The sequence below is a fragment of the Chanodichthys erythropterus genome, chromosome 22, assembly GCF_024489055.1.
Source record: "Chanodichthys erythropterus isolate Z2021 chromosome 22, ASM2448905v1, whole genome shotgun sequence".
Lineage (NCBI taxonomy): Eukaryota > Metazoa > Chordata > Actinopteri > Cypriniformes > Xenocyprididae > Chanodichthys > Chanodichthys erythropterus.
The window spans coordinates 28670377-28728846 of NC_090242.1; the positions used below are offsets into that span (position 1 = coordinate 28670377).

Below are 58470 nucleotides of genomic sequence, written 5' to 3' on the forward strand. Positions count from 1 at the left end.
ATGACAAACTGGGGCCCAGGTCAGGAAGCAGATATACTGGCTAAACCGTCTGCTAGCCCTCTCATGTCACAGAAGTCAGATAAATCCCAAAACATAGAAATCCTTTCACCTAGATATTATCACTTAGAGACTGTGTCTGTACCCCAAATTAGTAAATACAAAAGACTTCCAAACCCATTTAAGGGTAAAAAATTTAAATGATGTTCAACAAATAAAAAATAGAGATAATACTGGTAAACAAATGATAATGCTTGGATTGTTGAATATTAGATCCCTTTCTTCAAAAGCACTAATTGTAAATTATATTTTCACAGACAATAAACTAGATTTGCTGTGTTTGACAGAAACCTGGTTAAAACCAGACGATTACATTAAATGAGTCTAGCCCTCAAGGTTACGATTATCGACACAATCCTTGTCAGAAAGGCAAAGGGGGAGGTGTTACTGTAATTTATAGTAATATATTCAGTATTACTCAAAAGTCATTTAAATATAATTCCTTTGAAGTGATGGTGCTTTATGTAACGTTATGTAAGCTGACATTTGTGCTGGCTACTGTATACAGGCCACCAGGGCACCATACAGATTTTATCAAAGAATTTGCTGATTTTCTATGGGAGTTAGTACTAGCTGCAGATAAAGTCCTTGCTTTTGGTGATATTAATATCCATGTAGATAATGATAATGATGCATTGGGATTGGCATTTATAGACATTCTAAACTCTATTGGCGTTAGACAACACGTGTCAGGACCCATTCATTGTCGTAATCATACTTTAGATCTAATATTGTCAAATGGAATCGATATTGATGCCGTTGAAATTCTGCAGCAGAGCGATGATATATCAGATCATTATTTAGTCTTGTGATTACTACATTTAGCCAAGACTGTAAATCAGCCACCCAGCCATAAATATGGTAGAACCATCACTTCTACCACTAAAGATCGCTTTATAAATAATCTTCCTGATCAGTTTCATTACCTTAACATACCAGACAGCCTAGAATACCTCAATGTTGCAACAGAAACTACTGACTATTGTTTTTTTTGTTTTTTTCCCAGCAAATTAGATGCAGTTGCTCCTCTGCACTTAAAGAAGATTAAGGAAACTAATCCAATGCCGTGGTACAATGAGAACACTCTTAAGAGAGCTGCCAGAAAAATGGAGCGCAGCTGGAAGAAAACAAAACTATTTTTTTGCATTTTGTGGAGAGAGAGAATGATTGAGTACAGAAAGACCTTAAAAAATCCTAGATCTACTTATTTTTCAAATCTTTTACAACAAACACAACCCTAGGTATTTATTTGATACAGTGGCTAAATTAACAAGAAATAGAGCTTCAACTTCTGATGTTTTCAAACAGCATAGCAGTAATGACTTTATGAACTTCTTTACTTGCTGACAATATTAGAGAGAAAATTATAACCATGTAACCGTCTACTATAGTATTTCGACAGACAGTGCACTGTAGTATCTGTGAGGAAAAATTTAATTCATTCATTGCTATAGGAGAGGAAGAATTCTCTTTTAAGTATTAAATCATCAAAATCAACAACATGCATGTTAGAATAGACTCTAAAATTATGTTGGCATTAGTGGAATTGCATTGGCATGGTTCAAATCTTACTTATCTGACTGTTATCAGTTTGTAGTAGTAAACGAAGAGATGTCATATTGATCACAAGTTCAATATGGAGTACAGCATGGCTCAGTAGTTTTCACTGTTACGCTGATGATACTCGGCTCTATATTTATCCGTGCCCTGAAGCGAAACTTACCAATTCACAAAATTAACGGAATGCATAGCTGAAATAAAATATTGGATGACCAGTAATTTCTTACTACTAAATTCAGAAAAAACAGAGATTCTAATATTTGGACCAAAAACTTCTTCATGTAATAACCTAGAATACTGTCTAACACTTGAGCGCTGCTCTGCTAAGTCTTCGTCATTAGTTAGGAACCTGGGTGTGCTCTTTGATACCAATCTTTCATTTGAAGGCCATGTTTCTAGCATCTGTAAAACTGCATTCTTCCATCTTAAAAATATATCTAAACTACAATAAATGCTCTCAATGACAATTGCAGAACGGTGATCTTCATGACCTCAAGGCTAGATTACTGTAACGCTCTACTGGGTGGTTGTTTTGCCCGGCTGTTAAACTACAGCTGGTCCAAAACGCAGCAGCTAGAGTGCTTACTAGAACCAGGAAGTATGACTATATTAGCCTGGTTCTGTCAACACTGCATTGGCTCCCTATTAAACATCGTTTAGATTTTAAAATCTTGCTACTTACCTAAAAAGCACTTAGTGGTTTAGCTCCCCAGTACCTGAGCGAGCTCTTAATGCATTAAAGTGTATTGCGATCTCAGAATTTTGGACAGCTGATAATACCTAGAATATCAAAATCAACTGCAGGCAGTAGATCCTTTTCCTATTTAGGACCTAAACTTTGGAACAGTCTTCCTATCACTGTCCGGGAAGCAGACACACTCAGTCAATTTAAGTCTAGACTAAAAACACATTTGTTTAAAATTTCTATACATATAAACCATTATCTACTTTTATAGTTCAAATCAGATAAATTGTTAGGCTGCATAGATAGGTCAGCCGGAACCGAGAACACTTCCCATAACACCTGATGTACTCTCGACATCATAAGAAGAATGGCGTCTACGCTAATATTCGTCTCTTTCTGTTTACCCCAAGTTTTGCCGCAGCCTGCCAGATCCAGGCTGTATCCAGATGAGATAAAAAGGACCTGAGCCTAAACGTGATGATAATGAAGCGTTGATGTTTCAACTAATCTATCCTCTGCAAAGGCCCACTTCCCTTTCCTTTCTATGTATAGATAAAACATTGTCAAAATTATTCCAGTTTGCATAGATCCACGGACACAACAAAATATTCTGTATTATGCGGACCAGTAAAGTAATTTGGCAAATTTTGCGCACATACACACTCAAACATATAGACTAACCACTTAATTAAATGGCAAGAATGCATTAGGGGTATTCGGTTTTCAGTAGGAAAGGTGTCGTTTAAGCGGCCCCTAAAGTAATAATTAACCATTTTAACAACGGAAGTGATCCAATCAAAAAACCAACTTTAGCTTGATAAGAATCCTATCGTCACTGTGAAGCTGCTTTGAAACAATATGTATTGTGAAAAGCACTATATAAATGAAGATGACTTGACAATATTTTAAATGCATAGGAGACTTATGATATCATGACATGTAAATACTCCAGTGCCAGTACCTGGTTGACCTGGCAGTACTGCACCTTAACACTGACACCTGTCAGTATGGGAGTTTTTCGGCTTCCAAGAAAACAGCTCCTTAGATAGCCCAATCTGCAGGATTTGCCTGCCTACAGTCAGTGCGAAGGGTGGCAACACCACCAACCTTTTTACCCACCTCCGTGTTGATCACCCTGCGGATTATGCCATTTCACAGAGAGTAAGTTGCGATTATTTTACTAGTCATGGAATGGGAAATGTTAATTAACCTGTTAACAGCATTTTATGTGTTCATATATTTAAATAAAGGGTGCTTCTTTTAATAAGTACGCGTTTTCTTTACTCGACAATGGCTCAATGGCTGTTCTGCAAGTCTTCCAGGAGAAGATGCTCAAGCACCTAGATGAGAAGGGCCCCGGTCCAGAAATCTTCAAAGAGCTTCGCAGCTCCACCAACCAAGCCACGAAAATGATGGTACAGTCCATTGGTCATACCATGGGTAGCCTAGTCGTGCTAAACAGGCACTGTGATTAACCATGACACAAATGAAGGTTGCAGAGAAGGCCGTCATCCTGAACTCCCCTGTCAGCCCTGCTGGGCAGTCAAGGGCCATCAAACACTTCATTCCAAAGCTGGTCGGTGAGCCTCCTTCCTCGCGCTCACCATCCAGTCAGCGCTCTTACTTTAGACCACGTGCTACGGCCACTCCAAAACCTTGTTCTCAGCCAGAGTTTTTGGGAGGCCAAAGGACTCTTGGCCTCCACGTCACGTGCTTCTTAAGTGTCAGGGACCCCGTCTACCGGCTCTGGACACTTGTCTTGTTCCTGATGGGCCCAAAAAGTCAGCCAGAGATGGTCCGACTGCAAAGGCTGCCCGTTCGGATACTGCTCTGCCTGTTCCATTTGCCTCCCTGCCTGTCGCAGAAGGTCAGAGATTTACAACATCCTCGCCAAGGGAGCCATGGAGGTTGTGCCTCTCGAGGAGTGCAGGATTGGTTTTAACAGCTGCTATTATCTGTTCCCCAAGAAAGACGCAGAACTTCGCCCAATTCTAGACCCATGCTGACTGAATCGCGGCCTCTAAAGCATTCTTTCAAAATGTTCGAGCACTGAAGCCCTACTTCAGCACTCTAAAGTTCAACTAATTGCATTTAATATAAATTTAAACTGTAATAGTTTTTTTTTTTTTAAATTGCAATTAAAAAGCATTACATTCAATTTGCACTTAAAGAGATAGTTTGCCCATAAATTATGTCATAATTTACCCACCCTCATGTTGTTCCAAACCTTATGACTTTCTTCCTTCAGTGTATCCTAAAAGAAAAGGGACTTTGTCACACTGCAATATAAAATGACCCTCATCAGACTTTTGTTACACACTTGGAAGCACAGAATTTGTCTTTGTATGTCATAGAATTAAGGCTTGAATTGAGCATTAGTGAGGAATTTAATTGTGTTTACTAGAAATGGTTGTCACTTTCCTGTTTGTATAACAAAAAACAAACAAAACAAAAACAAAAAAAAACACGAGAACATGGTCTTTCTCTTGAAAATGACCGCTTTTACCTATAGCCACACTGGAAAACAAAGTCGATATTTGGTGACAGGAGTAAATGTCATTAATTTTAGGATTAAACTTGCTGGTTTCTAGCGCTTTTTTTTCCCGACCATGTCAAGTCTATTCTTAAGGACCGTATTACAGAGAACTTTGATTTCAGTGTTAAAGTTTCCACTTTTTAACAATTGGTCCTGTTGCAGCTAAACACTGTAAAGCCTCTCTTGTCTAGACATCTGTGTCACATTAAGCTAAATAAGACACGGGCCCTGTGTGGTCACCCTGCGGGGGGCTATTGTGAAGATTTGTGGATCCATCCCACCACAGTGACTCCCAAAGGACCTCAAACACATGAATTTACTCAAGCCATACAAGGTGAGCAGAACTGAGGTGAGATTATTTCTACAGGCAGAAGCTGAAAGATTGATAGATTTTAATCTTTTGGTTTCAGGCCAGTGGTTAAGAGATTTCAGTTATTGAATTAGGCAAGATCAGATAAATAAGTACTACCAGGAAAATGTATATGGACACCCTTCTAAAGGACGGGTTTGGATTCTCCAACTAATTCCAGTGAAAACAATCTTAATGTTACATCATACTATGACATTCTAGGGAATGATGTGCTTCTGACTTTGTGGTAAGAGTTTTCTGTTCCAGCACAAGAATGTCCCATACAGAATCCCTCTGTTTATGGAGGCAGTGAAACCAGACCTCACTGATCCTCACATCCATGATTTAATATTTAGAGGAAGAGTGGAAGCTGTGAAGATGGACCAACTCACCATTTGCGCTTATTGATATCAATTTATACTATATTCTGTATCATCCAAGATGATATAAACTGGAGGGAGGACTGTTTTGAATCAGTTGTAAATTACAAACAGATGCATTTAAGTAACAATAGATATTTCTCTCTCATGTAAGAAAATGAGGTCCACTATTTCATAGTTGTAGTTTTAAGCCATGTCAGAATCAAAACATTAATAAGCAAAAACAAGTTGTTAATATTTAAAAATGTGGCTTGAATTACAGTAAATGCTTTAATTGTGTACATGCCGTCAGAGATGCCCAGTGTCATGAGTGGGTAGTCAGTGACCACTAGAAGGGTGGTACAGATGACAAACAGTCACACCCTCAAATAATTCTCAAACTAAGCCAAAGTGCAGTTCCAGTGGCGGCTGTGTTGCAATTGCTTTTAGCACCCAGCTAACCGTTATCAGTTTATTCTAATCTTACTACCTTATTTTACTGTTTATTATATTGTATATCAATCTGGCATCAGTTCAGAAGATACAAAATAATGCATTAAATGGGTAATAGTTTATGAAACCTCTTTATATAATGTTTAACAGATCAGTAGTTCATGGACATTCATATGTGAAACGAAAAAAAGTGATATGATAAGCTTCATACAATGTTTGTTAATTATCTAATAAAGAACATTATGAATGTCATTATGCAGCACTACCATTAAATACATAAAAAGTCTTGAAAATCCAAAGGAATTTTTGAAAATATGGTCATTAATGTTCCAGGGCACACTGAACCCCTGTGGGTGAGTTAGATTTTTCCATCACTTCAAACCTTTGAGGTAAATGATGTCGTGCAAAGCAGCACAGCAGCTGAGATCATTTGGACTTTCTAGTCCAGACAAACAGACTTTGACTTGCTGCCGTCACTAATGCCAATGTTTAGAAAGATTGCCAGATTTATTTTTCTACTTTGAGTGGTGATGGTAGTAACACATAATATAATATAAATATAATATAATAATACAATATAATCACTATGTTCATTCAATCATAAATAAAAGTTAAACACAAACACAAGAACATGTTGATATCAAATAAAAAAAGCCATTTCTGATTAATTATGCGTTTTTTTTTTTTTTTAAACTCACCTAAACATTATTTATAAAGTACTTGAATATAGAACTCCATAACTTAGTCTCCAGAATATGTACATGCAAAATTCAACTATTTTACGAATCTATACCTACTTTTTCTGCACTTTAATGCCTAGAAAAACAGAATTTTGCATTATGACACAAAGATTTCCTCTTTGGTCACTCATTTATAGCAGTTTAATATCATTCTATGGAGGTTTTCCCCACTCTATGTATTTCCTGAATACAGCACCATGGATTTAATAGTTCACTGATCACAAACTTGGATTGGCGTCAGTATTACATTTGTCCTCTGCAGTGCAAACGATTAAATCAAGAGCTGTGGTACCGGACCACTGAGTTTGTATTTGACTTCTCTTGCTCAGTGCCAATCAAACTGAAAGGCTCAATGCTCAGAGCGTCTGCATGTGACATTGGAATGTACATCAAGTGATTTAACTTCACAAGATCCTCTCATTAATGCATATTATCCAATTATAGCACACGCTGAGTGCTCGTTAATGGAAATTACTATTAGTTCCATTTTTCCACAAGTCGTTCAGGTTGACTATCAAAGGTGCTTACTAATGTGAATTCATGCAAACAGAGGGAAAACATTTTGAAATATGTTATCCTAATAAAAAGTCACTTCCTTGTGCAAAAAGATGAACTTATTAGCAGAAAACAGCTTATAAACAAAACCATAACTAATACATACACTGCATTCCAAATTATTATGCAAGAGACAAATCAGTAAGATTTCTGTACAATAAACATTCAGATTTTAGTTTTTCTAAGAAAATGTTTGTTCATTTATTTGTCCATGTCTTTTTAGATAACTGCTATCAATCTCAGACAAAATAATTTGCCAGATCTATGGAAACCCTACTTAGAGGTTGTTCTACATTATTAAGCAAGTCACAGTTCTCATGCAATAAAGGGAGGAAGAAAGATCTTTCTGAAGATGAAAAGCATGAAATGGTTCAATGTTGTGCAAAAGGCATGAAAGCAACTAATATTGTGTGAAACTGAATGGAGATTATCAAATTATAATAAGATTTGTGAGTGATTTAGAGCACAGCAGATCTCGGTCAGATAAAGGCTTATTAAGGAAAGTTCCTGTCAAAAAAATGTATTGTATTAAAAGGGCAGCTATAAAAAAGCCAGTGTTGAGCAGCAAACAGGTATTTGAAGCTGCTGGTGTCTCTGGAGTCTCAAGAAGCTCTCCATGCAGGCTGGCAGTTGTGTGTAAAGATGCATTTCAGCCGCTCCAAACCAAACCTCACAAAGAGAAACATTTACAGTGGGTGTAGAAATACATGAAGACTCATTTTTAAATAGTTTTATTCACTAATGCCGTACTACTACTGGATGGTCTAAATGGATGGATTTCTGGATGGTTGGTGAATGGCCACCACGTTCCAACAAGACTGCGACGTCAGCAAGGAGCTAGTGGGTGATGATTTGGGCTGGAATACTGGGAAGTGAGATGGAGGGTATTAAAATGACTTTTGCAAGATATGTGGAGTTCATAATAATTCATTTTCAGCTATGGTATAAAAAGGAGGATAGTGCATAGTACAATGCACTATCCCATGCTGCAAAAAAACACCACAGCAATAAAACTGTTTGAAAATGTATTTCTACACCCACTGTAAATGTTTCTCTTTGTGAGGTTTGGTTAGTGGTGTCTAAAATGCATCTTTACGCATAACTGCCAGCCTGCATGGTGCAGAGACACCAGCAGCTTCAAATACCTGTTTGCTGCTCAACACTGGCTTTTTTTATAGCTGCCCTTTCATTTAATTATTTTGACAGGAACTTTCATTAATAAGCCTTTATCTGACCGAGTTCTGCTGTGCTCTAAATCACTCACAAATCTTATGATAATTCAATAATCTCCATTTCACACAATATTAGTTGTTTTCATGCCTTTTGCACAACATTGCACCATTTCATGCTTTTCATCTTCAGAAAGATCTTTCTTCCTCCCCATATTGCATGAGAACTGTGACTTGCTTAATATGTGGGACAACCTCTAAGTAGGGTTTCCATAGATCTGGCAAATTATTTTGTCTGAGATTGATAACAGTTATCTAAAAAGACATTGATAAAAAACCGAACAAACATTTTCTTAGAAAAACTAAAATCTGAATGTTTATTGTACTGAAATCTTACTGATATGTCAATTGCATAATAATTTGGTACGCAGTGTATATAGTAACTGTAAGAAATGAATGTAATTTTAACTGTGAAATATTGAAAAAACGCTATGGACAAAAACAAAACTGTTAATGGGTTAACAATAAGTTCCCTTATTTACAGGTAAAAACTATAAAAGATCTAGCCAGACATTTCATGTGATTTTACTGTAAAATACTGTTAAATGTATAGTTTAAAAAAAGAAAAAAAAGAAAAGGCAGTTAGGTTTCTTAATAGTTTTTGTTAGATCTTCTGTTATTTAATGAATGTTTATTGAGTTATTTTAGTGTCATGTGTACAGTGGCGTGCACGGAGGGGGGCTTGAGGCCCTGCCCCTTTGATCAAGAAAGTGAAAGTGTCCTTTGTGGTCCCATGGCATTCCCATTTCTCCTCCCCCGGAACGCGATTTCTACCTAGGGAGACTCACAACCACCAGCCCCTCCACTCCACTCACTCTTCAAATATGAACTGAATACATTGAGGCATTAAATCTCAAATTATTGTCAGCTAAGTGAGCACTTGTATTTTACTCTTTGGACAGTCCAATAAAACCATATGGCATGATTTTTGATCCCACTCTATATTAAGTGTCTTCAACTACTACAGTATGTACTAACATTACAAATAATCATTAATGATGCAATGCACTAACTGTGTACCTGTATGTTTTTTTTTTTTACATTGTACTTGGAAAAAACCAACAACAACAAAAAAACTGCATGTAAATACATGTGAAATTAATTTCTGTAATTTCACCTATTGCTTACCCTTCCCTTACACCTTAACCCACCTTAAACCAATACTCAAAACCTGTCCCTAATCTAAACCATATATACCCCAGGAGCAAAAGCGTTTTGCAATACATGAACACAATAAGTACATTGTACCTAACGATAATTTCCTTTATGTAAGTACTTGACAGTTAAAAAGTGATTAATTTATTCAGGAGGAAATTGTGAAGGCAAATCCTAATGATCTGTATTATGAAATACTTCCTTATTGGAGTTTGGACACAGACATTATCTTACAGAGTCAATGTACAAATTAAATACATTTCAAAAGTAAAATTTGGCCACAAATGTTACCAGTGGGATTAATTACCAAAAAAACAAACAAACATAAACACCCTAAAAACAAAACACTGATTAATTGGCATTAAAGGGTTAGTTCACTGAAAAAATTAAATTTCTTTCAGTAGGTAGGTTTACTCACCCTGATGTTGTCCCAAACCCGTGAGACCTTCGTTCATCTTCGGAACACAAATTAAGTTATTTTTGATGAAATTAATATTTTTGATGTTTCTGAATCACACATAGGCAGCAACGTCATTGTACCTTTTTGAGGTCCTGAAAGGTATTAAAGACATGGTGGTTCAACTTTAATGTTATGAAGCAATGACAATACTTTTTGTGCGCAAAAAAACGAAACAAAAATTACGACTTTATTTAAAGGGTTAGTTCACCCAAGAATGAAAATTATGTCATTAATGACTCACCCTCATGTCATTCCAAACCCGTAAGAACTCCGTTCATCTTCGGAACACAGTTTAAGATATTTTAGATTTAGTCCGAGAGCTTTCAGTCCCTCTATTGAAAATGTATGTACGGTATACTGTCCATGTCCAGAAAGGTAATAAAAACATCATCAAAGTAGTCCATGTGACATCAGAGGGTCAGTTAAGATTTGTTGAAGCATCAAAAATACATTTTGGTCCAAAAATAACAAAAACTATGACTTTATTCAGCATTGTCTTCTCTTCCGGGTCTGTTGTCTTGGCACTTGGCAGGTCAAGCACCAATAGGCAAAACGCCACAGCTGCATTTTGCAAAAGCATCGTGAATCGTGTACAAAGCTATGTATCTAAATAAACAACATTGTGCTCACCTGTGTGCTGTTAGCCAAGCTAGCTAGCTTGTGTTTAAGTTTCAGTTGGATTCTATCCTGTGATATGCTTTTTTTTGGAGTGTTAAATATAGTTTGCATTGTCTGCTGGTAAAAATTAATGTAATAACGTGTATTTTTGTCTCTCAGCAGATTCCAAGCAGATCCAATCAAATTTATGATGCTTCAGTCTTGACCAGCTCTGTCAGGTAAAGTGAAATGCCTATGTTCATGTTTTGTGTGTTTATTCATACACATGAAAAATAGATATTCAAATTCAACATTTTTGACAATTTCCTTATATTAACGAACTTTGTTCTTCTGCTTTAGGTGTACCAGCAGGCTGGTTGGGAAGAAGAGAGTGATTTGAGAGATTTTGTGCAACAGACAAAGCTGTGTAAATTTAGCTGAAGTGTCTGCATCATTTTGAAATTATGCATGTGAATATTTTTTGTTTTATTTTTAATAATCTCTTTATTCATGTTTAGGCTTCTGATGATGAGGACAGCATACAGTCTAGAAAGTGAAGATATGGCACAGCATTCACTGCCCTTCCACCTCCATCCATCCACTGTCGGATCATCTTGGAGCAGAATTTTGTGATGGTTTTTTGTCATTCTCTAGAAACTGAATTTAAAGAAATTGTGGATTCATATAAATCACTGTTTGGTGTATTCTTTGTCCTTGTTTATAGTGGAGTTCTAACTTCAAAAGTAAGAATTCTTCAAAATAATTGAAATTAAAAAGCTATATTAAAATTAAAGTCTTAAAATGAATGCAATGAAATGTGTGCAATTTAATATTTTAAGTTACCTAAATCAATAAATTTGAGCTATTTTAACAGATATTAGATATTCAATGAACTAAAACTTTTTATTACAATACTATTGTAATGATAAGTACATTAAACGTAAAATGTCTTGTTTGTTCAATGAGAGAACATCAACAAGTTTCCATAAATTTTTTTAGGTTCAATCAACTTGTACGGGCTTACAGTGTTAAGGTTAAACCACTGTAGTCACAATGACTATTTTAAGTCTTTACCTTTCAGGACCTCAAAATGTGGTTCCATGTGTGGTTCAGGAACCCTCTGATTTCATCAAAAATATCTTAATTTGTGTTCCGAAGATGAACAAAGGTCTTACAGGTTTGGGACAACATGAGGGTGAGTAGGCCTACCGAATGACAGAAATTTCATTTTTGATGAACTAATCCTTTAATTGTGGTAATCTCTGGACCAATATTATTATGCACCTTATTCCTGAGGAGCCTACTATGCTTTGAATTATGGGTTGCACTTCAGGTTTGAAGAACTTCCATTCAAAAAGACTCAATGAATCACTTCAAATCATAAGGTTGCCCTACTAATAAAGCTTATCTGTCAGTTTGACTGAATCCATCAAATTTCCCTCATGTTTTATTTTCAGATATCACGAGAATAACGTAATGCTTGGTATTTTAAAATGACGTTATAACAAGAATATCTATGGTAAGAGCTTTTTTTAGTCGCTTCATTATTTTCCTCATGATTGTTTTCTTTGTTCCCTTTGCATTCTGCTGTAATAGTATGAAAAAAGGACAATACTGCACATTTGTGGTCTATTCTCCCGATTTAATTTACGATATATCCCATTAAAGGTGCTACAGAGGATCTTTTCGTCGACGCAGAAACCAAAGACTGTTAGTGAGTTTTTGAAATGAGCGCATGCGTAAGAACAACCCCCCTCCTTTACAGCTCATTGCGAGGGAACGCCTCCCAAAACTCGTGCACGAGTATTGGAACATGAGTGTTTACCACCGGCAAGTGGATTCATTATGTCGGACTCACCACAGGTAACTCATAATCTGCAGTTGTTACTCCTGTCACCGGACAAAAACATTGCATGCGGCGCCTGTGGAGTGTGGAAAGTTACTGGAGCGCGCAGCCGCGCTCGTCTCTCACACGGAACCTTATGGCAGTGATTGACAAGCCAGAGGGCCAATCATTGCGTAAACAATTGGCTGAAGTTTTTAATGCCCTACCTCGTGCACAGATGATGTATATTAATGTTATTCCTTTCAGTGCACCTAATAAATAGTCTTTTATCAGTTAGTAAAGACAGTTTCAAGTAATATTGCAAAAATGTATAAAACAAAACATCCTCTGTAGCACCTTTAATAATTCACTGAAATGCACAAAGAATCTCACGTTTTTTTCTCCTCAAATCCTCACGTGTCTTTCTAGGTTTGTTTTCACAGGTAAATTCAATTTATTATCTGTCAAAATGATGGAAATCACTTTGAAATAGTATCACACAATGCTAAAGTTAATGAAATTTTTAATTAAAGGCAACATATGTTATATAATACAGATATTACAACAGTGATATTTAACCCATCTATTATTGCTGTTTAAAGAATTGCGCTTTTGGGGTTGAAAGTACCTTGTTGTTGCTTTTACACTTTTAAACGTCCTTTTAATGTTCAATGGTTGATAGGGGAGTAGAATAATGACATCTCATTGAACTCAGTTTTTTTTTTTTTTTTTAAACATTGCGTTCATAGAGCGAGCCTTTCACTGACTGTTTGCAGCTTAACGGAAGTTACACCCACGATTCGCGCAGAGAGTAATGGGGCATAGGAATAAGGTGGATAAGTTCATTTTGTTAATATTTAGATGTTATCATAGCATAGTTATCAATATTATCATTATATTTAGTGCTTTCTAGCTTTAATAACTTTGTATTAAAAATAAAAGTAACTTTTTTCCCCCAAATACTCACTGAACCCAGTTCAAAAAGCCTTTCTGATCTCATCGTAAGTGTATGTTATCATAAACATGATTGTGCTCTTGAATCACAGCATAGCAGACTGTGGCTGTTTTATGAGTAACATCAGCAATGCAATCAAACTTTATACGAACATGACACAGAGCGTTATCCATGAGCTCTGAAGCCATGTCCACATGTTGTGGTGAGACTGTGATCTCATAGCTCTATCACAGTGACTCACATGAAACAGGCCCTCACACTCTCAGCTGGGTGGACTGCCAGGCTACATATTAAAACCAGACATCCCATAGGGACTGCCAAACGTAGGAAATGACCTACGATGTGTCAGCATGCAAAAGTACAACGTCACAGAGGGATTACAAAAGGGTTCTGGGAGAAGGTGAGTATCTGTGTGTGTGTGTGTGTGTGTGTGTGTGTGTGTGTGTGTGTGTGTGTGTGTGTGTGTGTGAGTGTATGTGTGTGTGTGTGTGTGAGAGAGAAAGTGTGCTATTGGGTGGAGGCTGGTGGGGGTTGGACTTCCAGGAAAGCGTGTTTACTATGGCAGCATTAGATGTGAGGAGACTGCCAATGAAGCAGCAGAGAAAGACAGAAAACCCTGAAGGATGAAGCAGATGGTGGATGTTAGTAGTGTAGTGTGTGTGTGTGTGTGTGTGTGTGTGATGTTGTGTAAAGTATACTGGCATTAAAGTATATTGATCACTTATGTTGGAAGATGACATCTTTGTTTCAAAGATAATCTTTCGCATTTCAGTTTTCCAAAATCACATATTATTTTAATTACTTTTTTATGTAAAGGACTTTGAATTACAATTGTGTATGAAATGTGCTATTTAAATAAAGTTGCCTTGCCAAAGTTTACTTCTATGATGATATATCCGAAATGAGTTGCTACACAAAATGAAAGTTAATTTCTGCGATGATATATCTTAGATGAGTTGCTACACTAAAAGACAATAATTTTGGGAGGCCACTGCCACCTAGTGGCAGATAAAAATATTACAAGAGGGAGGGAAGGGAATATGTCACAAGAACAGTACAAACGTTTTTGTTCTGGGGTCTCACTGAAATCACACGTTTGTTTCACCATATTAGTGAGGACATTGCATAGACTTCCATTGATTTTATATCAGTTCAATGATATTTTCCATCACCTAACACAACACCTACCGATCACAGAAACATGCAAAACACTAGATTTGAATAAAAAAACGACATATAAGCTTTTTTATCTAGTGAGGACCAGTCCTTACTAGTTGGTTGTCATAATATTTCACTATAAGTGAGGATATTTGGCTCTCACAAGTGTAGCCAAACCTGTACCCACACACAGAGAAAGTTGGTAAGATTTTACTGTTTTGGAAAGACAATTTTGCATAATTTTAAACGAAGGGTTTTTGTTTTGTTTGTTTTTCATTTTTAAATTCAACTTTTGAGAAGATTACAAAAGAAAAATGTGTGTACAAAGTAGAAGCCAATGTGTAAGAACATGTATGTGCCCATATGAGATTAATGTAATAATACAATGAGATCAAATAAAAGTGATAGTTCACCCAAAAATGAAAATTTTATGTTTATCTGCTTACCCCCAGGGCATCCAAGATGTAGGTGACTTTGTTTCTTCGGTTGAACACAAATGATGATTTTTAACTCCAACCGTTGCCGTCTGTCAGTCAAATAATGGGAGTGAATGGTTACAATTTATAAGAGTCAATAAACACGCACAGACAAATCCAAATTAAACCCTGCGGCTCGTGACGACACATTGATTTATATAATTTCCCCCCCCTAAAACACCACTATGTCCAACTGCGTTCAGGGTTCGTTTAGTGCGGTCTGATCGCGCTCTGACAACGGCAGTGATGTCTAGCACTCATTGAAGTATATGCGCGAGACTGCCGCTGTCAGAGCGCGATCAGACCTCACCAAGCGATTGCTGAACCCAGTTGGACATAGTGGTGTTTTAGAGGTAAAACATTATATAAATACTGTTCGTTTCTCACACAAACCGATCGTTTCGTGTCTTAGGACATCAATGTGCCGTCACGAGCCGCAGGGTTTAATTTGGATTTGTCTGTGCGTGTTTATTGACACTTATAGATTGTGTGACCATTCACTCCCATTATTTGACTGACAGACATCAACGGTTGGAGTTAAAAATCATCATTTGTGTTCAACCGAAGAAACAAAGTCACCTACATCTTGGATGCCCTGGGGGTAAGCAGATAAACATCAAATTTTCATTTTTGGGTGAACTATCGCTTTAACCAAAAAAGTTAAACAGGGAATTGCAGGAATGAAAATCAAGAGTAAAAATGGCGTTTAAGTACATTTATTTATTCATGTATTAACAGATCCAACAAGATCAAAGTACATACATTCAATCTTTTTGGAAAATTAACCAATTTTAAACTTGTAACAAAAATATAAGAAATTCTCTGTCCAGAGCTGTTACATTAAATACAATTTTAGCCAAAGTTTTTTTGTCTTCAGTCAATTTAGTGCCTTCATTTGTCAGACCATCATCGACACAACCGTATCACAACAGCATCATAATACACAACAGCAAAGACTTAAAGAATTAAGTTATCACTGAACCCATTGTGTATTGATGATATTACAGAGGAAATCACAACATGATTACGGAATATTTAACAACTGCTCTAGGCAGACAAAAAAGTTCTCTAACCTGTTGCTATGTGATGGAACGAAAAATCCAACACATAAAAACACTGCTTTTGTTCATCATAGCATTAAAGTAAGCCATGAATAATTACACCACAGTATTTCCAAAAACATCAAGGCACGCACACCCTCACACATACTAACTTAAAGTAACACTTTAAAGGATAAATTAAAAGGCAAAGCAAAGAGGAGGCCAACTAAAGACAATAGCACCAACAAAAGTGCTCATACACACTCACACGACATCAGAGGACGAACAGTTAATTTAGTCACTAGCAAAATTATGTGCCTGTGAAGAGGAAAAGCAATTGCTACTGCAGTGACCCAACAGCAAAACAGCATAAGGGAAATAGAGAGGGTAGACCAGCTACAGGTTCACTATGTGTACAGATGAGGTGGATGTAGGGAGTTCTCTCAGAATCCAGAGGGTGTCAGGACGTTCATGTCTCTGTGTTTGAGTTTATGAGGTCGGGTCACCTGTCTCTTCCCCTCCATGGTGGGGATCTCCATCTTGGGGGGGGCTTTGAAGTTGGTGGGGTCCTCGGCCAAGCGGGTGGCCTGAGCCTTCATCACTTCCATAGGGGTGGGTTTCTGAGCTCCCTTATAGGATTGCAGGGCAAAGCCGCCTGTGAACACACAGGAATGACTTTGGGTGCGTTTACACAGATTAGAGGGTGAAGTCCAATGAACTTCCAACATCTGAAGCACTGCATGTGTAAAAAGCTGCCTGCAGAGCGCTACACATTTTTATATAGTGGTTAGTTCTGGTCCTTGAACTTGATTGGTCAAGCAGTGTTAATAAAGAGTTAGTCTCAGTCTGCAGTGGTTAGTTCAAATTAGAGTCTTCTCAGGTCCTAAGATCTGTACCTGGCCCGAATCGGCCCGTATCGTGTTCTTACTCGAACACAACATGCATAAATACATTTTTTAAAAAGAAAAACCAGACTCGAGAAAGACCTGATAGGCTTCATGCGGTCAGGTCAGACTTATTTTTTGAACCTGACTGGACCAGAACGTAAATGGCATTGACGTGTGCACAGCCTGCAGCCCTGCTGTCAGTCAGGAAAAATCCCGGAGTCCTGCTGACTGATTTGGCTGCTGCTCCATTAGGCTACTTTGATTCATTTATTTAGTTTTATACTCTATATTATTGCCTGCCCGATGGATACAAGTTATTTCTGAGTTCGGCTTTCAATTGTGACCAATGGATAAGAAAAATAAACGTGATAGCTTGATACAAATTAAATAATGGATTCACTGTGAAACTATTTACCTCATCCCCAGCAAACAAGTGTAATGAAGTGAGTGGGTTTTCCTGATGGATCTCATTGCTATAAGATTGATTTCTGTGTGCGAAGTTACAAACTTTTGTTCCTTTTCTATGTGCGTTTCACAAAAATGCACTTTGCACAAATGCACAAGCACACAATGAAGTGCTGAAATGTCAATCACTCATCACCGTACAACCTCATTACATCATATAACATTGTTTAAATAACACCATGTTATTTACCTAACCGTAAGATATTATTTGGGTCTTCTCGGGTAAATGACCAAGACCCAAGGCCACTAATACCAGTGCTTCCCACACATAGACTTTACTTGGGCGGGCCGCCCACGTATAATAACAGCCGCCCAAGTATGTTGGAGACACATTTTTGCTTTTATTATTTTTATCCTCTTATACTTTTATATCCGCACAAGATAATGAAACCATCCACGATCGATAAACTAGTCGTTTCATACCTGCTCGTTATGTGTGCGTCAGAACTGTTTACTCCCGCTGACATTCCCACGGGCGCTGCATTATGCAAAGTCACAAGGCGTTCTACAAGCTCGCGCATCAGCGCTTCAAAGTGATTCTCAATCAATGAAAAGCGCAGATTTATGCCAAGCGATTGCTAATGAACTCAAGTTGATGAATTATTACAAAGTCTACTTCATGGCCTTTATATGAAATGTTTTAGACGATTGTAAGAATCAGCCTGCAATAGTACATACATTTCAAAATAAAAGTCCTGGTGTATTTAGGGCTTGTTTATAATTAAAAGTCACACGCTAAGTTTTTTCTTTTTCTTTTGGGCATTATTGGTATTTTGGTTACACAATAAATTGTATTTAATTTGATTTCCATTTAATTCATAGTAAATTATTGTAGTCTCCCTCACAGGAATAAAAGACTATGAACATTATTTGACACATATATTATTTATTTTTTAAATTTTACTAGTAAAATCTGTGTCCCATTCACTGAGAGAGACACTATATGACAGCAAGGAGAACATAGGAAAAGGTGAACCATTTAAATGCTGTAATTTTGCATAATTTACAATGCATAAAAATGCATAATATTAGTATGTAATTAAATGTAATATGCTATGTAATTAAAATTAATTTCAATAAATAAAAATACTGTAAAAAAAAAAAATCACACATTATTTGTTTGTCACATGCAGTAGACCATTTTTGTGCCGTGGGTAATAGGAGGATTTTTCGCCCGGCTACCACCGCAAGTATATTTCAAACCTGTGGGAAGCACTGAATACCGAACCCAACCCGTGTCTGAGGCACTCGTTGAAGTTTTGGACCCGAACCCACTCAGGTCTCGGGTCAGACCTTGGGTTTTCAGATCCAGGTAGACCCATAGAGACCTCTAGTACATATAGATGAAAGGACTTAGATAAACATAAGAAGCTGGCTGGTCTAAACGATGTAAAACGGCACAAAAATGATGTGATATACACTACTGTTCAAAAGTTTGGGGTCCATAAGATTTTTTTTTGAAATGTTTCAGAATGTTTGGCAACCAAAATTATTTGGCAAAAAAAAAAAGCAAAAACGAAGCACTTTCTGTGTTTGGCCGAATAAGTGAAAAGACTGAATACATTTTACTGAACGCGATCAAATAGCAACCAGCCTAGAGTGAGGGGCACGCAACATGTTGGCACTGTGGAGGTGTTTTAAGTGTCAGAGAAAGTCTAAAGAGAGAGAGAGAGAGAGAGAGAGAGAGCGCACTTCTGTTGCATGCTCTTGATTTATTGATCATTCACTCAGCACACGTGTCATATGTATTAAAACTAAATGGTATGTACTAGTAAAAACATGAACTGTTACATGATTACAACGAGTGGTTCTCTACATTAGATGGTACAGTAATCACATGACGTTTTTAATAAGTTTTCGGATGTTTGCTCACAGAAACGTGCATCCATAAAGCTGCCTCTTAGACTACGTGCAAATAGCATATTAAATCAAGTTCTCTTTTATGTCTTCTTGTGACAAATAAATTCACACAAAATTAAGTCAAAATGACCGCACAAACAAGTATCCTTCAGAAACATTGTCAGTTATGTCTTAAAGGTGCCCTAGAATTGACATTTTACAAGATGTAATAAGTCTAAGGTGTCCCCAGAATGTGTCTATGAAGTTTCAGCTAAAAATACCCTATAGATTTTTTATTATACCATGTTTTAACTGCCTATTTTGGGGTAGAATTAAAAATGCTCTGATTTGGAACAGTTATTATTGATCCATCTGCCATACAAGCTATTGTCATTGCTTGTATGCTTCACAATACCTGCAGAATGTCTGATGATTCGGCTGTGCAGCTCCACAACATTAATACTGCCTTGAACAAGGGCTGGTATATGCAAAAGTTGGGGGCGTACATATTAATGACCCTGACTGTTGTGTCACAGTCTGTGTTATGATGAGATTCACCTGTTTTTCCGTGGTGTTTTTCACACACAAGATTTACACATGAAGGAGGAAACAATGGTGTTTGAGGCTATGTCTTTCCATGTACAGAACTCTTATTATTCAACTATGCCAAGGTAAATTCAATTTTCAATTCTAGGGCACCTTTACGTGAACGTAGATAGTTGAGAAAGAAAACGCGTGTGTAACAGTACTTTAGATACGTGCAGCTCTTAAAAGTGACAGCAGCTTAATAAACCTTCTGCTGTCTTCGTTCTCAATGGTAATCTAACAACAAAAAGGAGAGAAAATCACTCACTGCTCTTGACTGGTTAAACTAAATAATATTTAAAGCAGGGCTTAAGATATTAAAGCTATTAAATTAAAGATAAAATATGATAGAGGAATAATATGAACAGTGAAAGTAACAGTAGCCCATACAATACATCTTAACAGGCATAAATAAGAAAATAACTATTATAATAAGGAAATATCTATTAGCTAAGCCAACTAATTTGATTCATATTCTTTTGGTTTCGCTGCCTAATTTTTTTAAAATTAAAAATGCAATGAAAATACAGGTATTGGTACTCAGTATCTAGTACTAAAAATAAAAGTATTGTGGATAAAGTGGTATCGGTGCATCCCTACTTTAAATTATGAGTAGATTTTAGATAAACTAACAAGGTTGGGAGCAATGTGCTGGATTGAGAAAAACCACCAACATCTATTATTTTTTCCCCTCGTGATGTAGGAATGATAAAATGGGAATATCTGATCAACTCATGCTGCTAGAATGGATTATTTGAATGCAAGTGGGGTCATTAGGATAATTTTGATGTTTAAAGAGTATGCAGAAAGGTTTTTCTACATGTAAAGTGCATCGTGTGGTTTACCTGTTGCGACTGGATCTGTACCTGGGTCAGTGGTGGACTTGCTGACTTGAGGCCTAGGTCCATATGCGCCCCAGCGCTCTACAGGTCCATCACCTGAAGCCAGATCTACACTAGAGCTGGAGCTCGTGCTCATCTCAGAGCCTGTGAGAGAAGCAGTGGAGCCCTGACTAGTGAACCAGCCCCTGCCAAACAGACACAAAATTAGCACCCACAAAATGATAAATGCAAAACAAAGGGTGTGAAGCTTCTGACTCGCTCAGCACCTGCGTTTCTGCTTGGGTGAGGATTGAGGGGTCCCAGAAGGCGTTGACTGACAAGATGATGGCTGTTTCTCTTCATTGGCATCCACGCTCTGCATTTGAAGCTTCTACAACATGCAATACAAACAATTTATGCTTTAAAAAAAATAATAATAATGTTTTGGAGATGTCAGACCAAAATCTATCCTTTGACATTAGGAGTTGATGTTAGGAGGATCTCTGCCTACATGCATTGACTCTGCCAGACGATGGTATCGGGTCTCCTCTGCATTCAGGCCTTTGTGTGGAGTGTATCCTGTGTCAGTCAATCCTGCCTGCTTCTCGAACTTGTGCATGCTCTCCTGGGTCTGCTCTGTAACCCAACACAACAGGTCCAATTAAGATCACTATTTTTTTTTTTTTTTTAACTAAACAGCAGTCAAAAAGTTAGTTCACCCAAAAATGAAATTCTGTCATTAATTACTCACCCTCATGTTGTTCCAAAATGGTCATATATAATGTAATGAACTTGCGTTCATCTTCGGAACACAAATTAAGATATTTTTTGGGGGGAAAAAAATAAATAAAAATAATCGGAGAGCTTTCTGTCCCTCCATTGTCAGCTACACAACTACCACTTTAAAAAGTTCAAAAACTTGTAAAACTAATCCATATGAATTCTTACGAGTTTGGAACAGGGTGAGTAAATGATGACAGAATTTTTATTTTTGGGTGAACTAACCCTTTAACACTGAAATTTGATGCATGAGGCAGTCATAACATTCTTACTGATTATGAGGGAGTTCATGACAGACGAAGCCTTGGCTTTCACCACAGGGACTGGATGTCTAGTGGATTCAAAGGTAGCACTTTGTTTTACCCCTCCTTCTGACTCATCCTCCTAAAAATACACACGAGATATCAGAAGAATTGTTATATATATATATATATATATATATATATATATATATATATATATATATATATATATATATATATATATATATATATATATATATATATATAATGTGTGTGCATTGTATTTGGTTATTGCTCCCTATTTTAATTCTAATGTCTGAAAACAATTTTAACATCTTTATGCATAGCCCATATTTTAATGATTTATGTTGAATATGCACTTGAATAGGCACTGTTATCTGGACAATTTGCAAATTAAGCATTTATGTCAGTAAGTGACAAATTTACATTAAATTATTTTATACAAGTTTGGTCTCTTACAGTCTTTTACTAAAATTAAAGAATGACATGATGAAATATAGACTGCATTTCTTATATTAGACTTATATTTTTCATTAAAAGATGATAAAACACTGGAAATTAATATATAATTAAAACAACAACAAAAAAAAAATTTGTGAGAAGCAATGACCAACATTAAAACACACAGCAGTGACTTTTGTATTGAATTGTACTTAATAGTTTCTCAGTCAAGGCAGGGCAAGTTAAAACTGAGATATAAACGAATAGACACTGTACAACCAAATGGTTTACTGTGACCTTCAATGTGCATGTTCCTGCGGGCAAATCGGTCAAAGAATAAGCAATGCACACAAACCTCAGCAAGTCGTGCAAACTTCCTCTCCGGTATAACAGGTCGCCTCCACAGGTTGTTAATATTAATGTCAGTTGGAGGTGGAGACATTGGCCGCTCAAGATTATCATCATAGCTGAGAGCTCGACGGGTCATCCCAACGGGGATGGACATCCCTCCGAGGAGTCCTTCTGAGGAACCTGGACCTGCTTCCAGGGCTGAGGTAAAAGTGCAAAGCAACAACATCTGAACAAACAGACACTATTTAATGAAGTAAAAAGGAGAAACTGCTGTGATATACCTATTAAACTTATTGAAAGGTTAATGTGTGTAAATATACTTTGACAAACCTTTAAAAAGTTCACTTTATGCACTGTAATGTGTAACATAAACAGGTTTAAATCTCTCCTTTACCTGGAAGGTCTCCAGGTCTGGAAACCATGGCTACTGAATGAAGTGGTTCTGTTAGACCAAAAAGTGAAGATAGCCTGGACAAACCCAATCCAAGGAGACTGGATGAAAACTACAGAGGAAATCAAGAGAAAGAAACAAGTTACATATTAACCAAGCATTATTTGATTTAAAGGCCAAAGAACCATCCAACAGACTTAGATTAATCATTAAAGAGACACTGTTCTGCAATACTCTGGTACGGTGTTCAATTGACCCTCTGCATCATGAGTGGCTGAAATTCCAAGACCCCTGATATTATATGAATACAATTTATGACATTACATTTATTTTTATCATTGTATACATATAAGGAATAGCATACAACTATTTATGTAATTTATACAAGTTATATTGTGCAGCACCTTATTTGACAAAAATAAAAATGCAATGTTTTGTTGTAAATGAAATATTATATTTTAAAACTTATTAAATGTTTAAAGTTTTATGAATTCATTTCAAACAAACAAACAAACGAGTAATGATTACATACATTCTCAACATCTGGCAAACATGTGGAATGCATTACTTTGCCCATTAATGTTCTATTTGACATGATATATGACAATGACATGATATTTTTGTGTCCAAGTGCATTATTTCCTTTTAAAATAATTTGATAAATGTGTGACATATATTGCTCTATTCTATAAAACCTATTTAGTTTGAATTAATTCTTACTACTTTAAACAATACACTTTACAATAAGGTTCATTAGTTAAACATTAGTTAATGGATTAACTAACATGAACTAACCATGAGCAATACATCTGTTACTGTATTTACTAATCTTCGTTAATGTTAGTTAATGAAAATAAAGTTGTTCATTGTTTGTTCATGTTAGTTCACAGTGCATTAACTAATGTTACCAAGATTTTAATAATGTGTTAGTAAATGTTGAAATTAACAATAACAAAGATTAATAAATTCTATATAAGTGCAGTTCATTATCAGTTAATGTTAACATTAATTAACTATATTAGTTATCTAATGTAGTAAAGTGCTACCATTTTGTTTTATCCCAAACCTCCAAAATGTCAGGTGGTGCAACTGTACGAACAAATGAACAGATGAGAAAACTATTTAAAAAGTTGCTTTAAAAATGTATATTTAAAAAAAAAAAAAAATTATATATATATATATATATAAATAATGGGATAATTTTAGGTTTGAAACCTTTCAAATAAACAAATGTTATAAATATCAATAGTTTTAGAGCTGTTGAGATAATTTAAAAAACTTTTGTCCAGCAAATTGTATACTGTCAAATGTCAGAGTGGCACAACTGCAAACATGGCTCTTTTATTATGAATTGACACGGTAGTAACAGTAATCACACTAGTTTTGAAAAGATTTTTTTTTAAAAGCTTGTTTGAAGCTTTATTTGGCAAGGACCCATGAACTGAATACGGTGAAAAAAGTGTATATAGAATAATATGCGGGAAAAAAATAATATTCACATGATCGCTTAACTCAATTCACACAATTTCCAAAACATTTGCATGTGGTGTCCACTATTTAACAGGGGCGTTTCCACCAAGGAGAAAAGGGAGGCAGTGCCTCCTCAAAAAAGAAAATATTCCATATTACAAAAATAAGACAACGCAAATGTTACAAAATTTGACATTAAAAAGTGTAAAAGTCACTCGTTTTTGTAAAGAAACACTGAAAAACAGCGACACCCACAGGTAAAGTTACAGAGGGGAGTCTGTGCCTCCTTTCAGGTCATAAAGACAAAGCAGAGCCCCCAAAGTTTGCGGTGGATTTAGTGGGGGGTAATTGAGAATGAATGGGGGAAAGTCATGTTCTCGTCGATTCGGCCTGAATGAAGACAGAGATGGCATTAATGGAAAGACTAATTAAAAAGTAAGTAAACAACTGTCACTTAAATATCACCGCTTTGCGAAAAATCTAACTCGAAATGGCCTGAAAAAATGATGACTCAGGGTTTTTTAGTGAGCAATCAGCATGGTGAAATTAAAGGTACAATACATCTTCATGTCTGTGACCACTGACCAGTGTGTACAAGCTTGAGGACTGCTGAAAATAAATTGACTATTAAAAAGAAAAGCTGAATATTAGTTAATAATAATATAAATAATATATATTGTTTAAATTGTTACTGCCTTTAATTATTATTTTGGGATAAATGTAAAAATGAGTAAAAACACCACTATTCCATTAAATGTATACTTGGTTTTAATAAATAGAACATTACATAGTGTAAAAAAGTTTTGGTCTCTCTTTTTATGTAATGTTAACTTAAAATTGTGTAAGGGGGACATAAATGAGGACTTTGCATCCTCCATTTAAAACGCCACTGCTATTTAACCATATGTTAACTCTTACCATGCCCAAGATAATGACACCTTATTTAAGACACTATTTATATCTTCCTTACCGTGACTTTTTCAATGACAAAGCCTTTGCATAAAGCTATCTGCTAAATGAAATGTAGCTCATGTGGAGGAGGTACTATGAATATAAATATGCCTTTAATTAAGCATTATAATCAAACTTCTTAAAAACAAACGTCTTTCCTAGCTGAGTGCATATACACATATGTTCAGATATTCAGATATTCATCATTTTTTTTCATATCTGCACACGCGTTTTATTATATTAAATGAAATGTAGCGATCTCTTACCAGCGAAGGGCAGCTGAAGCACCACTGCTAGAGCACAGGTTGATCTTGCTGACAGGCTGAGGTTTGCTCAATCAGCATTGTGGGACACCAGGACAAGCACAGCCAGTATAAGGCAGAAAAAGCTGGAGAAGAACCAACAATGACTTAAAAACATGAGGAACGTATAACTAACTGCAAGATAAACCTTTTGTCTGAAAAGATGCCACATGTGATCTGAACGCGGTCTATAATACTGTTATTTAAGTGCTAGTGCAAAACTGAGCAGCAGTGTCGTGAGAATCAGTGCATGATGGGAAGTGGGAATAGGATTACACTGTCCGGATGATGTTATGTAATGATGTTCACTTTCCCAGAACTGATATCCGCTACGTCAGTAGCCAATGCACTAGCGTTAAACACACCCGCTTTTGTTATTAAATGTTATTTCGATTAATTTTGAAAGTAGAAAAGGAACAATACCTGAAACAATGAATAACACCTACCGTTTTAACAAATACGACAATATTTGTTGAATGGTATGTAAATGAGAGGACTAGCTGTTCAATCCAGTTTCGGCGACCTGAAACCGGTTTGAGGGATGCGCTCGCGCTGGCGAGCTAAAGAGCGCGGAAATCAGTTGGTTTTACCTGCTGAAGTGTTCCCGTGCCTCCTCTACAGCAGCTAACAGTCCAGCCGAGGTACTGAGGACACTTTTAACCGAATGGTTAAATTACACATCACATATGTTTGACAAGAGTTGGCCTTTGTATCTGCCATAACTTCCCCTTCCTTTAGGTCTCTGACAATAACCAACCACCAGACAGAACAACTGGAGCTGCAGTCCCCCAGTCTCGCGATACTTTGGTTTGTTATTACCACAGCAACTGCTGCAGTACTTCAACTAGCCGTACGGGGCACTAAAAGACCTAAATACACAGATAATATGCCAGATAATTCACCCAAACATAAATATGAGTTATTAACATTTACTTACCTTCATGACGTAGTAAGGTAGTATTGTACTTTTTCGGCATTACATGACTTTTTCTACAGTACAATACAATACCTTCAACTGTAAGCTGCATGAAGAGACAAACACTGAACTCTGTTTTTGCTTTTAATGAATTAGAAGATTGTTACTCTATATGAAAACTTCAGATGCAAAAGCCTCTAAGTGCCGTCTGAAATTTTCTTCTAAAATTAGCATTTTTATCAAGCTCGTATGTTTAGGTTCAGTAATTTCGCTTTAATTGCAATTAGCAGGTCATTTTAATTGCCATTAAAGTGAAATAACTGAACATAAACATACGAGCTTGATAAAAATGCTCATTTTAGAAGAAAATTTCAGATTGCACTTAGAGGCTTTTGCATCTGAAGTCTTCATATGAGCATACCATCACCAAAATTCAGTAATGGCACCAAACTAGACAAATTGTGTGTGATTCTTCAGTGATTAGTTAATGAGAAGCTTTCCTTTCCATTGGTATCCAGCTTCACATGCACCCTCTGGAGTTACAGAGCCTCATACACTCACATAAGGACCCCCAAGGAACCACGTGAAGCCACAAGTAAGTACTAGGTCCCCCTGACAGGGCTGTGGTGAGTTGTGCAGGGGGCCCTATAGCACATTGAATGGAGGGTGTTGTGTAGTGTGTTTGGTGGGGGGTGTGACAAAGTGATTAACACAAGGGGGATTGGATGGTTATTCTCTCTAATCAAATGAGCTTGAAAGGTTTATAGCACCCTACCAGACCATGGACCCCATTTAGTGTTAGCACCTGCTATAAACCAAAGTAAAATAAATAAATTACAACACATTCAAAATAACAAAGAACATGCATCTAAAATTATGCCATAACATAAAAAACAGTTCAGAAATTTACAAAGAACATTAATAATTACAAATATATTTAATGGCAAAATAAAATAACAGAACTAATATGGTATGATCCTTGTGTTGTTGCCTTCTCTCATGAACTGGAGCTAGTTGCTTAGGACCAGCACTTGACCAGCTTAAACCAGCTCGTGACCAACTAAGGACCAGCTTAAACCAGCTCAAACCAGCTGCCATGTGTCAAAACATACCTAACCAGCATATGCTGTTTTTTTTTTGTTTTTTTTTCAACAGGGTAGCTCTGCCTCATTTTTTTAAGCTCAGTTAAAGTGTCGTTAACCCAAAAATGAAAATTCTGTCATTAATTACTCACCCTCATGTCGTCCCAAACCCACAGGACCTTCAAATGAAGATATTTTTGATGAAATCTGAGAGCTTTCTGTCCCTCCATTGGGAGCATGGCAACTCACACATTCAAGGTTCAGAAAGGTAGTAAAGACATCATTAAAGTAACCATGTGACAGTGTTTTAACCTCAATTTTATGAAGTGACGCGAGTGCTTTGTTTGCACAAAAAACATTTTTGGGTGAACTAACCCTTTAAGATCCCTCTTATAAGGGAAGCATCACAGGAGATTCTGGAGAAAGTAATTGTACTTTAGTTGTATTCTGTATTGCGGTACTACCGCAGATGTATTGCATTATTATTTTGGTACTATACTTCAGCTCATGTTCCTTATTAGTGGGTGAAAAATCCAACTACTTCAGCTGTATTGGAGTAATACTGCAGTTGAATTGCAGCTTTATTTTAGTAATACTTCAGCTGTACTGCAGATGTATTGCAGTTTTATTTTACTAGTACTTTAGATGTATTGCGGTAATACTGCAGTTGTACTCCAGTAAAACTTCAGACATCTTATAGGCTATACTGCAATATTGCATTTCTTTGTGTCCAAAAAACAGCATTTTTCTATATGTAACACTGTAAAACTGTAGTATTACTTCTACAAAAACAGCAGTTATCTTTTGTAAAGGCAGTCCCATGTAAAAAACCTGTAGTGTCTTGTTCAACACCTTATTATTTTAAAAAGCAAATCAATGTAGACCTTAGGGGGAGCTTTTTTCATCTTAGGGCTATCAATTTCTTATCCAGGAAGAACTTGGAAATAGCGATTCACTCCCTTATTACATCAAGGCTTGACTACTGCAATACATTTTTTGTCAGTCTACGTCTACATCAATCATCTCTTGGCCGGTTACAGCTAGTGCAAAATGCTGTTGCTAGAATCCTAACAGGGACAAAAAAGACAGAGCACATTACCCTGGTCCTTGCCTCCTTTAATTGAAGTTTTAATGATTTTAAGATTCTGTTGTTTGTATAAGGCTTTGTCTGGGCTAGGATGGGCTCATCTTCTGTTAGTCCTGTTCTAAATACAAATCTTAGGGAAATTGAGCTTTTGCGGTTATAGCCCCAAGCCCCAAGTCTCCTGTTACACATTAGGTCATCTGTTCCTTTACTATAACTTTTGAATTTTATCATTGATTGATGTTGTGTGGATTTGTTGGTTTATTGAATCTGTGCAGCTGTAATGGATTCTTGAGTTGTGGTTTGTTTTGTCATGTGTTATCTTGCCTATTTTTGTTTTGTATTGGTTTTGCACATATTTCAGGACTGTTTCCTGGGTTTGTATTAGTTTCTATGGTTTCTTTTTTTATTTGATTATCATGTGCACCTGTTGTTCATTTCTTTGATTAGTTTGCCTGGCTATTTAAGTCCCGTGTTTCGTTCAGTGCACTCTCTGTTCTGATTTAGCCGTTGTTATGTTCCAGTATCTTAAGTGTTTTGAGTTTTTGGTTAATAAAATAAAAACTGCTGCATTTAGATCCATTTTATCACCTTTATTGCAACCAAAACTGGAACACTTTGGAACAATGTGTTTTGTATTTAAATGTGCTTTAATGTGTGGTCACATTATGGTATTGCTGATGGGCTGCTAAACATAATGCTCATTGGCTTTTTCTGTTGATCAATAAAATTGATTTAAATGTATTGATATAAATAAGTTTAACAGGTTTTCTCTGATCAATATTATAGCTAATGGAATAGACTACTAATTGTTTCAGAAGACTCAGTGCTCAGCTTTAATCTAGCTGATGGAACAGAGAGAAAAAAACAACAACACAAAATTCATACATAAAACACAGACATTTTATTAATTTAAAAAAGTGGAAAAAAAAAGTACAAGGTTGCTGAAAATTTACAAACAACAGATTTTCTTTTCTCGTATAGTGTAATATACAGTTTCTCTCAAATCATTACATCCATAATAATTTAAAGAAATTTCTTATGCATGAATACAAAATAATTTACAAATTCACATGCAACCGTACTAATTAATCTTTTAACAGTAAGACAATCTCAAAGTACTGAAACACCAAATTAATGCAGAGGAAACAAGATTTTCTGGGTGTGTACAAACAGTCTAACAAGATAATAGTGCAGTTCTACGTTGGCCTTTTGCCATACATCTGAATATCAAAATGATGTGGTTAGATTTTTTTCATTTTATGGTCTGTTGTTGAACAAAGGTGATTCCCTGTCCAGGACATTTAATCATTTATCCTCTAACCAGACTATCCAGTTCACTCTACAGCTCCATTTTTAAACTGCAAAACAAGGGCCTGAAAACAAACATAATGGCTGTTTTCAACATGATCTTATGTTATTTTGCCTTTGTTGTAAGAAGATGGAATTATCAGCTTGTTGTGTAAATACCCATATATTAAAGTGAACTAAGAAGCTTTTGAGACATTGTATAGTAATAACAGTTGGACATAATACCTCTTAGAAAGGCGCCCTAAACCAAGTCAGATCTTTTGCTGAACCTGTTTCCCAAAAATTTTGATTATGCCATCAAATGATCAATAGTTTTTCAAGGAAGCATGGCATATTCATTCTGCATCACAGTAGCTGCCTAATATGCAATTTTGCTAAACCCCGGGTGTTCAGAAAAGTCCCAGCCAAATATTGTTCTGGACACAGTGAGATTCTTATCTGTGAATATTATGCATTGCTGTACCTTTTATCCTTGAAACTACATTGTGTTGCTTATATAAGAACTGCAGTTGGGATGATACATTTTAAGTCTTTAAATCTCACTAAACAATTTTAAAGGCATCCAACAATCAATGCATTTATTGATCATGACTGGACATTACTGGACTGACTCAGTCTTATCATTGACATTCATGGTAACTCTACACTATGGTGTGGTATCGACATGGCACCATCTATAGGGTTACGGGTTTAAAATACACCAAAAATGTATATGCATATAAACCTGAAGTGCAAAGTCATAATTCCAAAATAATCCACATTACTCTACGTGATGTTTAGCCTCACGGAAAGAGATTTTAGCAGAAGCAGATTACTTCTCGGCAATGGCGGGCAGCATGCACGCACGAATGCGGGCTTCCTTCCACGCGCTGCGGCATTCTGCGATCCAGTGGGACACTATGGTCTGTTTGTCCATGCAGCGACTGCTCTTTCCCCTCCATCCAGCAGGGGCGCAGTCGAGCTTGTTGGGAATGCGCGCAGCCAGGCCACCGTCGTCCAGCTTCTTCCTGCTGAGCGGCGACCGCTGTAGGACTGTCGCTGCAGTGACTGTCTCAGCCAGGCAAAGCTCTGGGCAGCTGCTCTTGCGCTGGGCTTCAGGTGCCGAGGAACAGCGCGGGAAGGTGTCGCTGCGTGGCCGGCGCGGAGGAATGCTCCCCCTTCTGGTGGAGAGAGCTAGAGCACCTCTGTGGCTGTAGAGGTACTCCAGCGGATCTACAGGGCTGGGGACGTCACTTCCACATCCGTTGTCCGCCTCTGGGGCGGCTTGGGCCTGCAGGGGTTCTGATGGAGCAGATCTGGTGGTCTCTTTCTCTTTATGGGCTTGTTCAACTGTCTGGTCATTGCTTGTGGAGGTGTGGGGCTGCGGAGGCTGCAGATGCTGGCGCAGGCGGTGCAGTCGTAGGCAGGGCTTTGGGGAATCCAAAGGGCCGATGGAGAGGATGTCATAGTCGGGCTCATGCAGAGGGAAGGTAGGCCGGGCCAGATGGCAGATGGAGAGGAAGTAGTCCTGTGTGGTGGTGTGCTGGCTGTTGGTCTGGTTCAGGTCCTGCACCAGCTCCTCATAGCCCTCCCTGATGGTGGGGAGGCCCCGTTTTGCCAGTAATCTGGACCTGGGACGCATGACTGTAAAAGCAGAAATAGTGCGTTATTAAATAGATATGCAAATGATAGTAAAGAAACATGGCACATAGTATTTTATGATAAAATTTTACAATAAGGTCCAATTAGATGCTTTTATTGGATCTTATTGTAATGCTTTAAGTAACAGTAAGTGAGACATTTGCTACAGTATTTATTAAACCAGTTCATTGTTAGCTCAGGTCCATTAAATAATATTGACAGATACAACTTTTCAATTGAATGTGTTAGTAAATGTTAAAATTATTATTAACTAAGATTAATACATAGTCTTTTTTTATTGTTCATGTTAATTAATGTAGCTAACTAATGTTAACTATAACTGTAAAGTGTTACCAATTAGGCTACTTTAAAGGATTAGTTCACTTCACAATTAAAATTTCCTCATAATTTACTCACCCCCATGTCATCCAAAATGTTCATGTCTTTCTTTCTTCAGTCGAAAAAAAAAAAAAGTGTTTTGAGGAAAACATTCCAGGATTTTTCTCCATATAGTGGACTTCAACAGTTAACAACGGGTTGAAGGTCCAAATTGCAGTTTCAGAGCAGCTTCAAAGCTTCTACATGACATTTTGAGTGGGGGGACCAAACTGCGTTCCAGGGGTCGTTAAATTTCTCAAATTTGACTTGATTGACAAACGCTAACGTTCGGCCACGATTGCTTGGTTCGATCGCGTGTTTCTCCGTTCGAGAGCGCATTTCCTGTTCACATCGGCGACAAAACAGTTGATTATTTATGAACAAAAGCTCACAGAAACGTGAAAATGGTCTCATTTGAAAACAAATATCCAAAGCTAAAAGATGAAATATTGTGACTGATTGAAGCAGCCCTTATCAAAAGTGCGGGGGTCGATTTCTGTTTTTTCAAAACTGCGGGGGTCCTGACCCCCCTGTGCCCCGTGCCAACGGCGCGCCTGAATAAGGGTCTTGTCTAGCGAAATGATTGGTCATTTTCTAAAAAAAAAAAAATTATATACTTTTTAACCACAAATGCTCATCTTGCACTGCTCTGCGATGCGCCACGCATTACGTTATCATGTTGGAAAGGTCACACATGACGTAGGCGAAAGTACCGATCCAATGTCTACAAAGCGAACGTTAATAGACTAAGTCAAACGGCCTTTACAAAAAAAAAAAAAGGCAAAACAATGTCGGATGATTTTGAAGTTGGAGGAGAAAATTAGATGGAGTTTTTCAACCTACTGCGATACTTTGGCCTATGTCATGCGTGACCTTTCCAACGTGATTACGTAATGTACACATTGCAGAGCAAGACGAGCATTTGTGGTTAAAAAAGTATATAAATGTGTTTAGAGAATGGCCAATCGTTTCGCTAGAAAAGACTCTTATTCCTCAGCTGGGATCATGCGGAGCCATTTGAAGCTGAACTGAAACTGCAATTTGGACCTTCAACCCGTTGGAATTTGGACCTCGTACCCTGGTGAAGCTCACTATATGGAGAGAAATCCTGGAATGTTTTCCCTCAAAAACCTTAATTTCTTTTCGATCGAAGAAAGAAAGACATAAACATCTTGAATGACTTTCATATCTCAGTTGTTTTGACATAAGCAATGAGATTAAATGGAGAACAAATGGAGATTTTGAGCTTAAAGGTGTGGTCATTAGCAAAATCCGTAGGCAAAAACAGTCTATTGTCTATTGTCAATAGTAAGGTGATATATGAAGCACAGTTCACACAGAAGTCACTTTCAACCAAGCAGCTTTCTGTTGGTAAACGTGGCAAATCCACATGACCAGCTTAAACCCGTTGCAAAATCTGTTCTCTGATCGCATTTATTCCTACATAAATGACCCAACTTTGCCTGTGAAATTTGCTAAATGATAAATGTGACCGCTAAATCTCTTGGTTGAAAACATTAAGGTTTGTTCTGTTGTACATGAAGTATTATTCAATCAAATCAGCTGTGGACTCAGTAGGCAGCATAGGGCGGCAATGTTCAGCAAAGAGCGCTGCCCCCACACATCATGTCACAGGCATGCCATTTCTCATCCCAAACTGCTCCAGTGAAATCACGAAATAAAATGCAACCAAATACACAACCGTTATTGATATACATCTGCTGACAAACAGAACTGATGCGATTCATTAGAATACATTTAAAAATATGAAATATTTTAACAAGTATTATGTAATTCTATATACAATATAATTATTTAAATAACTATAAACCCATTTGTATATGAAATGCTCAAGACAGGAATCACTCATTTAATGTTAACTGAAATGATCCTAATCAAATTCAAATTATCTGGTCTATGATATCCATATTATTATTATTATTATTATTCTCCTCTTACTGTTTTTGTTTCTCTAAAGGCATTTTAGACAATTTGAGACAAAGTCGATTCAAGAAACATCTGAATAATAAAATTTTCTCAAGGGAACCATAACATTATATATTTACAATTCACAGCATATCATTTGGTTTAAAATAAGGTTACATTAAGGCATTAACTAATAATAAGCAATACATTTGTTATGGTATATATTAATCTTTTTTTAATGTTAGTTAATAAAAATACATTGTTAAATCAGGCCATTAAATAATACTAGCAGATACAACCTTTAATTTTAATAATGTATTAGTAAATGTTGAAATTTAACATCAAGATAAAGAAATGCTTAATATTTTTCATTGTTAGTTCATAACTAGTATGTAGTTAACCAGTGTCAACAAATTACACATTATTGTTTAATGTTACCAATCAATCTTACAGACTATATATCAGATTCACCAGCATAAACACATACTCTCGCTCACAGACCTCTTGTTGACTTTGACACTAATGACCCACATTATTTCTGTATTCATATATGAATTAAACAGCATCATTTCAGAAGTTATTACCTGTTCAATCCTTCCTTAATGATGCTCTGTACAGTAAATGCCAGAAATCAATGTATATAATGGAAGGGATTGGTTACAGGAATATGTGCAAGCCCAGTCTCCATGGCAACGCCTCTTCCCATCACATCCCAGGCTGTGCTCAGATTTCATAGCAATTGGAGAGCACACACACAAACACACACACACACACCGTGAAGCAGCTTCTCCCCACCCCCTTCTGCCCCATGCCCAAATCATCTGAACACCCCTCTTTATTGTGGCAGACCAATGTAAACAACCCAGCACCAATTCCCACCCATCCCTATTTTCAACTAATTTTTGTTGCCTAAACACGCTTGGATTTTCCCAGCTCTCAAATTCATGAAAAAAAAAAAAAAAAGAACTGAAATATACTCCAAGATCAAAGCAGATCTGTCTTACACAGCCCATTAGGAGGGACATCCGACGCGGGTCGCTGTTTCTGACAACAATTGACGAAATTCAAAGAATCTCTGGCCCTAATCCTCATGAATCAAAGCCTAAAATAAAATTGGAATTATGGGATTGAGTTGGTTTGTATTGAGGCCAGCGGTGTGTGCGGCGTCCCACCTGAGAGGGGTTTCTCCGGCTGCCTGGCGTTGCTGTGGATCTCTTCTTCCTCCACTCCTCTCGTCTCGTCTCCTCTTTCCTGTTGCTGCCTTAGCCCTGCTTCAGCTTAGAGGCTCCAACTGCTGTTACACACAAAAAATAATGATTTTCTCCCCTGTCTCCCTCCCTCCCTCTTTCTCTCTTGCCTGTTTGCTTGCTCGCCCTCTCCTGTGCGCCTCACTCTCTCTCCTCCCTTGGTCAGTGCTAAAAATAGCACCTTCATTCCCGTCCCTGTGGCTGTGAAGAATCATTTGCAAAATGGATTTTACTGATGGTGGGGAGAAAGAAACAGGAGAGGGGAAGAAGTTCGGAGGACAGTATGAGAAAAAATAACCTCCTAAATCATACCCCTAAATGAGTGATAGATAATAAACAGAATGAGATCGACACGTTGATTAAAAGAACCCGAAAGTTAAAAAGGTTAAATTAATAGTAGTTAAATGTAAAGTGTGATTACACATTCCTGATATCATTCATAATTTAATTTTCCGATATTCTGCATTGCTATCTCATGGTTGCTTTTTTACGAGGAGGAAATAAGCAAGTCAATTTATCATTCATTTTAGAGATATGCCTCTATTTTTTGACCTTGGTTCACTCAATGGTGCTCTTATCTTGAGTGAAGAGAGTGTTTGTACAGCTATACATAGCTGTCTGCAGGTATATTGAGCCCTCCGTGACCTTTCATCATGTTCACGTTGTTGTCATACATTGAAAGGGCTGTAAACTTGTGAGCGTCAATATAACACACAAAACAACTGTATAGGGGTCGGTTCCGCACATATGTGTTTAGACTGTAAATATGCAATGGAAAATGCAAGAAATATACATCTTTCTCAAGTCAAACTGACTTTGTATTTTCCTAGTTAATTTTTCTGCCTATGAACATACACTCTAAGAAAAAAGGTACAAAAGCTATCACTGGAACGTTATCCTTTAAAAAAGGTCCTAATATGTACCATTTAGATACTAATATGTACACTTTTGGTAATAATATGTAATATGAACACTTTAGGTACAAAGGTGTACCTTTTAAAAGAGTACCGCCCCAGTGACAGCTTTTGTACCTTTTTTTTTTCTTGATACACATGATAAATAAACATTTTATTGATGTGCAAAGTCTGTTACCTGTGATGGTAGATTGCGGTTCTGTATATTCCACGTTTGTTCTGTCAACTGTTGCAGTTATCGGATGATACCGTCAACATAAGCTTCATAAGAGGTTGACTGTAAACTGTGTCTTAAAAGTGTTTGTCTGACAAGGAAGGGTGTGAGAAAAAGAGAGAGGGAGTGAAAGGGAGGGACATGTTGAGAGGGAGGAGGTTGTTTTGAAGGTGGAGCAGTTTGGAAATAAGCACATATAGACCAGCCCTGTTAAATTCAATATAATCCCTTTCCATTTATCTTACTTCTGGTCAGAGGTCAAATAAGAAGATTTTTAGTCTGCTCTGACCGAATTCACTGCAGTTATTTTAGTATCACTGAGATATTATATTATAGTTTTTCTTTATTAATATTCTGAATATGTTTTATTTTTATATTTTTCCATTTTCATTTTAGCTTTAGTACATTTGTTGTGTGGACTATCTGTCACATGTATGTTCTGTTTTTCCCTTGTGTTTGCCTGAGTTCTAGTTTGTTTCCTAGGTTACTAATCAGTTAATCATTCTGTTCAGGTGTTTTGTATTGTATTGTTAATGATTTCTCCCACAGTGTTTAGAAGTCCTGTGTTCTTTCAGCTCCTGGACGATCTTGTTTTATATTAGTTGTTACTTTTCCTCCAGTGTATCTCTTGTATGTTTGTAATATAGTCTATTCTCAGTATTCTTAGTCTTTATGAGCTTTATACACAGCAAAAAGAAGTTAAGCTACATGAAAATGAGAAATGATGTCTTAGCAGTTAGCTGAAATAAAATAAGTTTAAACGTTTTAATAGTATTTTATTTCAGTTAATGCTAATTTTATTTCAATTAACAAACATGTTTTTTTTTTTATACAGTTTTAATTTTAGATAACCCTGACTCAAGGATGGACTGACCAAATGGGCCAGCCAGGTGCACCGATACCTAATTAATTGAAAATGTTAGTTCAATTATATTTAATAATTTAATTAATTATCAAAGATTTGAACATAGAGTTCTATGAACAAATGTAATGTCCTCTTAAATACTCCACCCAAAAAAAAAAACAAAAAAAAAAAACTCATAATTTACTCACCCTCATGCCCAAATGTCTTTGACTTTATTTCTTCAGATATAGAGATTTCTAGAAAAATAATGGTAAAAATAATCCAAATAATGCAATTATATGGAACCCCCAAAAGTTGACGCTTCAAAAACAACACTATGAGCCCTATTTTAACGATCTAAGCGCATGGTCTGAAACGCATGGCGCAAATGCACTTTTACTAGTTTAACGATGGGAAAAATGGTCAACACGCCCGGCACATGGTCTACAAGGGTTGTCTCTATTCTCTTAATGAGTAATTTGTGCATAATGTTCAATAAACCAATCAGAGTCTCATCTCCCATTCCCTTTAAAAGCCAGTTACTCTCACGCCATGGCAGATTCGCTATTTACATGGCGGAATTCACAAGCAGAACAACTGATTTCAGTATGGATCTGCTCGTGCGCAAGGTTAAAGCACAATAAAGCAGTCTATTTCAGTTGCCTCAAAACAGCTACGCGCCAACAATGCACCTGAACACACCTTGTTTTCAGGAGAGCGTTTCCCAAAAGCATCATATGCTTAAGTTGATCGGAGCTCCATTGCCACCAATCGAGCTACGATTAACTTAGGCTTACGATGATTTTGGGAAACACTAACCAGACCAGCACGCCCATGGGCGCACAAATGGACGCAAATGCATTTTCTATTTAGGGCCCTGTCTAACCGCGTGGTCTAAAGCGCATGCCGCAAGTGCACTTAGGGTGTGTCCGAATCCACTTTTGCTTGTTTAACGACGGGAAAAATGGTCGGCGAATGCGCAAGGTTAAAGCGCTGGAGCAGACTATCTACGGGAAAAGCCGGGTTCCACCAAAGCATTTTATCTTTATACACACAATAATAATCTTTTACATTGTAATCTTTTTACTTTTAATATTTGGCATGTTTTTGTGCTGCTGTGCATCCCTGTGTGTGTAATAAGCAAAGTGTACACACACCTATAGGCGCATATCGCTCTTTAAATTACAAAAAAAATATTGCTTAAAAAAAACTTTAGACCAGGTTTCAGTTGGTCAATGGCTCAGTTTATTTCAGTTGCCTCAAAATAGCAACGCGCCAACAATGCGCCTGAACACACCTCGTTTTCAGACCAGCACGCCCATGGCCGCACAAATGGGTGCGAATGCGTTTGCTATTTAAACAACATGACACAGGACATGACAATGATAACTGCGTCAGGCTGAAACTGGCAAAAAGCACTTGCGTTGCACCTGGTGCCGCATTGCGCCAAGGGTATAGGGCCCAAATTGTATATCAGTGGCTACCCAGGTAAGATTCAATTTAACTTGAGCAAACTTTGTTTTTTTGGGGCTCAAGAAGGTGGATTGGTTTTTAGCGGGTTTCATCACCATGGTAACTTACGCTACACGGCTAACCTGCTCTGGAGCAAGTTTTATTCTGGGTTAGAGAACTGGACTAATCAGCTGTGAGTAAAGTGACATGTATCTGATGCAATAAGGTCACCCCCCTGTATCTCTTGCTCTAAATTAAATCAGAATGAAAGAAATTGCTCATTTTTTGCTGCTAATTATTTATTATATTTATATTATATGAATTATAATTATGATTATGTATGACAATTTATATATAATTTTGCTTTTAAATTAATATAGGCTAATAGCTTAAGCCTTGTCTGTGAGACCTGGGGAAAGCTTTTTAACAAATTAAGCTTACATATATTCATTTGAGGTCTTTGTGAAACAATATAAATTATTAGGCCTGTTTCTTTCATTCTCATGCATTGATATAGTCAAATTTTTTCCAGTGTTAGCTTCACTTCCTGTCTCCTGACATACCTTCATCTGATCGATTTTTGATGGCATTGTCAGCATAGATGTATCCTTCACTGCCTTTGATATCACACAATCCTATGCCTTCCATTTGGTGACAGTTTAGCTAGAAATACAAAGATAGCATCTGAAAGTTGCGGTTTCTTGTCAGCTCTTGTTGTATGTCTTTGACCGTTTTCCACTTCTGATGTCACTTTTAGTGAGAAATATTTGTTTAGTTCTCACCAAAGCTCGCTCTATTTTGCTGTAGATCATTAAACTGTTACGCTCAGAAGTCTGTCTGAAATTGTGTGGTACCTTCATGCACAAACGCTACCAACAAAGTCATTGCCTGATAAGGCAGCGAGGCAACAAGTCAGCTGCCTAAGTTTTCAGACGCAGCCCTTATTTAGCTGGTTCAGTTTGATCAGGGTTGGAGCTGAATTTTGAAGGAATATAGATCTCCAGAAACAGGATTGACAGGAATTCATATGACCCTGAAGCAAACAGGTATGTATAAGAAAATACAAAAATGTGAAACTTTTTAAACTATAAACCATCGCTTCCAGCCAAATGTCATTAATACGGGTTCAGTGTCAGCACATTGTGAAGTGTAATGTAAGTGTGTAGTAAAATTCATGAAAGAAATGACAGTCTTCTTACCTTATATGGACTCACAGAGATAGATTTTCTTAATCTTTGTGTTAATCTAAAGAGAGTAAATGATGAGAGAATTTTCAACTGCTGAACGTTCTAAATTGGTCAAACTTGAGCAAACTGATTAGAGCTAAATCAATGTACCCATTTAAAAATGACTACTTAAAGTCAAGCCTGCATCAAAATGATCTTGAAATGGTTTAAAATAATGATCTGTGAGTTCTTTTAGTGAACGCTCAGCTCAATTAAATAAAACTGCGTCTTCGTGCCTGTGACCATTTGTTCAAGTGTTCCTGTATGAGTACTTCCAAATGTTGTTTTGGCAGATATATGGAATGAGAAAAATTGCTAAGAGAATGAGGATTAGGAAAAGATAAATCCAATAATAAGACTGAAAGAGAATAATATTCAGAAAGACAGGGGGACAGAGTCTTCTGTGGGACAGAGTCTTCTGTGCTAAGTAGGTCGACCTGAGTCAGATGAGGGAAGAACAAAATGAGAGACAAGAGGGAATACAGAACTATGGAGCTTTATAATAAGGACTGTAATAGCACGGGCAGTGAGTGCTGAAAGACAGAAAACCATGGCAACATGTTCAAATCATGCTACAAACTGAACTGTGTTGCCCTCAGTGAACTGCAGTCACATCGAGCTGATATATATATATATATATATATATATATATATATATATATATATTTCTCATACTCATAGCCATCTTGTACAGTGTCAGCAATGAAGAGATTCACATGTTCCTTTCATTTCCAGCACAGAACTGAATCATGTATGACTGATCCATCACCAGAAGACCAAGATCACTTTTAAAATCACCATGAAATCAAAATGGACAATTCTATTTTTATTTTTTATTTTTTTGGAATATTGCAGTATTTATTATAAATGTATTGAATTATGCTGAATTTAAAGTGGAACCATAGCATTTTCTTTTTCACTTTTAAAATACCTTCTTCACTATTTAGAGACAGTTATAAATATAATATTTTTGTATGTTGTTTCCCCTGAACAGTGCAAACAATGCGTCACTATTAAACATTACTGTGTGTCTGAACAGCCAGATTCAGCATTATTGGCTCAACCAATGATGTGAGTTTGGGGGCGGGAATATCTTTTTATTGGACCAATGGTAAACATTAAAATGGGAATTGTTTTTTGGAAACACTAGTGGCTTAGAAGCTATGTGCACTGATGTTTGCTTATTGAGCCAAGGTGCACAAGTTCACATTGTTTACCACCAATAAATATTATTTTAGTTTTATAAAACAAACTATGGAACATTTCTCTTCAAAAGAAAGTGTTTAATTGGAATATTTGTCATCTGATGTTATCAGTGATCTGTTTGGCCATCATAACATGCCTATATCAAACACTAGCCTCTGGCACTTCGTGGAATAGTCACCTGTATTTATTTTAATAATCACAATCTGTTTTGAACAATCTCTCAAAACAAACTTTAAATGACCCATGTGTGATCACTAATCTGCACTGGTTATCTTAAGCTTAGTTTACGAATAGTGTTTTAAGTGCGAGGCTGAATTGTTTATATTTGACAATCATTTTATTTAAAGGTAAAAATTAGTGTCTTATATTAACAATTAAGGTATTAACAATATTGTTTGTACATAAATGCATGTTTGAAAAAATAACTGTTTTGGCATTATGCTTGTGATTGCAAAGCATGTATTTATTTGAACTTTTATATCTAGCTATCCGAAAGTACGTCTTCAAATATTATAAAGTAAACAATAAATTAATTATCGTATAGATAAATATTAACCTACTGTAAGATTTCACCTATGAGCTCATTTATTATTATTATTATTTTAATTTCATTGATGTCTGAAGTATGCCAGAGTGTTTAAAATTAAATCTGAAGAGCCTGTATACTCAGATGTCATATTAAACATGACACAGCAGGACATTTCGGTAGACAATGAACTGGAAAAACTGTGAGTAACTGTGTTTTTGAGTCACGTGCAGAATAGCGACCCACTGTGAAATCCTTTGAGAAGATGACCTTTCTCATTCACCATCAGTATTGACAGCATGTTTAACAAGATCAGGGGTTACTAAAGATGTTTTGCTCTCAGACGACATGATACCTTCATCGTCTTTCTGTTCGTGACTGCTGCATCATTTCCCTGTCTCTTTAATAAATGAAGCGTGCAGCATGTGATCTGGCATCAAAGGCTTTGATGGAGCTACATATGGCAAGCCAAAAATAACTCATCCTCCTTTGATATTTTGCTAGTTATTTTTGAAAAACATTTTTTTAAACTGTTGAATGAGTAATTTGCTGTGTCTCCTGATTATCTAGACAGCATTTTGGGGCTTATGCTGCTCACTAGTTTTGAGACATTATATTAGACAATAGTTTTCATGTACAGGTGTCACCTGCTCTGGTTGTCTTAACAACAGCTGATAATGTTAAACTTCTTTGTAATGTCTCATGAAACATCTAACAGTCATGTGTTCAAATCAATATTTTTTACTAGTAATTATTTTTGTGGTACTACTCCCAACTCCAAAGATCATTATAAATATTCAAGATAAATTTTCTTTAAAAATCTTCTTTTAATCAGTTATCTGACATTATTATTATTATTTTAATGAGCTCCCTCCCAACCATTCTTTTACAGTTTGAGCCTGATGAATCTTGGCTTTGTCATCCTGGAATATGGCCATGATACATCTCCCTACATGGTTGTTTAAGAAATGAAAAGCTACACACTCTATCAATTAGGGTTAAAAGAACTGTTGCCAAACACATAACATGCTAGACACATAATAATCACAGCAATAATGATCCAGACATAGACTGTTAAGTATTTGCCTATTTAAACCCAGACAGAAACTTTTTTTTTTTGGGCGGGCGGTGTATATTCCCAAATTCCCAGTGTAAATTCCCAGTATCACAGATGATTAAAGTGATTAATATGAGCAACCACCAGAACTCACATACTGTAGATATGTACACTCACATCTGCCAGCACCTTAAAGAGCAAAAATTAGCTGAGCAATGCCAAACTGCCTCTCCCTAAATCATTCATTTTAATTACATGATTTTTAAAAACAAAAAAAGCCCAAAAGGCTGTAAAACGTCCATGGCAAATACCGAATAAATTAATAGATGAATAGATAATAGATTAATAGATGATAAATTAATAGATAATCTTATACAAAAACTAATTGATTTATGGGAAATACTTTACAATAAGGTTCATTAGTTAACATTACATTAAAATCATGTAACATTAGTTAATGCACTGTGAATTAACATGAACAATGAACTGCTGTTCTTTTATTAACTAACATTAACAAAGATGAACAAATACAGTAACAAATGTATTGTAACATTAATTAATGTTTATTGTAAAGTGTTGCCGAATTGTATAGAGACATTTTCTACGATTATGTGTGCAAGCTCCTCTCCTTGTTGAACTTTAATTACATGACTTTTAACTTTAAAATGAATTTGATTGGCACAAAAATGTGAACATCGTTCCACTATTTAGAACAAAAATGGAAATTTTGACAAATGGGCAGTATGAAGAATATTGTTGTTATCATTGCTGTAGTGACATACTGTGGCTTGGAAAACACTGAAGCGGAGGACTGGGCTAACTCCGACGATGACTCCGGCTCATTTGAGTCCTTATCAAGGCCGTTAACCAGTAGAGCTTGGTGCCCGCCCGCAGCCGCCTCGATGAGTGGTTCCGGCAGCAGGGGCGCCACCAGCACAGCGCCACCAGCACGACCCCTGCCAGCAACCAGCTCTGTTCTTCCCCGAGGTCCTTGAAGAACTAATGAAAGCATGGCGTACCCCCTATTCAGCATGCGTCTATTATTCTTCTTCAGCTGCCCTTACCACAGTTGATGGCGTGGAGGAAAAGGGCTATACTAAGCTTCCCCCTAAGCATTTCCCCCTTGGACATGGCAATCGCTGCGCATCTCTGCCCACCTGTGGCCCTTGGATGGAAGACTAAATCTACCCACGCAGAACGACATCTGCTCTCCCAGCCAGAGAGTTTGCCGCAAGAGGCCAGGCTGGTTCCGCAGTCCTCCAAGTTTACCAAGCCAAGCTTCTCTGTGCCATGGACAAGAGTGGTCCTGACCCGGCAGCCTTCAAGGAGATGTGCAGTGCAACCAACCTCGCCCTGCACTCCACTAAGTCTATGGTCCAAGCAATTGATCATGCCATGGCCAGTTTGGTGGTCCTTAAGAGCCACCTTTGGTTAAACTTAACAGAGATCAAGGACGCCGACAAGACAGCCCTCCTTGACTCCCCTGTCTCTCCCTCGGGCTTGGTTGCACAGTGGACGGCTTCACTGATCATTTCACAGCGGCCCAGAAGACATGACAAGTGATGCGCCACGAGTTCCTCTGCTGCTTCGAGTCGCGCTAAGTCATTGTCAACTCAGCAGCACGCCAAGCCAGCTCCTGCCCCTGCTTAGCCCCAAAAAAAGGCAGAACATGAGGTGAAGCAGAGCTTCCGTTCAGTTCCAGGCTTTGGAGTTGTTATGTTTGCAGATGGTACTGGGTCCACCCCACAAGTGGTTTTTGATCCCTGACCTTTTTGCACTGTAATAGCGGTTCAAATACAAAAAACAAACACCTTCACAAAAAGAGCATTCCTCCTCCTCATTATCCTGCACAAGCATCAGCCCCCCACCATGGTGTGGCAGGTTGCCACCTGCAGCTCTTCAACCCCTCGCCATCTGGAGTCAGGCTTGGAAAGCCATTCCTGGCATGTCAAATTGGTTTTTTCGTTTTTTTTTTAAATAATAAAATGGGATAGTGAGTTATCCCACCCCACCCCTCCCCCCACTTCAGGGGTGTGACTCACACTTCGGTCTCGGACTTCAACACTCATGTCCTCCGAGCTGTAGTACAAGCTCTGCTAGCAAAGGGTGCTGTGGAGGAAGTCCCCATGGCACACAGAGAGTCAGGCTTTTACAGCCGCTACTTTTGCATCCCCAAGAATGATGGCGGCCTCATTCCGATCCTCAGTTTGAGATGTCTGAACTGCACTCTGATAAGACGGCAGGTCAGAATGTTAATTTTGAAACAAATCCTCTCACAGATCTGCCCAGGGGATTGGTTTTTATCAGTGGATCTGAAAGATGCATACTTTCATATCCAGATGACCCCCTATCACAGACCATTTTTGAGATTCACCTTCGACTGGGTGGTTTTTATAGTCCTACCATTCGGACTGGCCCTAGCTCTGCGGACCTTAACGAAATGTGTGGATGCAGCCCTCTCCCCCCTCACATCCTGAATTACCTCGACGATTGATTGCTCTTAGCCCAACTGAAGGATGAATTATGTGCGCACAGATCTCTGCTCCTCAGCCACTTGGAAATTCTGGGTTTCATGATCAATCTAAGCAAAAGCTCACTGTCCCCCAGCCAATGCATCTCATTCGGGCCTGAATTTTGCCAGAATGCTCCCTGAAAATTCAGAGGCTAGCTGCGTCATTCAGAGTTGGGGACAACCTCCCCCGAATATGTTTCAGAAGCTACTGGGTCTCATGGCAACACGTCCTCAGTAGTTCTCTTGGACTTGTTACATATGCAGCCACTACAACACTGGTTGAAGGCCTGTGTCCCACCTTGAGCATGGCACGAGGGTTGCCTCATTCTCAGGGTGACCTACGGTTGTACCAAAGCCCCGGTCCCCTGGAAATCACCCCATCTGTATCAGTTGGAAGTAGAACTGGGCTCGGTTTCCAGAGGGAAAGCAGTCGTGACGGACACCTCCAAGACGGGATTGTGCGCCTTATGTGACGGCAGGCCGGCCGTTGGAACGTGGACACAGCCAATGACGAGATGGCATATCAACTGCCTAGAAAAGATGGCAGTACTTCTGGTCATGAACACAATCTTTGAGGCTAGTGCACCTTCTACTAGGTGCCTTTATGTCTGTTCGGATTTTTTAGATTCTCAGCCATCCGAATGGGCTAGTGACAGGCAGCACACATGGCATGACTCGTGTTCGTCCTTTGTATAGTATTTTGTTTATTTATACAATTGACCACAGGTCATAAACCTGAAATAAGAAACAAACAGTGTTACAAACATATCCATTTATCATATAATGCAAAATAAAGTATCATGAAATAGTTACAATAAAATAACAAGATCAGTTTCTGCTGTAAACAAGAATACACTGTCATATAATCCCCTATACAGTTTCACACAGCGCCATACTACTACAAACTACATTTCCCATCATGCATAGCGGCGCTCATGCGCAGAGTATAACAGTTACACGAGTCGACGGGCAAAGTGCATCAATCATTATAACACTACGCTTCAATGTTTTATTACATTAATGCAACTCCGTCGCTTACCACAACAATGCGCTACATTAATTTGCTTGGTAACTTGTTAAATATCCAGTGCACGGGCATACTGAGAACGAGAGATTGGAACAGCGCTCGCGCTAATCCGACTACAAAGCGAGTCAATACAATAACACAGGCAGGTAACTTTAAACACTCCTATATTAAATTACAGTAGACCGTGACTCATGATAAACTGTTCAAAAAGCTCTAAACTCGCTACATACCAACAGGCTGTGTGCTCCTGACGATGGGTGAATCATAATCGACGCTACTCCGTGCTTTTTTCTTCCATGAAGCTTCCGGCGCAATCGCGCATGCCCATGCTCAAATGACCATCACGCAACAAAATAATTATTATAACGCAAATAATTTTTTTTAGCTTAAATAAATCCTATCATTCCCAATATTTTAAGCGGACCTTTTTATACCCATGAATTTTACTAATATTTTTCTCTAGTGACCCAAAGAACCGAACACCTCCCACTTGGCCGACTGATGTAAATCAGGGAAGGCCACTAAATATAACTTCAGTCTCTTTTTTTTTTTTCCAGCACACGCAGCCGCCTCCCAGGGTTACCCACTGGTAATGACTTTATGCTGGTCTTCCACAGGAATTAATACGACCAGTCTCCGCACATCCCTGCGAAGGATGATAGTAGAAAGTAAAGCTGAATCTTTTGCCTGGGTCCTGGCGACAAGGGAGGCAGGAAGACCTATACAGGTTGCCACGTCAGCATCACGGACCACCCCAGATTTGTCCGGGTAGGTGGCAACGATTCGACCGAGTCGGAACTGTCCTCTTAGGGCATTCTGGTCTGCGATCCAAACTAGATCTCCAACCTGGACACTTCTTTCCACTCTGTGCCACTTATGCCGGATAAACAAGTTTGGTCCTGCTAGTTCACTCCACTTTGACCAGAATTTGTCAACTCCCACTTGAACAGCTTTCAGCCTCCGCCAAGAGTGAGTTTCCAAATCAACACCGTGCATATCTCCTCCTTGCCCAGTGCGTCCTAGGATGAGAGAGTTAGGAGTCAAGTACTCTACTGTATCTTCTTGTTCTTGTGCCTTGGCGTCGATGGGACGCTCGTTAGTTAGGTTGGCTGCTGAGTAGAGAAGAGTCTGGAACTCCCCCCAGGTGTAGTTATCGGTTGTTCTGCTGAGACTACTGAGAGCTCTTTTGACAAGTTTAACAGCAGCCTCGGCCGCTCCATTCCTGTGGGGTGAATCCGCAGGATGGAACTCCCATTGCCATTCAGTTCCATTTTTTGCTGCTATGTCCTCAATAGCCACCTTCTCTAAGCATGCTAAGTGCTTGTGTAGATCTCTCAGAGCAGACTTGGCACCTATGAAATTAGTGCCTCTGTCAGACCATAACTTCCGAGGATGCCCCCTTAAAGCAGTGAATCTGGAGTAGGCTTGAAGAAAGCTCTCAGCAGACAAGTCGTCAACGAGGTCCGCGTGAATGGCTCTAGAAGCCATACAACAATATACAACTCCCCAAACCTTTTTCTTGGTCCGTTTCTTTACTGCATCTCTAACCTCAAAGGGGCCGAAAAGGTCCAATGTGGTATACTCAAAGGGGTTTGCTCTGCTAGTACGTTCATGAGGAAGGTCGCTCATTACCTGTTGGCATAGCTTTGCTCTTTGCTTCTTGCAAGTAACGCAATCATTTATAATCTTCTTGACTATCCTACGGCCTTCTATGACCCAAGCTTTTCTTCTCGTGCGTAGCAGTGTAGCAGCAACACCCTCATGATTGGCCTCGTGAGCTTCTCTAGCCAGTAACGTTCCCAGCCATGACTGGAATGGAATCAACGGTATAACTCTTCCGTCTTCACTCCAAGATTGCACTCTACCGCCACAAAGCAAGAGTCCTGTGTTTTCATCTTTTGTTACAACCAGGCGATTCAAGGCTGTAGTCTTAAAGTTCAAGCCGTCCTGGGCAGCAAGGGCTAAGTCTTGAAAAGCAACTGTTCTCTCTCCTACAGATAGCTTAGGACTACTTGCCTCCCACTTTTGCTGAATTCAAGGCTTGGTTCTTCACCTTTAGCCAAGTTTCTGTAGCTCGTCGGACCCAAGCGATAGTTCCACATAGTTTTGATAAACTACTGAACCGCTTGGGCTCCACCAGGCGCACAAGAGCCAAGCCCCAAGGTTTCCTCTTCCGTTCTACTGCTTGAGTTGGACCTTGGTCTTTTGGTGGTTGTAGTATATCAGCTCCTACGTTAGCGCCATTACCAGTGCTGCAGGGTCTTGCAATTTTTTGTGATTGAGCTCTGGTGGTTACAGCTGAGAATGCTTTTCTTTGTAACCTTTTTACTTGATCAGCAACTTTGGTCACAATTTCACTGGCCATCTTCACAGGCCATTCGGCTTCAGGTCTTTTTAAGAACTCTGGGCCTTGTTGCCATTCTGACTCTTCGTCGAGTTCTTCAGGAGTTGCTCCCCTAGTGATGATGTCAGAAATGTTAAGAGTGCCGTCAACCCACCTCCACTCATCTACTGGCCCAGCCATCTGTATTTCACCGATTCGGTTGGAGAAGAACGTTTGGTAACCATAACTATCCTTCTGAATTGCCCCTAAGATAGTTAGACTATCCACAAAGTGGACCCAGTGTTTGACCTCTAGGCGGCAGTGCTTTTCAAAGTACCTTCTCAATCGGGTTGCGAAGACAGCGCCACATAACTCTGCCTTGATCACGTCCCCTTTCTGGTTGAGAGGAGTTAGTTTGGCTTTCGACTCAACAAATCTCACAACAACTCCACTTCGCGTTTCCCAGCGGAGATAAAGCACGGCGCCGTAGGAAGCCTCACTCCCATCTGAAAACGTGATACCCATTGGGCTGCCCATGGCTTCAAAGGGTGTAAGACTTCTTTCGAACTTCACCTTGCCAAGTCTCACGTACTCCTCGAAAAGTCTAATAGCAGCCTCTCGGATTCTTGGCGACAATGGGTCATCCCAAGTATCTTTAATTGGATTACCTATACTTGCTTCTTGGTAGGATTCCCTTACAAGCATTACTCCTTTCTGCTTTGCAGGAGTGCCAAACCCGATAGGGTCATAGAACCCAGCGACTTGACTTAAAAGCACTCGACGAGTTAAGGGGTCTGGAGTTCGACTTCTTACTTGCTCTTCCTTCAAATCAATTTCCGTCCTCATCTTTCCTCGCTTCTTTGAGAAGTTAATGGACGTCAACACCCGAAGTTTGTCAGTCTCTGGCTCATAACCGACACCCAGCGCTTTGCTTTCTTCGTCTCGCATCTGATTAGGCAATACAAGAGTCTTAGGCATGGACACAGTTGTCTCAATGTTACTGGAGTTAGTTGCAACTCCTAACCTCCCACTTTGGCCCGTCAAAACCCATGGTTTTAAGGAGAAACTTCCAGCCTTCAAGATCCTTTCAACTCCATTGCTGATCTTTTCCAGTGTTTTGATGTCATTGTGGGATGTTAATATGTCATCAACATAGCTGTCTTCTACCAGAACACGGCGTTCTTCGACCATGGTTGCAAACTGTGGAAGATTAGCAGTCTCCCTCATAGCAACCTGGGCAATGCAGCCAGCAGGTTTGTCCCCGATGTTAACTCTGACGACAGCGAAGGTTTGAATCTCATCCTTAGGGTTGTCTCTCCAGAGGAACCGATGGAGATGAACTTCTTTGTCTTTAAGCCAAACAGAATTATACATTTTCTTCACGTCACCTAGGGCGGCATACAATCCAGTTCTGAATCTTAGAAGAACTCCTCTGATCTGATTGAGGACATCTGGGCCCTTGTACAAAAGGTCATTTAAACTCACCCCGTTGAACTCTTGGCTGCTGTTCCATACAATTCTTACAGGGGTAGAGGATGAGTGTGGATTTGGTGCGACTAAATGGTTGATGTACCACTTTGGGCCCTCCCAGCTATCAAGTTCTTCTTGAGTGAGTTTGATGGCAGCTCCCCTTGCGATCATCTCGTGGATTTGCTCCCTGTGCACGCAGCCTTCCATTCCGGTTCCTTCTCGAGGCGTTTCTCAGTGTTGAGGAAAGTCGCCTCCACTGCACGTCGGTTGTCTGGCAGAGTCGCAGGATCACCTTTCCAGGGATAAGTTGCGTCCCAGTGAGGAGACATGCTGTGCTTGTCTGCTTGCACATAAGTGAGGCATTCTTTGATCTTTTCTATTTCTCTTTCCTCTCCTAGTGTCATTTCTTTCCCACCAGGGGGACATCTACCGCATTTGCAGCCACCACATTGAGGGTCGCAGGCAGCGCCGATGCTGTCCCACTTGAACCAATCAAACATTTCTTTGTTAGTGACCAAAGTACTCCTGGGGATTGCTCCTTCATCTTTAGCTTTGGCAAGTTCAATTGGGTCAACAAGGACTTCTTTATAAGCCTTTGAAGCTGATCTCATAGAACGAGCAAAATGAGTTTCGGACCTGTGCACCGCTAAGTCCACTTTCTCAAAGAGGTCAGGATGAGCTCCACCGACCGTTATACCCAGAGGACCGTCCCAGAGGACGAGGTCTCCTTCCACTTTGATTGGTTGTGGGACCAGACGACCTTCCCTATGGCTTATTAATAGGTCGATTTTATCTGGACGGACCAAGTCGTGAGCAGCAACATTAGGAAAGAATTTCAGTAGTTGCTGTGGCGTGACTGCTTGGTTTACTTTTGCAATGCTCTCCAGGCCGTAACATAGGAGCTTGTGCTCCGCCACTGTACCCTTCTGTGTTTTTACTCTTAGTCTCATAGTATACCTTTTAGTAGAAACTATCTTCTCCATTCCTCCAACTCCTTGCACAATCAAATTGATGTTTTCCCCTTTCAGCTTAAAACGCTCAGCGGCTTCATTTGAGATATAATTGGTATCTGAAGCAAGATCGATGAGTGTTCCGATCAACTGGCCTGAGTTAGTCGTCACGGAGAGCAGCATCATTACTACGGGGTACTCTTTTGGCTCACTATCTGAATTAGTACACACTGTTATTGAAATCTTATTTGAGAAAGCTTCTTTGACCTCTGCTTTTAGCTGTGGGGAAAGCTTGGCAAGCACCTCCTCTTGCCTGTCTGTCAGTCCAAGCCTCTGTTTCTCTATTCCAAATTTGCATTGTTCTTCCTTCTTTCTATCGTTCTTTCTTACCTGTGGCAATGGGCAGAGTAAGTAGTTGTGGTCTGACGACCCTCCTTTCTGGCAATCTTCTTTAGAGCATAGAAACTTTTCAGTGCAGTAGCCATCCTCAGTATGGATGCACAAACATTTGAGGCATACTCCTGACTTCTTTAACTGAGCTTTCTTGCTCGACAAGTTGAGCTTCTTGAAGGCTTTGCATGCAAACAATCTACCGGCGTGCTTTCCGTCCCCACAAGTTATGCATGAGCTAGGTTGATAGCCCTTTTTGATTGATGTAGTCTTGGTAAATGCCTTCTTTTCTCTACTTTTTTCCTGTGACCTTTCAGTATAGTCTCTTGAGCTAGGCTGCAGTTGATCTAACTCCTCAAGAATGTCCTCCTGTTTTTTCAAGTACTCCATTAGACAATCAAAGTGGTTTCTGGGTGAAAACCCGTTTGCAGGGTGGTTTTTATAAGTTATCCACTTTTCTTTCAGGGAGTCTGGTAACTTGCTCTCAATCGACTGTGCTACTAACCGATTTTTTACAGCATCTTCTTCCCCTAGGACTTGGAGGTCACGAAGAGCTCTTTCCACAGCTTGGATTAGTTCAATCGTCTTTCTAGGACTGTTTCCCCTTACAGGCGGTAGGTCATGAACTTCTTTTGAGATAAGTAGTACTATTTTCGGCTTGTTTCCATACTTGTTGTCCAGGAGTCTGAACACATCAGTTGCAGATCCACAGCTAGACAAAAACGAGGTTCCTTTTGACTTTGTCATCTAAGCTTCCTATAAGATGGAACTTTTTTATATTTTCTAAACCATGTGGGTTTCCCAGCTGCTGAAGGTCCTCCCATTCAGCTTTCCAATGGTAGTAATCCCTCATATTACCAGAGAAAGTAGGAAGGCGTGCACGTTCTAGCACGAGTTGGGGCTTAAAATGGAAAGACCCTGGGTACATGTTGGAAACATCTTGGGCTTGCGATTGCGTGCTTGTAGCATTTGGAAGTCCACCATCAATGAGATAGGTAGGAGCAATGGGTGGGTCATGCCGAACTTCGTTCATAGGAATGTGACTATCTACAGAACAGGACGGTTTACGATTAGGAGAAGAACAAGAACTAATAGACGCGGCGGCTTGCCCACCAGTCTGGCTTTCCTCGTCTTCAGCTTTCACTAGTTCTTTCTGCTCCATATCGTCTTCAGACCAATTGCTGCGTCGTTGCCATACCCACTTATCTCCCAGTCTCTCTTGTCGTTTTCTCAACATCCTGCTACGGTTTCTGGATTCAGTTAGTGAGGCATGAGGAATCATTTCTGTCCACTCAATTACTAGACTGTTTACTTCACAGACATCTCGTTCTAAGTTCCTAATCATCAGTTCACACTCCTTCCTACCCAGTTGCATATGGTCGGTTGCTTCGGCCTGATCCAGAGCTGAGTTTACCTCCTTAACAAGGGTGGAAATTTGCTCCTCCGCAAATCTGGTCCAGAAGCTGTTTTGGATGAGGTGTTTTACTGCATCAAACTTTCGATCGCATTCTAATGTTTTCTCGTCAACCTGATCTGCCCTTTTTGTGGCTTCTTCGTCTTCTAATTCTCGTAGGGCCATAGCATACTCAAATCCTGCATCTTCCACTCTGGCATGATCGCCTTTGAAATCTCTCCACTCAGCCTTTAGATCCCTTTCTTCTAGCGCATTGGCTCTGGAGGTGAGATGGGTGGCTCTTTTAGTGAACGCAGTCTGGGCTGCTGAACGCTTCTGCCGTAACCTCTCTATTTTCTCCTTTTCTGCCATCTTGCCAATTTGCAGACTAGCAAGTGAATAGGCGGTTTAGAAGGGCTTTTGACTGAACTAGATAAGGTACCCAATAAATGATTTATCTTTTGGTCCTCAGGCTTCAGAACAGGGCCACAATGTTTGAATGGCAGGCCAAAAATTGGTTTATGACTGTTCGGATTTTTTAGATTCTCAGCCATCCGAATGGGCTAGTGACAGGCAGCACACATGGCATGACTCGTGTTCGTCCTTTGTATAGTATTTTGTTTATTTATACAATTGACCACAGGTCATAAACCTGAAGTAAGAAACAAACAGTGTTACAAACATATCCATTTATCATATAATGCAAAATAAAGTATCATGAAATAGTTACAATAAAATAACAAGATCAGTTTCTGCTGTAAACAAGAATACACTGTCATATAATCCCCTATACAGTTTCACACAGCGCCATACTACTACAAACTACATTTCCCATCATGCATAGCGGCACTCATGCGCAGAGTATAACAGTTACACGAGTCGACGGGCAAAGTGCATCAATCATTATAACACTACGCTTCAATGTTTTATTACATTAATGCAACTCCGTCGCTACCACAACAATGCGCTACATTAATTTGCTTGGTAACTTGTTAAATATCCAGTGCACGGGCATACTGAGAACGAGAGATTGGAACAGCGCTCGCGCTAATCCGACTACAAAGCGAGTCTCTCTGCACGGACTAAACACAGCCAATGTCAACAATAACACAGGCAGGTAACTTTAAACACTCCTATATTAAATTACAGTAGACCGTGACTCATGATAAACTGTTCAAAAAGCTCTAAACTCGCTACATACCAACAGGCTGTGTGCTCCTGACGATGGGTGAATCATAATCGACGCTACTCCATGCTTTTTTCTTCCATGAAGCTTCCGGCGCAATCGCGCATGCCCATGCTCAAATGACCATCACGCAACAAAATAATTATTATAACGCAAATAATTTTTTTTAGCTTAAATAAATCCTATCATTCCCAATATTTTAAGCGGACCTTTTTATACCCATGAATTTTACTAATATTTTTCTCTAGTGACCCAAAGAACCGAACAATGTCCAAAAATTATCTTTTTTTCAGGCTGGTGCTCAGTCCAGAATGTAGAACCTCTTGTTAGATCGCTTCTATTCTCTCATTCCTATAGGAGCTGTTGGAAAGCGAATGCACACTGTCCACGCTCAAGGTAAACACGGCAGCTATTGCAGTGTACCATGCTCCTATAGCTGGCCAGTCGGTTGGGAAGCAAGACCTGGTGGTCAAGTCCTTCAGAGGGGCCAGGAGGCTAAACACACCTCGCCCCAGCAAAGTTTCTTCCTGGGACCTGTCTATTGTTCTGAAGGCACTGCGTGGCCCTCCGTTTGAGACACTCATGACAGATGATCTTCGGCCTCTCTCTCTAAAGACTGCCCTCTCTTCTGGCTCTGGTATCAGTCAAGTGAATTGGTGATCTGCAGGCTCTTTCAGTGGACACTTACTGCCTCAAGTTCGGGCCCAATGACACTAAAGTTGTCAAGACAAGGCTATGTGCCTAAGGTGCTTTCCAAGCCCTTTAGAGCACAAGTCATTTCACTCTCTGCTCTCCCCTCCATTGAGGGCGAGCAAACACCACACTCACTTTGCCCGGTTTGGGCCCTTAGGGTGTATTTTGAGCGCACTAGCCAGTTCAGGCAGTCAGAGCAGCTGTTTGTGTGCTTCAGAGTCAACTCGAAGGGGCTGCCAGGTATGAAGCAGAGACTATCCCACTGGATAGTGGATGCAATAGCGATAGCTTACAAGTCCTTGGACTTGCAGTGCCCTGTTGGGGTGAGGGCCCACTCCACCAGGGGAATGGCCTCCTCTTGGGGTTGGACTAGCGGAGTGTCCATTCTTGATGTCCCTGCTCTTCAGGCATGGATTTTGTCTGAATGGTCATATCTGGGGTTTTTCTGGTAGCATTATGCCCCACAGGCTCTGGTTCCTGACGCAATGCGAGTGAACTGTATCGAAAGGGAATGTTCTGGTTACTAGATAATGAGAACACGCATTGCGTATCTTGCTGTGCTACTGTGCCTACATGAGATTTGATGCTGCCGCTCCTCAGTTGAAAAATTTTGATGAAAATGGCTTTCAGCACCACTTAAATAGGCAGTGGGCCCTACCTGTTTTGATAGTCTTTTGATAGTCTTTCTTCCCTCTTGTGACGAATACCTGAGTGAAATGGCTTCTCAAACAAGAAAAAATGTGGGGTGGGACTTGATTTTGTCCATCGGGTTTTGATTAGATGGTTGTGGTTTGCAAATGCTGTAATGTGAGTGACAGGTTGTCCTGCCCTCACACCAATAAGTTTTTTTGATTAAAGATTATGAGTGTCACAGACTGACTGTAACCTAGGACTTTTATTTTGAAGGGACTGAGCATGGGTATGTGCACACAACAAACTCTTTCCACCATTACACATACATACAAACTAAATGCTGGCAAAATATACCATCCATTTATCATCCCATGTTGTTAGTTTTGTTTTTTTGTCCGTTAGATGTTGTTATTTGTTAAAATGTTTAATGTTCAGTGATGCATGCTGTTCCAAAATCGTTACTCAAAAAAGAATACCAAAAGTTCTTTACACAATAAGTTTTTATTTCATTTCATTTAGTTATCAAGTTCAAGTTAACTTCAATGCATTTCAAACAGCTTAGACATACCTTCTGGTGCACCTCTCACTTGCCAAACCTGTCCACATGGAAAGTGGCCATAATTAAGCTAGCATTTGCTCATGGCAGATTTCTCCATCTGGTTCTGACCTCATAGGGGAGGGAGAGAACCGTGGATGTAAGTGTTTTCTTATATGTCTTGTTTTGAGCATTTTAAACTGTAATAGATGTAAATGATGTATGTTGTAGAGCCAAACTATAATGAAGGTATGATTTTATCTTTTGTCACCTGTTTGTAACTTATGGGTTTCCCCCTAAAATGGTATGTCCCAAATATAGGAGGAGCCAGGGGAGAGTAGGAAGGTAGTTTGGTGAGGTTGAACTGCACTTGTATTTTTGGATTTTTCCTTTCCTTTCCTTTCCTTTCCTTTCCTTTCCTTTCCTTTCCTTTCCTTTCCTTTCCTTTCCTTTCCTTTCCTTTCCTTTCCTTTCCTTTCCTTTCCTTTCCTTTCCTTTCCTTTCCTTTCCTACTATTGCTACTGTGCACATAGAACTACATTTTTGCACATTTGGGATTAAAACCACTCTTTTTTTTTTTTTTTTTTTAATTTACACCTCTGGCCACTGGTACATCCTAACAATATGGGCACATTATTTTTAAGTGATGTGCACAGATAAAGCATTTATAAAAAAAACACTGCAATATTTTATAAAAAAAATAAGAATTTTTAATTTTGATTTCAATGTGAATTTAAGTATTCATATTAGACTTTAGTAGACACCAAGAATTTACAATATTTTCAGTTGCTGAAAAATACTTTTTTTCCCACTATGTCAATATAGTACTGTATCCTAATATATGAACCTTTTAGCAGAATGCAACTATAATAATGAGTAATGAACAGAACTAAAAATGTTTAGATTTTACTTTCTTACTGACACTTTTTAGACTGAGGGTAAAGAACAGGACCTGCAGTTTTTATATCCCAGTGGTCATTTGCATCCATTAACTCCATTGTTGACTCCAGGATGTCTCAGAGATGTTGGTGCCAGTTCATAATGGAGTCAAACCACCTTCTTGATGCAATAAAAGTTTGAAAATGTTTGCATTTTAAAAATTATTTTGAGGTTGGCACAGTTGATTTAATAATCTAATTTGGACACACAAATATCCAATATCTAATCCTTTGTGTTGCAAATTGCTTCTAACTCATCCTAAAAGAGATGTAAAGTGATTTGGTCATAGCATTTCAAAGCTTGCGTGATACACAAACGGTAAAATTACGCAACAGCATGTTATTTCACATAACACAGAAAGCAACTTGCCCTAAAAAAAACTCCATTAGTTTGCCAGTTGTATTCAGGGTTTGTTTTAAGTAACTCTTACACAATGCAGTTATATAAAACGCCACCATGCAGAAGTGTGCGTTGGTTGAAGAGAGATAGAACAAGCCCTCAAGGTTTCAAAGGATTTTTTGTTCACAACTCTGTTTAATTATTCAGGAAATTTTAAGACAAAGTCAACTTCACCAGAGCAGGACACGCAATAGAGTGACCATTAAAGTTTCAGTGCTGCTCTCTGTGGTAAGAAATACAGGCATGAAATATTTATTGGATGACATGAATGGATTTGTTTGTTGTAAATGTTCTGTACATACTGTATGGGAGAAGGAAGCAAGACAGAACATTCTTGTTGATGTTCTATATGCAGATAAGAAGGATCCATAAAAAAAAATATTTACATTTTAGCTATAAATACATCAACAACATGTTCTCTGCTATTTTCATTATTCTGAGTCATATTTACAACTGGTTATGATTCAAACAGTTCTATTCAAAAGAAAGCTGCAGAGTTTTTAACCTCAAGTTTTGTTTTAAAACTATTAAAATTCCATAGCTTGTATGATACGTCATATTTTCTTATCTTGCCAAAACTGTTTTTAAACAAAATGTACAGTTACATTACTTAAGTTTACATATTTGTGACCACATAAAACATGAATACATAAAATGAAGTATGTTATGATTCATTCATTGGTGTAAACATTGTCAATTGTTTACTCCTAATGGTGGTTTATTTTGATTTGTTTCATTGTTTGTTTTCCAATATGTGTTTTTGTTAAAGTCAAACTGATCTACTAGAATAGTCACTATAAACTTCTGTTTTGTGGTGAAACAATGTTTGGATTAGGAACATATTAAAAGAATTGAAGGGGAAAATAAGATGTTAATTTTGAAATTGTTATTAATTAACATAAAAATTCACAAAAGTATAAATAATGTAAACATCAAGCAAACATTAATAGAAACCATACAAGCTATTTCTTAAATAGTAGATCATCTCTGGCTGATAACAGAATATTCTTCCTGGATGTCACACTGAAAAAAGCATTTTCTGTGAAGCTGCCTTGAAACAACAGGCTATGTATTCAAATAAACTTGAATTGAAATAAGTACCATCTTCAGTCAAAAGAAACTAAATTTTAATATTTCCAGTTCAGTTTAGTGTTTACTATGAGACCACAATTTTATCCACATGCAGATAAGGTCTATTTTTGTCCTGTTTGTGTTTTCCCTATAGATAAGATACAAAGTCCACAAGGAAATTGACATATAAACATGTGCCACAGGGCAGCTA

General features: G+C 38.4%; 2 protein-coding genes across 4 annotated transcripts; both read right to left on the reverse strand.

Annotated features, from left to right (window-relative positions):
* Window positions 1-15830: 15830 nt before the first annotated feature.
* kiaa1191 (KIAA1191 ortholog) lies at window positions 15831-26508 on the reverse strand. 3 transcript variants are annotated; one of them, XM_067375588.1, is made up of 9 exons: window positions 26326-26508; window positions 25700-25821; window positions 23016-23124; window positions 22626-22819; window positions 21839-21950; window positions 21298-21422; window positions 21074-21177; window positions 20832-20992; window positions 15831-16844 (listed from the first exon to the last, which is right to left on the reverse strand). In XM_067375588.1, the coding sequence occupies exons 3-9, from the start codon at window positions 23041-23043 to the stop codon at window positions 16633-16635; spliced, it is 936 nt and encodes a 311-aa protein (XP_067231689.1). In that variant the 5' UTR covers window positions 23044-23124; window positions 25700-25821; window positions 26326-26508; the 3' UTR covers window positions 15831-16632. The 3 variants fall into 3 exon arrangements, with proteins under 3 accessions (XP_067231689.1, XP_067231687.1, XP_067231688.1); XM_067375586.1 differs by having other exon boundaries at window positions 20811-20992; window positions 26326-26507; XM_067375587.1 differs by having other exon boundaries at window positions 20811-20992; window positions 26182-26507.
* A 3211-nt stretch (window positions 26509-29719) lies between these two features.
* si:dkeyp-72g9.4 (uncharacterized) lies at window positions 29720-43750 on the reverse strand. Its single transcript, XM_067375413.1, is given in 4 exon segments — window positions 29720-31751; window positions 36392-36451; window positions 36454-36518; window positions 43521-43750. Coding segments are annotated over 4 exon segments (1167 nt in total). The 3' UTR covers window positions 29720-30939.
* Window positions 43751-58470: the final 14720 nt, after the last annotated feature.

Bases quoted from the DNA above. Each gene is read 5' to 3' on its own strand.
- kiaa1191 (XM_067375586.1), bottom strand. From the start codon at position 23,043: ATGGTTTCCAGACCTGGAGACCTTCCAG. The intron at 21,178-21,297 runs GTAGGCAGAGAT...TGCATGTTGTAG, and splicing joins GTCTGGCAGAGTCAATGCAT to AAGCTTCAAATGCAGAGCGT. The intron at 20,993-21,073 runs GTGCTGAGCGAG...TCTGTTTGGCAG, and splicing joins TCACCCAAGCAGAAACGCAG to GGGCTGGTTCACTAGTCAGG.